The sequence below is a fragment of the Danio rerio genome, chromosome 6 (assembly GCF_049306965.1).
Source record: "Danio rerio strain Tuebingen ecotype United States chromosome 6, GRCz12tu, whole genome shotgun sequence".
NCBI classification, from domain to species: Eukaryota; Metazoa; Chordata; class Actinopteri; order Cypriniformes; family Danionidae; genus Danio; species Danio rerio.
The window spans coordinates 20,912,893-20,984,981 of NC_133181.1; the positions used below are offsets into that span (position 1 = coordinate 20,912,893).

The following is a 72,089-nucleotide window of genomic DNA, read 5'->3' on the forward strand; positions in this document are numbered from 1 at the left end:
TAGGTTAACGATGAGTGATCAAAACGAAACTCAGTGGGCATGTTCGACTTATGGTCCTAGAGGTCTGTAAGAATTTTGAAAGAAATCGGTCACTAGGGAGCGATTTTGTTTTTTGAGGTTGTAATTGATTGATTACACAAAGTTTTGCACAGCAACATAAAATACATATCATATAATAGGCCTGCTCATACCAAACAGTTTGACAGTAAAACCACTGCTGTCACTCACACTGTTCATTAAATACTCATCTATATATAAAAAAACCTACTTTTGCGAACTAGTCACTGATTGGATCCAAGACCAGCGACGAGATGATCCCAAGGTTTCCATAATCCGGGACCAGGCAGTATCCTGAGCTGCTGCGCTGTTGGTCATGGGGGAGTGGAGAGCATGAGACTGATTCCAGTGACGCTCCAGGGACAGACGAATCTTCGCTGAAGCCAGCTTCCAGCCTCCACCGCTGAGACTGCAGCTCTGCACAAGACTTTTGGCCAGCGGAGGAATTAAAATGGTCATGCCCAACTGAGTCTGGTTACTCTTACATTTTTTTTTCTTCACTCTTCTATTGGTGAAGTTTTTTTTCCGTTTCTGCTGTCGCCACTGGCTTGCATGGTTCAGGATCTGTTGAGCTACGCATTGATGAATTTTTGCAGAAATTTGAAGTTTCTGCTGATGATGCAAGCAGATGAACCTCACATGCTCACCAATTTACAATATGTTCTGTCAAATTAACAAGTGTTATGTAAACAAGTTAGTTATTATGAGTATGGAAAATGTCTTTTGCTGCATTTATTCTGCTTCAGGAGTCGACAACAAACAATGCAATAAATAGTTTTGAAGAAAAAGTTGCTTTGTCATTGAGCCTGAAAAAAAAAAACGTTGAAAATAATCATAATGTCGTAGTCTCCATGCTATAATATGAATGACAAAAACCATTTTTGACTGTGGGGACAAATCTTTATAAGCACAATTTGGCTGTATTATTTGTGTCCCCTTCAAAAAATCTTCAAAAAAATGCTCTTGAGAATTTTTATATAGCTATTGAAAAGCATGATAAAGCATCTGCAGGTATGTAAGCAGGTATGTAAGCTTTCTTTGTTTGGTAACACTTTACAATAACAGTACATAAATAATGATGTATTAATATGTAAACTAAACATTACTTTATTATGAATTAATGATGAGTTAAGGTATGCACTAATCATGAATTAACTTTAAGTACAACATGAGTCACATGAGTTCATGTGTAAATAACGACTACCTTAATTACTTGTTAGTACATGTTGTTAATTAATGTATTAATTAACATTTAAGTTTAGGCTAAATGTAACCAACATGAACTCATGAGCTGTTAATGTATAGTTATGTCATGACTTTACTTGGAGGGGCACATCACTATTAACTCATCCTTAACTACTTATGAACTCCTCTTCATGTTGATGTTGACAGAACACTTTTCTATTGTTATTCAGTGTAAACTCACTAGTTGGACGTGCATAAGGAGTTTATGAGTAGTTAAGAATCGGTTAAAACACAAACCGCAGAAACTGATGGTGGCGTGGAAGAATGGAGACAAGATGTACGCGTCCTTCAGGTCTATTGCTGCAGACCAATCCCGGGGATGAATGCAAGGGGATGAGCGCTGGTTGCCTGCGAGGTGCTCAACGCTGCCGCTTGGCTGGAGGCGCAGATCAGCTCTTGTAAATGAACGCTCTTGGCGACAAGCAGTGGATGTGGATGGTTCGGTGGGGGGAGCGGTCTTACATCCCTGATAGATGACTCAGCCCATCGTATTCGACTGCACCGATGTGTCGCCGAACAGGCCAGACTGGGACATTGGGGAGTCAAATTTTGTTGACTGCACATATCTTTTGCCAGGATTAGCCCAAGGTGGCACTCCTGGACCACTAATGTGGCCATGGTCCTTCCCAGGGCACACGCAGCAGACTTGAGGCCGAAGCAGCCTAGGAAACCACAGTTATCATATCTTTTTCTAGATCCGTCTCTGCGCTTGCTCCCAAAGGACAGCCCATCCTCTGATGCAGCGGTGGATATCGGAGCCACGGTGTCATTAAGTGAGAGGGCTGCTAGCCGAGGACGTAGGGCTTCTCTCATTTGAAGCTTGGATGAAATGAGTGGAGGAGTGAGAGGTCTACAGGCCCAAGGGCGGCGGATTTACTCCCACTGTAACCCTCAGATCTGCCCAAGTGCCCAGGAAACCACTGCATCCAGAAACACACAGTCGGAACGACGCCTTGAAAAACGTTCGAGGTTACAGAAGTAACCCTTCGTTCCCCGAGGAGGGGAACGGAAGTGCCATGAATGGGAGGATTCGGATCAGAAGCCGCTTATCTGGAGAGTATTGAACGGGCCAATGAATGAAATTAATTGGCAGCGTAAGCTTGCGCAGGTGTGCGACATCTGCAATTATCTCAGCATATAAGCACACCTGAAGCCAGCAGACGCCATCCTTTTAAGCTGAAGAGACTTTCAAACAGCTAAGGGACAGTCATTATGGCGACGGAATATGGCACTTCCGTTCCCCTCCTCGGGGAACGAAGGGTTACTTCTGTAACCTCGAACGTTCCCCTTCGGTTGGGGAACTTCAGTGCCATGAATGGGAGAATATGGAAAGCGCCATAATGACTGCACCTTACCAACACCCCCGATGAGGAGATAGTCAAGCAAGCGTGACGCACCCACATCATGGGGGGCGCGGTCCTCCAACGTGTCCCTGGCCCTAATTTATCCTACTTCAACAGAAGTTTTACGGATTTAGATATATTTTTTGGGAAGTCGTGAGCATCTAGATAATTCTAGGAAATACGACAGTACGTTGGGAAGCGTGCAATCCCGATAGGGAGGACGCTGCGGAGGCCATCCGTTACCCAAGGGGGGGATAGATGGCAGAATTTACCTATGGACTAGCCCTAAAAAGGGGGAGTACGCATAGCAAAAGAGTGGTTAGCGGAGAGGGAAGACACGGGTCCACCCAGGGGGGGGACTTAACCGTGGCGGAATAAGCATATGGGATCGCCTAGTGGGGATCACGCATAGCAGGCACCTATACCCAAGACGCGGGCTGACCAGCGGGCAGACCTACAACGTAGTGGGCCAGCAAGTGACTCCTCCGCTGAGTCAGTGCTGGGGGCCACGGAGGAATCTGCAGGGCTCACCTGACGTGGAACTTTACTGACAGATAAAAAAGGCGCACGTACCTCCGTGTTAGGGAGAATGGCGCCGCAAGCGTGTTTCAACACCCTACCGAGTTGTCTCCTCAATCACCAAAGGGTTACCTAATACCCTTGAGGAAACCGGCTCCACTCGCAGATTGTAAAACCTTGCAAATGTGTTGGGTGTCGCCCAGCCCGCAGCTCTACAGATGTCTGTTAGAGAGGCGCCGCGTGCACGCGCCCAAGAGGATGCAACGCTCCGAGTGGAGTGTGCACGAACTCCCGGGGGACACGGCTGACCTCGACTCGAATAAGCGAGTGAAATGGCATCCACAATCCAGTGGGAAAATCTTTGTTTTGATACGGCACTTCCCTGCTGCCGACCGCCATAACAGACAAAGAGCTGCTCAGATGATCTAAAATTCTGAGTACGGTCCACATAAATGCGCAGAGCGCGAACTGGACAAATTAAAGAAAGGGCTGGGTCTGCCTCCTCCGGGGGCAGCGCTTGCAGGTTCACTACCTGATCTCTAAAGGGGGTGGTAGGAACCTTGGGCACATAACCGGGGCGGGGTCTCAGGATGACGTGAGAGTAATCCGGCCCGAATTCCAGGCACGACCAGTCACTGACCGAAAATGCCTCCAGGTCCCCGACCCTCTTGATGGAGGCCAACGCAACCAGCAGAGCTGTCTTCAGGGACAGAAATCTTAGAGATACTGATTCGAGTGGCTCAAAGGGATCGGATCGCAGACTCGTGAGAACGAGGGCGAGATCCCAAGAGGGCATGAGAGGGGGGCGAGATGGATTAATTCGCCTAGCACCCCTAAGGAACTGGATGACCAGGTTATGCTTTCCCAAGGTGCCGCCAGCTACCGCGCTATGATAAGCGGAGATGGCGGCCACGTAAACCTTGAGAGTGGAGGGCGACAGCCTGCTGTCCAACTTCTCTTGAAGGAAAGAGAGCACAACACTAATCTGGCAATTTCGGGGGTCTTCTCTGCGAGAGACGCACCATTCAGTGAATAGACTCCACTTCAGGGCGTAGGCGCGCCTCGTGGAGGGGGCTCTAGCCTGAGTGATGGTATTAACCACCGCAGTCGGTAGGTTACCTAAGTCTTCCTCGCGTCTAGGGACCACACGTGGAGGTTCCAAAGATCGGGGCGAGGGTGCCAGATGGTGCCCTGTCCCTGAGAGAGTAGGTCCTCTCTCAAAGGGATCCGCCAGGGGAGGGCCGTCGCGAGGAGTGAGAGCTCTGATATCCAGGTCCGGTTGGGCCAAAGGGGCGCAACTAGCAGAACCTGTTCCTCGTCCTCCCTGACCTTGCACAGAAACTGCGCGAGCAGGCTCACTGGGGGAAACGCATACTTGCGCATGCCCCGAGGCCAGCTGTGGGCCAGTGCATCCGTGCCGAGAGAGCCCTCGGTCAGGGAAAAAAACAACTGGCAGTGAGCGTTCTCGGGGGAAGCAAACAGATCGATCTGGGCCTCCCCGAATCGCGCCCATATCAGCTGAACAGACTCGGGGTGGAGTCTCCATTCTCCAGGGCGTAACAGCTGTCGTGAGAGCGCATCGGCTGCACGATTGAGCGTGCCTGGGACGTGAATGGCGCGCAGCGATTTCAGCCGCGGGTGACTCCAGAGGAGCAGACGGCGGGCGAGCTGAGACATGCGGCGAGAGCGCATACCCCCCATGCGGTTGATATACGCCGCCGCCGCCATACTGTCCGTCCTGACCAGCACGTGTTGCCGCTCCAGCACCGGTAAAAAGCGGTGGAGAGCGAGGAACACTGCCAACAGCTCTAGGCGATTGATATGCCAATGCAGCTGGGCACCCTTCCAGAGGCCCGCAGCCGCATGCCCGCGACACACGGCCCCCCAACCCGTGTTGGAAGCGTCTGTTGAAACAACAACATGGCTGGACGCCTGTCCTAGAGGCACACCGGCCTGTAGAAACGAGGGGTCGTTCCAAGGGCTGAGGGCGCGGCGACACAGCGCAGTAACCGAGACCCGGTGTGTGCCCGCGTGCCATGCGCGTCTGGGGACCCGATCGTGAAGCCAGTGCTGAAGTGGTCTCATATGGAGCAACCCGAGCGGCGTGACGGCGGCTGCGGATGCCATATGCCCCAGGAGCCTCTGAAAGAACTTCAGTGGGACCACTAGTTTGCTGTCGAGCTCCCTCAGACAGTTCAGCAACAGGCGAGCGCGTTCCTCGGAGAGGTGCGCTACCATGGTGATCGAGTCCAGCTCCATCCCGAGAAAAGAAATCCTCTGCACGGGGGCGAGTTTGCTCTTTTCTCGGTTGACCTGAAGCCCCAGTAGGCGGAGATGCCGAAGCACCTTGTCCCTGTGCATAATCAATTGCTCCCGCGAGTGGGCTAAAATCAGCCAGTCGTCGAGATAATTGAGTATGCGAATGCCCGCGAGCCGAAGGGGCGCTAGGGCACCCTCCGCGAGTTTGGTGAAGACCCGCGGAGACAGAGAGAGCCCGAAGGGGAGGACCTTGTACTGCCACGCTCGACCCTCGAACGCAAACCGCAGAAATTGGCGGTGGCGTGGAAGAATGGAGACATGGAAATACGCGTCCTTCAGGTCTATGGCTGCAAACCAATCCCGAGGACGAACGCATTGGAGAATGCGCCTCTGCGTGAGCATTCTGAACGGCAGCTTGTGCAGACAGCGGTTCAAAACACGCAGATCTAGGATTGGCCGTGACCCACCGCTCTTTTTGGGTACGATGAAGTATGGGCTGTAAAACCCACTCTCCATCTCGGCTGGAGGAACCGGCTCGATTGCACCCTTCGCCAGGAGGGCAGCAATCTCCTCTCGCAAGACAGGGGCGGACAGGGGGTTGACCCTGGAGAAATACACGCCCGTAAACTTGGGGGGCCGTTTCGCGAACTGAATCGCGTAACCGAGTCTGATTGTGCGTATGAGCCACCGCGAGGGGCTGGCCCGCGCTAACCAGGCAGGCAGAGCCCTCGCTAATGGAGTCATCGCTACAATCGCTGACGTACCAGCGGTGGGGCAGCGCGGAGTGGGTGTGCTGATCCGGGAAGCACGAGGGTCCCGCGGAAGAGCTGGAGGAGAGCGATTCGCTCTGGCTCCGCACCCTGACTCCGGAGAGGGGGCTGGAGGGCTGAGGAAAGGGAGACCGTCCCCCCAGCGCTCGTGAGCCACTGGCGAAGCACGTAGAGTCTGCGAGCCGGAAGGCAGCGCGTCCCGGACTGGCAGAACTCGTGCAGTCACATCCGGGGAAGGGAAAAAGTGCTCTTTTACTGATGTTTTGGTGGCACTGAAAAGTACCGTTGTTATCGGGGCCCCGCCCTCCAGCGGGGAAAGAGCAAGTTTCCTCTTCTCCGGATGGCCTGTCTCAGGGACGCTTCGCGGTCCGTTTACCGGACTTAACGGCGCCCTGGGCAGGAGGGGCTGCCTGCTTTCGAGGTGAACGCCGCGCCCGCTTGGCCAGAGGCGGGGGCGGGGCAGCACTCGTTGGCGGGCGCCCTCGGCGAGGAACAGCGGAGGTGGATGGCTCGGCGGGCGGAGCGGGCTTACGGCCACGCCGATAGATGACATTGCCCATCGCATCCGACTGCTCTTTCACCGCCTTGAATTCCTGGGTGAATTCACCGACGGTGTCGCCAAACAGGCCAGCCTGGGATATGGGCGAGTCAAGAAAGCGAACTTTGTCAACGTCGCGCATATCGGCCAGGTGTAGCCAGAGGTGGCGTTCCTGAACCACAAGTGTGGACATCGTCCTCCCCAGCGCACACGCGGCGGACTTAGTAGTCCGAAGAGCATAGTCGGTCGCGGTGCGCAGCTCATGTAATAAGCTTGGGTTGGACCCGCCCTCGTGCAGCTCGGCCAGCGCTTGGTAGCGCTGGTAGGTGGCCATCGCGTGCAAAGCAGAAGCAGCCTGGCCCGCAGCCTTATAAGCTCTGGCTCCGAGGGAGGCAGACAACCTACAGGCTTTGGACGGGAGGCGGGGCAAACCCCGCCACGTAGAGGCGCCGCGCGGACAAAGATTGACCGCGATAGCACGCTCCACTGACGGGATTGCCTCATACCCCCTGGCAGCTCCGCCGTCAAGGGCGGTGAGGGCGGAGGCACTCGCAGCACGGGCAGAGAAAGGTGCCCTCCAGGACTGCGTGAGCCTACTGTGCACTTCCGGGAAGAAGGGGACGAGAGGCTTCGAAGGCTTCGCCTTCTGGTCCTCTACGTAGCACCCATCTAGTCGGTCCGGCCGCGGAGCTGGGGGATAAACCATCTCCAACCCCACGGCCGAAGCAGCCCGGGAAAGCACGGCTAACATGTCCGCTTCAGGATCCGATTTGACAGCGCTCACCTGCCCGGAGGGGGCGAGCGGGTCCGGATCTTCGTCGGACAGTGAAAGCCCACCCTCCGATGCCGCGGAGGACATCTGATCTCCGGTGTCAGCGAGTGTGAGAGCTACCATCTGGTTAGACGGATCACTCTCACCACCCGAAGCTTGGATGGAGCGCCGTGAGGAGCGAGAGGTCCGCGAGCCCGTGGGCGGCGGATTAGCTCCCGCTGAAACCCTCAGATCTGCCCGAGCGCCCGCTGCTTTTTTAGAGCAGGAGGCAACTGGGGTGGCTCGCTCTCTTGCGAAAGTTAGCCGCGATCTTAGCTGTGCAACGGTCATGGCATCGCAATGACGACATGAACCGCCCGCGAGCACCGCATTAACATGCTGGACCCCCAAACATGCAATGCAGTGATCGTGTCCATCATCCGGAGACAGGAAACCCCCGCATCCAGAAACGCACAGTCGGAGCGCCATCCTGAAAAGGACGTGCTGCACGACTGTGTTGCTCTTTTAGGAAAGTTGCAACTATACGCACCGCTCTGGAGGACCGGACCCAAAGAACCGCAGGCAAGGGAGTAACCCAGCTCGACCGTCTGCCACCGCGAAGACCCACTCTGGACCGGGAGACACACTCGTTCGCTCTGAAGTGCTGATCAGCAAGAGGAACCCTCATCGACTCACTCAGAAAGGATCTGAAGCGAAAAGGATGGCGTCTGCTGGCTTCAGGTGTGCTTATATGCTGAGATAATTGCAGATGTCGCACACCTGCGCAAGCTTACGCTGCCAATTAATTTCATTCATTGGCCCGTTCAATACTCTCCAGATAAGCGGCTTCTGATCCGAATCCTCCCATTCATGGCACTGAAGTTCCCCAACCGAAGGGGAACACGTGCTCCACGACCATGTTGCTTTTTAAGGAAATTGGCAACAATACAAACCGCTCTGAAGAACCGGACCCAAAGAACGCCAGGCAAAGGAGAAACCCAGCTCGACCATCTGCGCGGCATGTCACATACTCTGGACCGGGAGATTGCTCTTGTTCACTCTCTCTGGAAGATTTCTCTAGAAAATCAGCTGGAGGAACCATAACTCTATAAGAAGGCTTTTGAAGTCTCTGAAGCGAAAAGGATGCTTAGCTTTGCACTTTCTGTACTTATATTGCCAAATTGATTGCAACGAGCAAGCTGCGCAAGCTGAAGCTGTCAACTCATTGGCAACTCATTGGCCCGTTTACATACTCTTTTAGATGATTGGCTTTCTAAACGAAATCCCCATAGTGGAAGTTTTTCCACATAGCATTAAAGTTCCCTTCCCGAAGGGGAACGGCGGTTGTGCGCAGCATGTGAAAGGGCAGAACCTTCAGAGACGTATTCAGACTTTTCAAATAGAGAATTGGTCATAAACTGCCATTATTTTAACCAGATATTACACTGATTATCGTTGGGACAATCTTTGTAAATTTGGAGGGCCGACATCGAAATTTAAAAGCGTACCCACTGCTCAGTGTCTTTAAAACCGAGGGGTCTGATGTTTTGTCTCTCCAGTAGGCCGGCATGAAAGTAGAGTTGAGCTAAATCTGTGTCAGCCAGCGAGTGGTCTGACAGTTTTACCGTCTTTTCCAGCAATTTAGAAACTGTGGGTTCAAAGAAATGGCCAGCAACTAAGGGAATGTCTCTAAAGGTTTTAAAACCTGGTGGCGGGCTGCTAAGAGCGTGGTTGTAAGGGTACCGTCAATTCATGTGTCGTGTGACCCATTGCTAAAAGAGCTGTTTCAAGGAACTGTTTCAAGGAGCTGTTTCAAGGAAACAGAGGGGTCAGCATTTGCTGGTTCCAGTGTCTTAGTAGTGTTTTCAGTGCATGTTATGTATGGAACAGACTCGTATGCCTTTTTCAGCAGTGTGTCTTTGGGAACGCATTGCACACTTAGACATCACACATTACCCTGTGAAGTTTCATCAGGAGACACCACAAAGGCTGCAACAGGCTGTTCTATTTCTGGGGAACGGCTAACCCCTATGACATCTGCTCCAGCCATAGATGCTAATGTACGAGCAGTCTTTGAGTGGCGTTTAGGTAGGCCAGCACCGGTGAGTGCATTTAAAAATTCAGTCACAAAATCTTTACATGCTGGCATAGCAAAGGATTCTGTAGTTGAGGGCTGTTTGGAAAAAATACATTAGTCTGAGCAGACTTGAGTATGTGCCTCATTAAGCCCCAGACAAGCAATTGCATTCGGAGCTTGGCCAGTGAGTCATCAGAAGGTATTTGGCCTTTCTCAGATGACTGAACTGATCCCCTGCTAGATCCTGCTGAAAACCCCCAGTCATAGTATTTTTGGGTGAAGGATGCACAGTAGCAACCACATCTTTTCTCATGATCACATGTACATGTGGAAAAAAACATATAATTCAGAATGAGAAAGACAAGGTGATTCAAGGGACTCCTCCACATTTCCTTCCTTCTGATAATTTTCATCCTCTTGTGTTGTCTTTATGGGTTACAGAGAGGAGATAAACGTTTAATTTCTTTCATCTCTGAAGAAAGAATAGCTAAAGAACTAGAAAGTGAAGTCTCCTCAGGACATGGGCTTTCTGCACTCCGTGATGTGGCTGTCTTTTTTGCTGGAAAATGGGTGCTGACCATCGCGGAGGCGCGACAACATCAAGAGACTACAATATAAACACGGGTCTGTGAGCGCATCTTTTAAATGTTGAATACCCAAACATGATGGACAAATATCATGATCATCGTCCAGCAGAAGATTATTATGCCACAGCTTGTCAGTTTGAAAATTTAAACTTTACAGAGTACAGTAAGGTTTTAAATTCATGCTGTAGTCAAATGACTGTAAGAAAACAAATAACGGGATTCCTCTTGGTAGAACCAATAGGTATAAACTCTAATACCTAATGAAAATGGCCATTGGATTGAATGGTTCTAGGTCAATGTAGCAGAAGTGAGGTTCTGAAGCAAAAGGCTAAAGCTGCGGTCACACTGAGCTTTTCCTCCTATAGATTTCCATTCATACGCAAGCGAATGCGTCAGACCAGAAACGCAAGGTCATGCGTCAAGTTTCGCAGGTTGCTGCAGTGCAAAGTTCAAACTAGGTGAACTCTGACCTGCGAAATTGCATCATTTGACAGCGTGAGACCAATCAAGGATCAAAACATGACCTCTGGAAAATATGGAATATATAAAATATGGAGCAATCGCTTGCTTTTTTAATGTCTAATAACCTTGTTTATTCCCGCAACTCCCCTTTTCGCAGAGCTGTATGACAGAATTTTGCACACACAAACTCTAGGGTGACCACAGCTTAATACTACTGAGTCTGAGTTTCTCTCAAGGCAGCCTTTTATACTCCTAATTGCAAAGTGGCTGCACCTGTGAGAGCTGCGATTACTTGGCAACTTCATATGCATTCCATTGGCGTCTTAGCAGAATGAACTACCATCATTGTCACATTCTATCATGAAAAAATAAAAATAGAAAATATTTAATTTACTGATGTTTTGTTAAAACTTTAGTTTTGCTAACATAAGATGCTATTTATTTTCCAGTGAAATTAAATCTCCATTTATTAAGGAAACTTGCCCCTTTTACATTAAAACTGAAAGGTGACTTTTTTGTTTTCACATTTTTTATAAATTAAATGCATTAGTTTGATTGCAATTTCTTAAATTATTGTCAATAGATTATTCAGTCTACAAATGGGATACCTATCATGGTCTTGATCATGCTGCATTACCATACATTTTTTCATTTGCCTAGAATTATAAAGATTGCACATGTTTCAGACAATGGCACTCAGACACAGCATTGAGTTCTAACAAAAAGGTACTGTAGAATTCATTTCTGTGGGTTATCCTAGGAAATGGAGCTTTTTAAGAAAATACAAAATATAACTGAAGGTGTACTCACATAATCATTTAAATAATCCTCACTATATGAACAATGTCAGATGTCATGATTATATGTCTGCATTTTATTTTATTTTTCTTTGTGCTCATCTCTCCATTTCCCTTGCTTGCTCTCTTCCCTGCCTTAGAGCAAAACACCAAAAACACATGAACAATTGGAATTTGAAACAATATAGTCCTTTACCAGCTCTGAGATCGATTTAATAATGAAATTCACATAATTATTATTTTCTTTTAATTTTTAATAACCATATTAATAGTAACTCATGCCCCGACACACACATACACATAGGGTTTTGAATAATTGTTGATAATTTGTATGTGTCTGCAATCTGTGGCAAAGCAAAGCTTGGAAAGGGCTGATTGGGAGCAAGAATTTTCATGCTCTCCCTCCCCCTCTCAACCAAATACCCCCTCCCTGTCACTCTTCTCTCCAGCTCCCTCCCTCTCCTCCAAACGTTTCATATCTGAAGTCATAACAAATCCAGCAGTTCCAAGCACAGGCAACATCTGTGTTCGAGGGTAGATAGAGACCTAAGCAGCTCGTAAGACAAGGAACACAAAAGGTGTCGATGAGATTGACAACAGAGACAGAGACAGCAGATACATTCATCGGAAAATTGCCAGAAGTGAATTCATCCTGCCTGCACCAGGGAGTGAGGGGCATAGAGTGAGAGGGGGGCGGATGCACACTCTCTACTCTCTTGCCCTGGATTTCTGTTGCCCCCTCCGCCAACTTCGTCAGTCTTCCCCACCACCACAGCCTCTCATTTCACCATCTGTTCCCGCATCAGGAGCAAGTACCCCGTGGTGTGTCTGTGGCATGGAGAAAGAGAGGGAGGATGAAGAGACGGAGGGGAGGGAGAGACCAGAGCCTCTGACGGATGTGGAGCGGGGCATCATTAAGGACACCTGGGCACGTGTTTATGCAAGTTGTGAGGATGTAGGCGTCACTATACTAATCAGGTGCAGTAATTTACTAAAGAATCATTATGGGTTTTATTTTCATCTTTGTACATCTTGCACTTAGCCTAATGTTTGATGTAAACACAGTGTGCAAATTTATCCATCATTTTAGTATTAACAACTGCTTTACTTAATTTAGCAGTTATAGAAACAAAAAACAGTAAAAAAAAAAAAAAACAGTATTTTATAGGTCTAGAAATAATTGTATAGTATCTGAGAGTTCTGTTGATTTCGTAGCAGGATATAATGATGCACAATAATGCAAACATTAATGTTGCATTGCATAAACTGAATATATATATATATATATATATATATATATATATATATATATATATATATATATATATATAATTTATATATATATAATTTATATATATATAATGTTAACGATTGTTAGAAATAATATATTATATATTAAATAAATTGATAAGACAGTATCCATGATTTTCTGGCTGTATTCTGTTCATACGCATAAGCAAAAATAAATCCCTTTTAAACAGGCAAAATCTACAGGACTCATTAAAATAGAATCCTTTAGGGTTGCCAGGACAACTGTCAGGGATCATTTTGTAATTTCAGGTTACGTGTGTGTGTGTGTGTCAGTGTGTGTTATCTGTGAATTTCAGCACCCAGTGTTGGCACACTACGATGTCTCTCACACTCCTGATGGCCACATATTATTTATTTATTTATGATTGCTTTCTTGCACCGTCATTATGTATCATTTTAGTCAGTTATACATTAACTTAAACTAACAAAATTTAACAAACAAAGTAACTAAAATCGGCTGTCTTAAATTTAATTTTAACAGGCTGTGCTTTTGCTTTGAGTTACCATTTGCACAATTATTTTCTTTCTTGCAGACTTTGATTAACTTTCAAATGTGAATCTCGATGTCTTAGTAAACATTTACAAAAATGTCACAGTGTACCTGCATAATTAAATTATATACATTATTAAATTCCTTACTATTTGTCAAGAATTAGACAAAAGAAACTTTTTGTTCATGATGTTACATGAATTGCCTATCATTTATTTATAATGCATTTCGAAATGTAATACTTAAGTTAATCCTCTCTGCACTATCTGCTGCATGAGGCATCAGGTAGGGTCCTCCATTTTGTTCGGTCTACCAATATCCGCAGGGCAATTTAGAAAGTAAGCCCTTTGCTTTTCAATCCTTTGTCAACTGTTTTTGCCATGTTTATTTTGGTCGTCATTTCATCATTGGAGATGTTGTTCAGCCAGAAGAGAATAAGCCGGTCAATGGCTAAGTATAGGGCACCCTTGCTCTCTCCAGTGCCTACTAGAAAGAGTTCTGTCAGATCACTATTGTGGATGACACAACATTCAAAGCTCTTGTATAGTAACTGGATGACATTGACCAGATTCTTCAAAATGCAATATGTGGTAGAATCTTCCAGGGTCATGCGTGATGTCAAAGGCTTTTACAAAGTTAATGAACGAGGTATTATAGGCAGAGAAAACTGAGACTTGAAAATAGACCAAATCTTACAATGACATTTATTTTCATTGAGGACGATGTCTAGGGGCGGCATGGTGGCTCATTGCTTATTTACATGTCTTTGTGCTTGTGTGGGTTTCCTCTGGGTGCTCCTGTTTCCCCATAGTCCAAAGACATGAGGTTTAGGTGAATTGGATAAACAAAATTGGCCTTGATGTATGTGTGCATGTGTGATAGCGAAAGTGTATGGGTTTTTCTCAGCACTGGCCGGAAGAGCATCCACTGTGAAAAACATATGCCCGAGTAGTTGGTGGTTCATTCCGATGTGGTGACCCCTTATTAATAACAGGCTAAGCCAAAGGAAAATGAATGAATAGTGACGTCTACATTCTCTTGGGAGAGTAGACCTCTTAGCACTCACTATGTCACCTGCAGTGGAGAACAACCTCTCACTCTGAACTGAAGTGGCAGGCACAGCAGGGTAATGTCTTGCCATCTTTGCAATGTGAGGGAATTTATACTCATTGTGTTTCCACCATGCCACTAGATTAACACCGTCCATTGATGTACTGCTTGCTGCCCTGTGTCAGGTCTTGTCTGTGTATGACTTCTTTACAAATGTATTGCCAAAAATCTTTTTCATTGCTGACTTCTTTTGTGGAGGAGATGCCTTTGGCTCTGTGTCTGCTCCAGTAGGCGTTGTCTCTGTAGCTTGAGCCTGCAGAAAAAATGACATAATTATAACACACATAATTGTAAATGTTAATATGAAAATATTATTCAAAAGAAAGAACAAGTGTTCACATAAAAAAAAAAGTTTTGCAATTTTACAATTTTATCTTCAACAGCCACCATCACAGTGGTGAGATTACTGTATGTCATCTCACGTAGGGCAGGGTTGGATACCTTTAGCAAAGCTGGTGTAATAATTAATAAACACGTAGTCCAATTTTGGTTCTTGCAACACATTTTAAAACAAGTTGGAAATTTTTTTTTAGTTGCAATTTATTCCAAGCCATCAGGTAAAATGGTTAAATATTGATGTGATTGGAAAAAGGTGATGTCAACAGGTGATTGTAACTATGATTTGGTTCAAAAGCAGTATCCAAGAATCTATCTAGTCCTTGAGACCTAGACTGAGGATCGCCAGTTTGTCAACAATTATGTCAGAAAATTATTAAAATGTTTAAGAACAATATTACCCAAAGAAATTAAAAGATTCAAGAAATCTGGAGGAATTTCAGTGCGTAGAGGATAAGGCCGCAAGCCTAAGATGAAAAACTGTGGTCTCCAATCCCTCAGGCGGCACTGCATCAAGAATCTCCATTCATCTATATGCAATATCGCCCCATGGGCTCAGGACTACGTTGGCAAACCTTTTTCAAGTACCACAATATGTAGTTACATCCATAAATGCCAGTGAAAACTGTACTGTTCCAAGAGGAAGCCCTATGTTAACAGTGTCCAGTGTCAACTTCTCTGGACTCGGAGGCATCTGGGATGGACCATCACACAGTGAAATTGTGTTCTGGGGTCAAATAAATCAGTAATTCAGGTACTTTTGGAAAGAAATGGATGATGCGTGCTCTGGACCAAAGACGAAAAGGATAACCAAGACTGTTAGAAGTCCAAAAGCCAGGGTCTGTCATTGTATGGGGTTGTGTTAGTAGCCTTGATAACTTGCACTGTGATGGCACCATTAATGCTGAAAAGTACATAAAGATTTTGGAGCACAACATGCTGGCTTCTTTTCCAGGGACGCCTATGCATATTTCAACAAGACAATGCAAAACCACATTGTACACACATCTATACACAAGTCCTGGCTGCAGAGCAAGAGGATACAAGTACTTGACTGACCTGCCTGCAGTCCTGACATGTCTCCAATAGAGAATGGGGTTTGAAGCAATTTAAAGTGCAAAAAAAGTTCTCATATTGTTGCCCACCTAAAGACTTGTTTGCAGGAAGAATGGGACAAAATGAAACACTTCATCACTTGGTGTCTTTAGTCCCTAATGGTTTTTTAAGTGTTGTGAAAAGGAATGGCAACATTACAGCGTGGTAAATGCTTTACTGTTGCAACTTTTTTTGAAATGTGTTTCAAAATGGAATGTTTATTTTGAAAAACAAAATTATGAAAATCATGAAGAATACAATGAAATACAAGTCAAAGTAAATTTAAAAATCACTAAATCACTTCCCTTTTTTCCCCATAGTGTCCCAACTTTTTCTGATTTGTGACTGTAGAATTCTGGTTTTCAGAACATAGACAAAGGTGGTAAATTTTCAGTGCTCAATAGGGTTTTGAGAAGTTTAAGCCCCTTGAGGACCTCCTCTACTACGTTTACATCAGACAAAGTGGGAATGTCCCTTATGTTTTTTTCAGTGTTTTTTCTGTCAGTGCAGAGTATACTGCTGCCTGTTGCTCTAGATCACAGGTGTCAAACTCAGTTCCAAAAGGGCCGCAGCTCTGCACAGTTTAGTTCCAACCCTAATTAAACACACCTGATCAAACTAATTGAGTCCTTCAGGCTTGTTTAAACCTACAGGTAAGTGTGTTGGAGCAGGGTTGGAACTAAACTGTGCAGGTCTTCGGCCCGCCAGGAATTGAGTTTGACACCCCTGCTCTAGATAGTGCTCCAACATGTCACGTGGAGTTACATCTTGTTGTAACATCATATATGAGCCTGTGGGTTGAATTCTGTAGCATTTCTTTCTTGGTCTTAAGCACATGAGCTGCAGTTGTACCTTCCTGATCCTTCCAAGAAGACGATCTATCTGTTTCACTGAGATTCCACTTTGGCATGCTACATTTATAACATGGGCAAAGCAAAATATCTGTGGCCCCAGTCCAGACTCTGTCACTGCATATACTCAGTTTTTGACATTATCTTTGGTGACTGGTTATATTGCTACATGCATTGTGCCTCGTGCCACTCAGCTTATGTTTCTGTCAGTATTTGCTGTAGATTTGTGCTTGTGTGAATATTATGGAGGGGTGTGTCTGTAGCACTGGACTTCGCATTTCCCACCCCGCTCTCTTTTGAGCAGTCACTGATTAATTGCTTTCTGTAGCTCTTGTTGTCCACCCATCTGTGGTGATTGCTATAGGATGCATCTGATAAGTCTGCAACGATTTAGTTTTTCATGCTGTATCTTCATGCTGAAGTATGTGCGTAGAGGTATTTTATAGCGTGGCTCAAGCAGTTTTAGCAGGTTTTTAAAATCTTTGTTTCTCACAACAAAATATGGCCCATATATATGTCGCGATAATCATTCTGATAGAGAAGGCAATCACTCTAAATCACTAGATTTAGCCTGCTCTGATTCTGGTGGAAATGGCTGCTTACATATTCATGCAGCTGTTGGTTGTTGCAGTTTGCATCCTGTTGGTATACTAGTTGTGTGCTTTAGGTTATTGCCACTTTCACACGGCTTTCTTATGCGACAGTGCATAAACACTGTAACAGTTTCATTTATCATCCCTTTGCATCATTATATTTGAAAGGGAAGATAAAATTCTATACATGGGACTTGAATGATGTGGGAGGCTTTTTCAGTACTTTTCTTTCGCTAGTCATTGATGTTGACTGATTAACATGCCCTTTTCACATGATTATTCTCAATCGAATGCTATATTGAACAATATTGTTTTTAGATGCAAACTAAACTCTTTGCAACTCTTTGCAAACGGCTGCTCAGTTATTGCACTGATATTTTTTTATCAGATTTACAGTGACTGCACATCTCGATCAAATTTATTTACCACGGGAGAGCATTAACCAAGCCCTTACCATCATGGCCTCCTAATCATCCCTATTCACTGAAATGGTTTTATCATTTTTATCATGTGGCTGCCATCGCATCATCCAAGTGGATGCTGCAGACTGGTGTTGGTACGGCGATCCCCTAATGACTGTAAAATGCTTTGAGTTTTTGGTAATCCACAATAAATGCACTATATAAATGCACGTTATTTACTTACTCAATTACTAGTGTAGAATGAAAATGTGGTCAGTGCATAGGGTTGGGTGGCAAATCTGTGCATAGCGTGGGTTTCCTTCTGGTGCTGGGTTTCCCCCACAAGTCCAAAGACGTGTGGTAGAGGCAAATTGGGTAGGTTAAATTGTCCGTAGTGTATGTGTGTGAATTAGTGTCTATGAATGTTTCAGCTGGAAGGGCATTGGCTGCATAAAACATATGTTGGATAAGTTGGCTGTTCATTTCGCTGTGAAAATGAATGAGTGAACAAAAACAAATTAACCACATCTCTAAATTCCTCAAGACAACAGAAAAACAAAAGCCACCGCTGACCTTGACAGATACAGTATCAAGCCCAGCTTGCATCATTTGCCTTACAACTACTTGCAATACCTAGCAAAATTAACAGTTCTTCACACTAGGGCTGCACAATTAATCAGAAAAAGATCACAATCTCGATTCGACTCTACACATGATACTAATTCAGCTTTTTCTACCATTCAACCAATTATATTTTCAAGGTCAGGAGAGAAGAAAAGGCAGCCGCACAAGACTTCACAGCAACATTGACACCTTAAAATGGCGTTAAAATTGTCACTTACTGTATTTAGAAGGTATAATTCAGCCAAAATGTAAATTCTGTCTTTATGTAATTATGTATTAACGGTCGCGAAATTGCAGGTGAGCTGACGCACTGTTTGTTTACTGCAGAGAACGTGAAAGTGCACGGGAGTTTTGATTTGCATGTATGTGTTTTTTTCTCAGTGACAGCAGCCATGAGCCGCACTCAGAAGGGAAATTGAAACCTGTGCGCACATCATTTAAATAATGATATCGCATTTTAGAGTTATGATTACGACAAGCATTTGGTACGTTTTTTCTTTCATAGCAAACACAAAGTGTTGTGGATGAAAATAAATGTTCCCCTTCGGTTGGGGAACTTCAGTGCCATGAAAGGGGAGGATTCGGATCAGAAGCCGCTTATCTGGAGAGTATTGAACGGGCCAATGAATGAAATTAATTGGCAGCGTAAGCTTGCGCAGGTGTGCGACATCTGCAATCATCTCAGCATATAAGCACACCTGAAGCCAGCAGACGCCATCCTTTTCGCTTCAGATCCTTTCTGAGTGAGTCGATGAGGGTTCCTCTTGCTGATCAGCACTTCAGAGCGAACGAGTGTGTCTCCCGGTCCAGAGTGGGTCTTCGCGGTGGCAGACGGTCGAGCTGGGTTACTCCCTTGCCTGCGGTTCTTTGGGTCCGGTCCTCCAGAGCGGTGCGTATAGTTGCAACTTTCCTAAAAGAGCAACACAGTCGTGCAGCACGTCCTTTTCAGGATGGCGCTCCGACTGTGCGTTTCTGGATGCGGGGGTTTCCTGTCTCCGGATGATGGACACGATCACTGCATTGCATGTTTGGGGGTCCAGCATGTTAATGCGGTGCTCGCGGGCGGCTCATGTCGTCATTGCGATGCCATGACCGTTGCACAGCTAAGATCGCGGCTAACTTTCGCAAGAGAGCGAGCCACCCCAGTTGCCTCCTGTTCTAAAAAAGCAGCGGGCGCTCGGGCAGATCTGAGGGTTTCAGCGGGAGCTAATCCGCCGCCCACGGGCTCGCGGACCTCTCGCTCCTCACGGCGCTCCATCCAAGCTTCGGGTGGTGAGAGTGATCCGTCTAACCAGATGGTAGCTCTCACACTCGCTGACACCGGAGATCAGATGTCCTCCGCGGCATCGGAGGGTGGGCTTTCACTGTCCGACGAAGATCCGGACCCGCTCGCCCCCTCCGGGCAGGTGAGCGCTGTCAAATCGGATCCTGAAGCGGACATGTTAGCCGTGCTTTCCCGGGCTGCTTCGGCCGTGGGGTTGGAGATGGTTTATCCCCCAGCTCCGCGGCCGGACCGACTAGATGGGTGCTACGTAGAGGACCAGAAGGCGAAGCCTTCGAAGCCTCTCGTCCCCTTCTTCCCGGAAGTGCACAGTAGGCTCACGCAGTCCTGGAGGGCACCTTTCTCTGCCCGTGCTGCGAGTGCCTCCGCCCTCACCGCCCTTGACGGCGGAGCTGCCAGGGGGTATGAGGCGATCCCGTCAGTGGAGCGCGCTATCGCGGTCAATCTTTGTCCGCGCGGCGCCTCTACGTGGCGGGGTTTGCCCCGCCTCCCGTCCAAAGCCTGTAGGTTGTCTGCCTCCCTCGGAGCCAGAGCTTATAAGGCTGCGGGCCAGGCTGCTTCTGCTTTGCACGCGATGGCCACCTACCAGCGCTACCAAGCGCAGGCGCTGGCCGAGCTGCACGAGGGCGGGTCCAACCCAAGCTTATTACATGAGCTGCGCACCGCGACCGACTATGCTCTTCGGACTACTAAGTCCGCCGCGTGTGCGCTGGGGAGGACGATGTCCACACTTGTGGTTCAGGAACGCCACCTCTGGCTAAACCTGGCCGATATGCGCGACGTTGACAAAGTTCGCTTTCTTGACTCGCCCATATCCCAGGCTGGCCTGTTCGGCGACACCGTCGGTGAATTCACCCAGGAATTCAAGGCGGTGAAAGAGCAGTCGGATGCGATGGGCAATGTCATCTATCGGCGTGGCCGTAAGCCCGCTCCGCCCGCCGAGCCATCCACCTCCGCTGTTCCTCGCCGAGGGCGCCCGCCAACGAGTGCTGCCCCGCCCCCGCCTGCGCCTCCGGCCAAGCGGGCGCGGCGTTCACCTCGAAAGCAGGCAGCCCCTCCTGCCCAGGGCGCCGTTAAGTCCGGTAAACGGACCGCGAAGCGTCCCTGAGACAGGCCATCCGGAGAAGAGGAAACTTGCTCTTTCCCCGCTGGAGGGCGGGGCCCCGATAACAACGGTACTTTTCAGTGCCACCAAAACATCAGTAAAAGAGCACTTTTTCCCTTCCCCGGATGTGACTGCACGAGTTCTGCCAGTCCGGGACGCGCTGCCTTCCGGCTCGCAGACTCTACGTGCTTCGCCAGTGGCTCACGAGCGCTGGGGGGACGGTCTCCCTTCCCTCAGCCCTCCAGCCCCCTCTCCGGAGTCAGGGTGCGGAGCCAGAGCGAATCGCTCTCCTCCAGCTTTTCCGCGGGACCCTCGTGCTTCCCGGATCAGCACACCCACTCCGCGCTGCCCCACCGCTGGTACGTCAGCGATTGTAGCGATGACTCCATTAGCGAGGGCTCTGCCTGCCTGGTTAGCGCGGGCCAGCCCCTCGCGGTGGCTCATACGCACAATCAGACTCGGTTACGCGATTCAGTTCGCGAAACGGCCCCCCAAGTTTACGGGCGTGTATTTCTCCAGGGTCAACCCCCTGTCCGCCCCTGTCTTGCGAGAGGAGATTGCTGCCCTCCTGGCGAAGGGTGCAATCGAGCCGGTTCCTCCAGCCGAGATGGAGAGTGGGTTTTACAGCCCATACTTCATCGTACCCAAAAAGAGCGGTGGGTCACGGCCAATCCTAGATCTGCGCGTTTTGAACCGCTGTCTGCACAAGCTGCCGTTCAGAATGCTCACGCAGAGGCGCATTCTCCAATGCGTTCGTCCTCGGGATTGGTTTGCAGCCATAGACCTGAAGGACGCGTATTTCCATGTCTCCATTCTTCCACGCCACCGCCAATTTCTGCGGTTTGCGTTCGAGGGTCGAGCGTGGCAGTACAAGGTCCTCCCCTTCGGGCTCTCTCTGTCTCCGCGGGTCTTCACCAAACTCGCGGAGGGTGCCCTAGCGCCCCTTCGGCTCGCGGGCATTCGCATACTCAATTATCTCGACGACTGGCTGATTTTAGCCCACTCGCGGGAGCAATTGATTATGCACAGGGACGAGGTGCTTCGGCATCTCCGCCTACTGGGGCTTCAGGTCAACCGAGAAAAGAGCAAACTCGCCCCCGTGCAGAGGATTTCTTTTCTCGGGATGGAGCTGGACTCGATCACCATGGTAGCGCACCTCTCCGAGGAACGCGCTCGCCTGTTGCTGAACTGTCTGAGGGAGCTCGACAGCAAACTAGTGGTCCCACTGAAGTTCTTTCAGAGGCTCCTGGGGCATATGGCATCCGCAGCCGCCGTCACGCCGCTCGGGTTGCTCCATATGAGACCACTTCAGCACTGGCTTCACGATCGGGTCCCCAGACGCGCATGGCACGCGGGCACACACCGGGTCTCGGTTACTGCGCTGTGTCGCCGCGCCCTCAGCCCTTGGAACGACCCCTCGTTCCTACAGGCCGGTGTGCCTCTAGGACAGGCGTCCAGCCATGTTGTTGTTTCAACAGACGCTTCCAACACGGGTTGGGGGGCCGTGTGTCGCGGGCATGCGGCTGCGGGCCTCTGGAAGGGTGCCCAGCTGCATTGGCACATCAATCGCCTAGAGCTGTTGGCAGTGTTCCTCGCTCTCCACCGCTTTTTACCGGTGCTGGAGCGGCAACACGTGCTGGTCAGGACGGACAGTACGGCGGCGGCGGCGTATATCAACCGCATGGGGGGTATGCGCTCTCGCCGCATGTCTCAGCTCGCCCGCCGTCTGCTCCTCTGGAGTCACCCGCGGCTGAAATCGCTGCGCGCCATTCACGTCCCAGGCACGCTCAATCGTGCAGCCGATGCGCTCTCACGACAGCTGTTACGCCCTGGAGAATGGAGACTCCACCCCGAGTCTGTTCAGCTGATATGGGCGCGATTCGGGGAGGCCCAGATCGATCTGTTTGCTTCCCCCGAGAACGCTCACTGCCAGTTGTTTTTTTCCCTGACCGAGGGCTCTCTCGGCACGGATGCACTGGCCCACAGCTGGCCTCGGGGCATGCGCAAGTATGCGTTTCCCCCAGTGAGCCTGCTCGCGCAGTTTCTGTGCAAGGTCAGGGAGGACGAGGAACAGGTTCTGCTAGTTGCGCCCCTTTGGCCCAACCGGACCTGGATATCAGAGCTCTCACTCCTCGCGACGGCCCTCCCCTGGCGGATCCCTTTGAGAGAGGACCTACTCTCTCAGGGACAGGGCACCATCTGGCACCCTCGCCCCGATCTTTGGAACCTCCACGTGTGGTCCCTAGACGCGAGGAAGACTTAGGTAACCTACCGACTGCGGTGGTTAATACCATCACTCAGGCTAGAGCCCCCTCCACGAGGCGCGCCTACGCCCTGAAGTGGAGTCTATTCACTGAATGGTGCGTCTCTCGCAGAGAAGACCCCCGAAATTGCCAGATTAGTGTTGTGCTCTCTTTCCTTCAAGAGAAGTTGGACAGCAGGCTGTCGCCCTCCACTCTCAAGGTTTACGTGGCCGCCATCTCCGCTTATCATAGCGCGGTAGCTGGCGGCACCGTGGGAAAGCATAACCTGGTCATCCAGTTCCTTAGGGGTGCTAGGCGAATTAATCCATCTCGCCCCCCTCTCATGCCCTCTTGGGATCTCGCCCTCGTTCTCACGAGTCTGCGATCCGATCCCTTTGAGCCACTCGAATCAGTATCTCTAAGATTTCTGTCCCTGAAGACAGCTCTGCTGGTTGCGTTGGCCTCCATCAAGAGGGTCGGGGACCTGGAGGCATTTTCGGTCAGTGACTCGTGCCTGGAATTCGGGCCGGATTACTCTCACGTTATCCTGAGACCCCGCCCCGGTTATGTGCCCAAGGTTCCTACCACCCCCTTTAGAGATCAGGTAGTGAACCTGCAAGCGCTGCCCCCGGAGGAGGCAGACCCAGCCCTTTCTTTACTTTGTCCAGTTCGCGCTCTGCGCATTTATGTGGACCGTACTCAGAATTTTAGATCATCTGAGCAGCTCTTTGTCTGTTATGGCGGTCGGCAGCAGGGAAGTGCCGTATCGAAACAAAGATTATCCCACTGGATTGTGGATGCCATTTCACTCGCTTATTCGAGTCGAGGTCAGCCGTGTCCCCCGGGAGTACGTGCACACTCCACTCGGAGCGTTGCATCCTCTTGGGCGCATGCACGCGGCGCCTCTCTAACAGACATCTGTAGAGCTGCGGGCTGGGCGACACCCAACACATTTGCAAGGTTTTACAATCTGCGAGTGGAGCCGGTTTCCTCAAGGGTATTAGGTAACCCTTTGGTGATTGAGGAGACAACTCGGTAGGGTGTTGAAACACGCTTGCTGCGCCATTCTCCCTAACACGGAGGTACGTGCGCCTTTTTTATCTGTCAGTAAAGTTCCCCGTCAGGTGAGCCCTGCAGATTCCTCCGTGGCCCCCAGCACTGACTCAGCGGAGGAGTCACTTGCTGGCCCACTACGTTGTAGGTCTGCCCGCTGGTCAGCCCGCGTTTTGGGTATAGGTGCCTGCTATGCGTGATCCCCACTAGGCGATCCCATATGCTTATTCCGCCACGGTTAAGTCCCCCCCTGGGCGGACCCGTGTCTTCCCTCTCCGCTAACCACTCTTTGCTATGCGTACTCCCCCTTTTTAGGGCTAGTCCATAGGTAAATTCTGCCATCTATCCCCCCCTTGGGTAACGGATGGCCTCCGCAGCGTCCTCCCTATCGGGATTGCACGCTTCCCAACGTACTGTCGTATTTCCTAGAATTATCTAGATGCTCACGACTTCCCAAAAAATATATCTAAATCCGTAAAACTTCTGTTGAAGTAGGATAAATTAGGGCCAGGGACACGTTGGAGGACCGCGCCCCCCATGATGTGGGTGCGTCACGCTTGCTTGACTATCTCCTCATCGGGGGTGTTGGTAAGGTGCAGTCATTATGGCGCTTTCCATATTCTCCCATTCATGGCACTGAAGTTCCCCAACCGAAGGGGAACGTTCGAGGTTACAGAAGTAACCCTTCGTTCCCCGAGGAGGGGAACGGAAGTGCCATATTCCGTCGCCATAATGACTGTCCCTTAGCTGTTTGAAAGTCTCTTCAGCTTAAAAGGATGGCGTCTGCTGGCTTCAGGTGTGCTTATATGCTGAGATGATTGCAGATGTCGCACACCTGCGCAAGCTTACGCTGCCAATTAATTTCATTCATTGGCCCGTTCAATACTCTCCAGATAAGCGGCTTCTGATCCGAATCCTCCCCTTTCATGGCACTTCCGTTCCCCTCCTCGGGGAACGAAGGGTTACTTCTGTAACCTCGAACGTTTACTGTGTCAGTATAACAACCCTAGCCTATATATAAGGGGAAATATAATGATCTAATAATGTTGTCAATGACAGATGACAAGCACATGTCTTAAACATAATAAATCAACTTCAGAACTATAAACAGTTATATTTTGATGTCATCATTTTACTGTGTATTAACAAACAGGACATATTTAAGTCTGTTCAAGTCCACCATAATACAAAATTGAGCATTTTAAACAACAGTAGACCTACACATATGCCTAATATTATTGTTGTTTTACCATATGGTTGATAATTAACAATAATAACAGCCTACTCATATTAACCTTTATTTTACATTTACAAAATCGTGAGATAGAATCATGATCTTGATTTTAAGCAAAAAAAAAAATCATAATTCATATTTTTGTCAGAATCGTGACGGCCCTACTCCACACACCCACAAACTATTCAGAACATTTAATACCCTGTTCTGCCCTCCACCACCTCTTTATCAGCTGATTTGAGCTCCTTTTTCACACACAAAAAAACTTAAATTAGCAGTCTGCTTCCCACCACGTCCAACCCAAAACACAAACCAGATGAGAAGGTGGCAAGGGAGGACAAATGAACTTGGGTTTGGAAAAGGCAATCGAACCAGGTGTGAAAGCATCCTAAGAGACCCATGTTTGCTTGGTCCATGCATCAAGACCTGCAGGAAGAACCAACTATTTCCAAACCTCTATCCGAGACAAAGTGTGTTTTAGTATAAGATATTGTAATTAATTATATTTTTAAAATTGATATTTATTAATAACAAAAACTTCCTCAGCTGTTTTTTTTTTTTAGAATAAGTTTTATATTATCCGACTTTAGCTTGTCTTTACACAGGAGTAGGATAACAGATAACAGAGGTGGATAACAGTGTTATTAATCACAACTCATCAGCTTAGTCACCTTCATGATTCATGCCTCAGCACTTTTTTTTATATTTATTGTAAATTTAGTAATTTTAGTTCCCTTACGGATGGGGAACTTCAATGCTATAAGTGGATTTAATCCACATATGGGGATTTCGTTCAGAAAGCCAATCGTCTGCCAATAAAATGCCAGATGAATTGGCAGCGTAAGGTTGCGCACCTGATGCTTGTTGCAATCAATTCAGCATATAAGCACAGGGAAAGCAAGACAACGCCATCCTTTTCGCTTCAGAGACTATTACAGCCTTCTGAGAGAGTCGATGAGGGTTCCTCCTGCTGATATCCAGCGATTTCGAGCGAACGAGAGGGGTCTTCCGGTCCAGAGTGTGTACACGCGATGGTCGAGCTGGGTTTCTCTCTTGCCTGGCGTTCTTTGGGTTCAGGCCTCCAGAGCGGTGCGTATAAAGTTGCAAATTTGACAAAAAGAGCAACACAGTCGTGCAGCACGTCCTTTTCAGGATGGCGCTCCGACCGTGCGTTTCTGGATGTGGTGGTGGTGCGTTTCTGGATCCTGTCCCCGGATGATGGGCACAAGCACTGCGTTGCATGTCTGGGGGTCCAGCATGTTAATGCAGTGTTCACGGGCAGTTCATGTCGTCATTTCGATGCCATGACTGTTGCGCAGTTCAGATCGCGGCTAGCCCTTGCAAAAGGGCGAACCACCCCAGCTGTCCCCCTGCACTGCAGTGGGCACTCGGGCAGATCTGAGGGTTCCATTGGGAGATTATCCGTCACCTCCGGGTCCGCAGATCTCCCGCTCCACCAAGCGCTCCATCCAAGCTTCGAGCGGAGGAAGTGATCCGTCTAACCAGATGGTAGCCCTTACGTTGGATGACACCGGGGACCAGACGTCTATTGCTGAATCGGAGGGTGGGCTTTCATTGTCCAACGAAGATCCAGACCCGCTCGCCCCCTCCGGGCAGGTGAGCGCAGTCAAAACGGATCCCGAAACGGACATGTTAGCCGTGCTTTCCCGGGCTGCTTCGGCCGTGGGGTTGGAGATGGTTTATCCCCCAGCTCTGCGGTCAGACCCACTAGATAGGTGCTACGTAGAGGACAAGAGAGCCAAGCCTTCGAAGCCTCTCATCCCCTTCTTCCCGGAGATTCACAGTAGGCTCACGCAGTGTTGGAGGGCACCTTTTTGTGCCCGTTCTGCGTGTCCCTCCGCCCTCACCACTCTTGACGGTGGAGCAGCCATGGGATATGAAGCGATTCCTCAGGTCCAGTGCGCCATTGCGAACAATCTTTGTCTGCGTGGCGCCTCTTCTTGCCTTGCACGCTATGGCCACCTACCAGTGCTTCCAAGCGCAGGCGCTGGCCCAGCTGCACGAGGGTGGGTCCGACCCAAGCTTACTTCACGAGCTCTGCAACACAACCGACTATACTCTTTGGACCACTAAGTCCGCTGCGCGTGTGTTTGGGAGGATGATGTCCACATTAGTGGTCCAGGATCGCCACCTCTCGCTAAACTTGGCTGATATGCGCAAAGTCGACAAAGGCTGCTTTCTTGACTCCCCCATATCCCAAGCTGGCCTGTTCAGCGACACCGTCTGTGAATTCACCCAGGAATTCAAGGCGGTGAGAGAGCAGTTTGATGCGATGGGTAATGTCACCTATCGGCGGGAACGTAAGCCCGCTCCGCCTGCCGAGCCATCCATATCTGCTGCTCCTCGCCGAAGGCGCCCGCCTACGAGGGCTGCCCCGCCCCAGGCAAAGTGGGCGTGTCGAGCTCCTTGAAAGCAGGCAGCCCCCCCTGCCCAGAGCAACGTTTAGTCCGGTAAACGGACCGCGAAGCGTCCCTGGGACAGGTCATCCGGAGAAGAGGGAACTTGCTCTTTCCCCGCTGGAGGGGCAGGCCCCATTTCCAATGGCACTTTTCACTGCCAGCCGAACATCAATGAAAGAGCACTTTTCCACTTCCCCAGATGTGACAGCCTGAACCCTGCCAGTCTGGTACGCTATGCTTTCCAGCTCGCAGGTTCTGGCTCACAGGCGCTGGGAGAATGGTCTCCTTTCTCCCACCCCTCGAGCCCCCCCTCCGGAGTTTGGGTGCGAAGGGTGAGTGTATCTCTCGCTTCCAGCTTTTCCGCGGGACCCTCGCACTTCCTGGATCAGCACACCCACTCCGCGCTGCCCCATTGCTGATACGTCAGGGATTGTAGTGATGAGTCCATCAGTGAGGGCTCTGCCTGCCTGGTTAGTGCGGACCAGCCATTTGAGGTGGCTCAATCAGACTCGGCTACGCAATTCATTTAGCTGAACGGCCCCGCAAGTTCACGGGTGTGTATTTCACAAGGGTCAGCCCCCTGTCCGCCCCTGTCTTGCGAGAGGAGATTGCTGTTCTCCTGGCGAAGGATGCAATCGAGCTGGTCCCTCCAGCCGAGATGGAGAGCGGGTTTTACAGCCCGTACTTCCTCGTGCCCAAAAATAGCGGTGGGTCACGGCCAATCCTAGATCTTCGCGATTTGAACCGCTGTCTGCACAAGCTGCTGTTCAGAATGCTTACACAGAAGCGCATCCTCTTGTGCGTTTGTCTTCAGGATTGGTCTGCAGCGGTAGACCTGAAGGACATGTACTCCGATGTCTCTATTATTCCACGTCACCGTCAGTTAAAAAATCTGCGGTTTGCGTTCGAAAGTCGAGCTTAGCAATACAAAGTCCTCCCCATCCGGCTCTCTCTATCTCCGTGGGTCTTCACCAAGCTCGCGGAGGGTGCCTTAGCGCCCCTTCGGCTCGCGGGCATCCCCAAACTCAATTATCTCGGCGACTGGCTGATTTTAGCCCACTCTTGGGAGCAATTGATTATGCAGAGACAAGGCGTAGGGATGTAACAAATTTTGTAAATACCGTCATACCGCAATAGAATTTTTTTTCAATATTACCGTAGGCGCATGACTCAATAAAACTATATTTCTGAGAAAAGTTTGCGTAGGCGAATGAAGCGAACCGGAGGTAGCGGGAACTACAATTCCCATCAGCCTAGGCGTGGCCATCATTCTTTGCGGTTTGTTGTCACTACAGATCCAGTAATGTGGAAATGGAGTGTGTTGCTAGTAGCGGGGAAGAAAAAGAGCTGGAAATGATCGAACCTAAAGCGGGATTTAAATCGGATGTGTGGAAGAATTTCGGTTTCTTACTAAAAAGATACGAAAAAGGAGAAAAGGTGACAAAGAAAATAATGGTATGCAGGCACTGCCAGACTGTGGTGAAATATAAGTTGGGTAATATGACTAAAAACAGTCATGGGAACTGCAGAACAGACATACTTGTTAGATTGATGCAGACATTGACTTGTACCGCAAAGAGACCTCTATGTCACTAATGGCTTGTCCTCTCAAGTGGTGGAAAGACAAAGCACAATGTTACCCACTGCTGTCAACCTTGGCTAAATCATATCTCTCTGTCCCAGAAACCTCAGTCCCAAATGAGAGGTTTTTTTTTTTTCTGTTGCAGGGGACATGCCCAGAGATCCCAGCTTTTACCAGATTATAGTTATATGATAATTTTCTTTAAAAAAAAAAACCATCTCTATCTAAGTGAGTGAGTGATTAAATGTTGAATTTGATGAGTTTTCAACAATAATAAATGTAAAGTTATTTTTTTCATATGGTTTATTAGTTTTTTGTTATTAAAATCGAAAAAATGAAGTTCCTGTTTCAAAACTTACAGATAGATGGCTAATTTGTTTTGGCACTTTTTTCGAGTCTTTTCATTAGTTTTGTTTTTCCTGTAAATTATTCAATAAATACCGTACTTTGCCATTCATACCGAGGTATTATCGTACCGTGAAATTCTGATACCGTTGCATCCCTAACAAGGTGCTCCGGCACCTCCACCTTTTGGGGCTTCAGGTCAACCGAGAAAAGAGCAAACTCGCCCCCGTGCGGAGGATCTCTTTTCTCGGGCTGGAGCTGGACTCAGTCACCATGGCAGCACGCCTCTCCAGAGAGCGCACTCAGCTAATGCTGAACTGTCTGAGATAGTTCGATAGCAAAATACTGCTCCCACTGAAATTATTTCAGAGGCTCCTGGGGCATATGGCATCCGCAGCCGCTGTCACGCCGCTCGGATTACTCCATATGTGACCCCTTCGGCACTGGCTTTACGATCGAGTCCCCAGACGCGCATGGCACGCGGGCACACACTAATTCACTGTTAATCCGCTGTGTCGCCGCGCCCTCTGCTCCTCTGGAGTCATACGCGGCTGAAATCGCTGTGCGCCATTCACATTCCAGGCAAGCTCAAAATCTTACATTATTCCATCTCCACCTGCTGGTGAAAGCTAGAGCAGCTGGCGATCTTCAATCTGCAATCTATTGCTTCTCCTGCAGTTCCTGGATGTAATGTTGAATTTTAACAGTCGAATTTGATCCACTGAATTTATGGAAGCAAATATTTGAACTGAAATAAAATGAACTGAAAATTACCTTTTGAATATTATACATCGTATTTTTAAAGGGTATTGGATATTTTGTAAGTGAAATCTGAAAATTGAATATGAATTATTTAATTTTTTAGTATGAAAACGTGTTTGAAATATTTTTCGTTGAAATATTCACAGCTTAAATAAACAGATATGTTAAATTTCAGGACCTAAAAATACAAACCCTGGAATTCAAGTCATTAAAATGCAAGAACTTGTTAATACGGTGTATTATTTTTTTCAGTTTGTGATATTCAACAAGCTTTTTAATTCAAGACTTTTGGCATTGATTTTGTTCCATACAATAACACCATACTTTGCCAGCTGAAATCATGTTGCGTGCACTCAAAGCGAACTTCCGCAAACACGGCGATGACATAACATTCGCCACGCGTAAGTTTTATAAAAGAAAGCTGATTGGCTATTGCAAGTTGACCATTTTGTAGTTGTAATACCGCAAATAGCAATTGGACTAGTGAAATAAACAACTACAACACCGCAAAAACCTAGCAACAACAACAAAAAAAGAATTTAAATAAGCATTCGATGTAGCGTTACATGGACATTGCAAAAATAAGACCTGTGCGAAAATATTTAAGAAATAGAACAGCGAACTTAACACTTTTTAAGACCTTAAATTTAGATTTTTAAATTTTAGACTTTTTAAGACCCCACAAAAACCCTGAAATCATGCCATAGGTAATGAGGTCTGATTAAAAATAACATCAACGATCACCAACAGCTAATGAGAAAGCAGCATTCACTACTGTGGGCACCTGCAGGCCAGCAGGAGGTTGGGGGAGAACTTAAAAGCCCTAATTTTCAGTTTATTTGAACCCAAGAAATTGAGAAAAAACAACTTAAAATTTGGCAGGAGCACCGTCTGTTTGATGTGTCATCTGAGCAATAAGAATAACCGTGTCGAAAAAAAAAAGGTTAAGAGTAATTGCTCCCTTCGAAGTCAGGTGAGCAAAATAAGTACATTTTCTACCCCACTACAGGATTTATCATTATGTAGTTAATAACATGATGTATATTATTCATTCATTCATTCATTTATTTTCTTGTCGGCTTAGTCCCTTTATTAATCCGGGGTCGCCACAGCAGAATGAACCACCAACTTATCCAGCAAGTTTTTACGCAGCGGATGCCTTTCCAGCCACAACCCATCTCTGGGAAACATCCAGACACATATTCACACACACACACACTCATACACTACGGACAATTTAGCCTACCCAATTCACCTGTACCACATGTCTTTGGACTGTGAGGGAAACCGGAGCACCCGGAGGAAACCCACGCAAAGGCAGGGAGAACATGCAAACTCCACACAGAAACGCCAACTGAGCCGAGGTTTGAACCAGCAACCCAGCTACCTTCTTGCTGTGAGGCGACAGTACTACCTACTGTGCCACTGCCTCGCCCATGATGTATATTAAGTGACCTCAAATTGTTTCCATGTCTTCCTCGCATGTGTTTGGTTGTGAAACGTAGTTTGTACAAAGTTGTCGGCGATTCTTCCTATTTTAAAGTCATGCAGTGTGAACCACCTTGTCGTCTATACATCTTCAATTCAATTCAATTCAGCTTTATTTGTATAGCGCTTTTACAATGTAGATTGTGTCAAAGCAGCTTCACATAAATGGTCATAGTAACTGGAACAGTGTGGTTCGGGTTTTAGTGTTTAAGTTCAGTTCAGTTCAGTTTAGCTCAGTTCAGTGTGATTTAATCATTACTGAGAGTTCAAACACTGAAGAGCCAATTCATCGATGCGTAGCTCTACCAATCCTGAACCATGCGAGGCAGTGGCGACAGCGGAGAGGGAAAAAAAACTTCACCTGATGGGAGTGAAGAAAAAAAAACTTGAGGGAACCAGACTCAGTTGGGCAGAGCTTCATTTGCTGTGGTTTAGGCAGGAAGATGTACATCTTGCAGTGTGAACAAAGTACCGACGGAACACTAGCCCATGCAGTGTGAAAATGTCTACTTTAAAAATCATGCAGTCTGAACTCGGCCTAAGGAAGAGTTGTTCCCTTTGACAGAGAATCCTTTCCAAGGTTATCAATCTCACCCAACTTGGACTACTGTGTGTGTGTTTTTTTTTGTTTTTGGTGATAAGTTGAACTTTTTTATAGCCCCGTTTAGACTAATACATTTTAGTTTTAAAACGCACAAGTTTTGCTATGGTTACACTATCCGTGCACACTACGCCGGAGTCCTCGAGTGCAGAAAACAGCGTTTTGGAAACGCTGAAGAGGCTGTTTTCATTCTAAAACGCTGCTTCTCCATCTCAGTGTGGATGGGGGAAAACAGAGACATCTTCAGTTCAGATGTCAGTTCAAACAAACAGTTCAGTCCTGCATCCTCTCCTTGTAAGTTCAGACTTTTTGATATGAAAAACAAACTCCTGAGGACACGGGTAAATCTTCAAAGGGAACAGTGTACATTATAACCTCATTCACATCATCCTGCAGGCTATGTTTCACTATCTTAACAATAAAATGGAAACATGATATAAGGAACTGCCTATTTTCATTTTGATATTAGCAACTTAACAGATAGCAAAAATGTTGAGGCGTCGCGCTGCATATGTATATGATTGTCATCTTCACTGCAAGCATATTTGTAAGAAAACGGAGCCTATAACATAACTGTCTCCTTTCATTCTCATTGAAAATACGAAACATACCTTCTCTTTTGCAAAATATCAGTTTTAGTTATCAATAATGGAAAGTGGGAGAAAGTCTCAAAAATACACACACACGCATCCAGGGGGAGTCGTACGTGAAAGAGGATTTGCACATTCTCATTCAGGATGAACTCGCAAGTTTTAAGCATTCAAAACTTTTTGTACACTCTTATACATTTGCAAATCGTGTTTTGCATTTGTGAAACGCATTTTATGAAAATGTATTTTTATTTTGTGCACATGAACATTTTTTGTGAATTAAATAAATATTTTACTTCGTGAATTTGGTTTTATGCATGTGAATTTGGCTACGTATGTGTACATCGTGTCTTTTGCATGAATTATTATTGAGTCTAATCTGTCTCCATATTATCGCTGTTAATGCTTTTATTTTTGTACTGAATTAGATGTACATAAGCAATGTCTTTACTGTTCTAACAGAAAAACAGTTTTTACTATTTGATGTTTTTAAAGATATTTTTTTATTTGATGAAGATTTTGATCCAATTTGATGAAGATTTCAATTCACAGATTTTCATTCTTGATGTTAAATACTTCAAAAGACATCAGAGTGTGATTTATTGAATTTCATTCTTGGGGAAAACAAGATGGCTATTTACATCACTACAAAGGAGACAGAATCAATATTTTAATATGGTGTTTTTAGTTAAGTCAAGATTTTTTATTTACTTTAAGTTGTATAAAAGTGCATGTTGTTTAGGAAAAATATTTCAGAATATTTGGTTCGCTGAAGGAGTTTTATGTTCTGTTACTGATGACAAACTTCACTTCACAAATTTGATTTTATTTTTTGTAAGTTTGATTTAAAAATAATAAATCTTTCTCTCTCGCTCGCTCTCTCTGCACCTGCTTCTCATTTTCCCTGCTGTGACTTAATGACATGCTTCTCATCAGAGCCACTTCAGCTCTGCACTGCATTCATACACCACACTGGCATTCATTCCCCAAATTTCTCTCTCTTTTGAATTCTCTTCATTCATTCAGTCTTTCAATCTACCATGTTCCATAATTTGCATTTATTGGCTTGTGCCTATCTAATTTATGGAGCTTGTGCTCTCTGGATTTTAAAGGCATAAAGGCACTCATATGCCAAGTGTACCCATGAGCAAAATGTTCACAAAGAGTCATGGTTTTTAGAATCATAAGCCTAATGCTATTTGTATAGTTGCATTGCAATTAGTCTTGTGCAGCCAGACCTCTGACTGATGGCTGAAGGTTTAAGAACTATAGCTGCTTTGAATGGTCAAGGACCACCCACTATGTTATGTGAATAAAAGGTTAACCAACCAACCATTTCGGTTTGTGCCATGTCATGTTTAGGAGCATGAAAATATCTGCACACTCAACTCCTGGAAATTCTCTACATTTAAACCAATCAGAGGACAACTGAAGATCTGCAAAAGTGTTTCCAAAAAAGTGTGCCATAAGCATCTGATGTTTAGCCAAATGTCTGTAGGCAGTGCATCTGAGGCTGAGACTACATTGCAATAAACTGAGACCAATATGAATATAAAAATGCTACATGAACTAACAAACACACAAACTGTAGCAATTAATTGAAAATGTAAATAAAACTAAACAATTATTAATTATAAATATAACTGCAAGCAGGCGACACAGTGGTTAGCACTGTCGACTCACAGCACGAAGGTCGCTGGTTCTTGGCATTTCTGTGTGGACTCTGCATGTTTTCCCCGTGTTTGCATGGGTTTCCTCCGGGTACTCACATGTGTTTTGTAGACTTGTAGAAGGCATTCGACCATGTCCCTCGTGGCATTCTGTGGAGGGTGCTGTAGAAGTATGGGGTCAGAGGCTCTTTGTTAAGGGCTGTCTCGTCCCTGTAGGAACAGAGTAGGAGTTTGGTTCGCATTGCCGGCAATAAGTCAGACTTGTGTCCAGTGCATGTTGGGCTCCGGTAGGGCTGCCCTTTCACCAATTCTGTTCATAATTTTTATGGACAAAATTTCAAAGCGTAGCCTTGGGCTGGAGGGGGTCTGGTTTGGGGACCACAGGATTTCATCTGTTATTCGCAGACGATATGTTTCTGTTGGCTTCTTCAAACATGGACCTTTAGCATGCACTGGGGTGGTTTGCTGCCGAGCGTGACGTGGCTAGGATGAGAATCAGTACCTCCAAGTCTGAGGCCATGGTGCTCTACCGGAAAAGGTGGTTTGCCATCTCCAGGTTGGAGGAAAGTCCTTACTCCAGGTGGAGGAATTTAAGTATCTTGGGGTTTTGTTCACAAGTGAGGCAAGGATGGAGCGTGAGATTGACAGGCAGATCGGTGGAGTGGCAGCAGTAATGTGGTCGATGTAGTGGCCCGTTGTGGTGAAGAATGAGCTGAGCTGAAAGGCAAAGCTCTCGATTTACCGGTCAATCTACATTCCTACTCTCACCTATGGTCATGAGCTTTGGGTCATGACCGAAAGCACAAGATTTCAAATACAAGCAGCTGAAATGAGTTTCCTTCATAGGGTGGCTGGGTGCACCCCTATAGACAAGGTGAGGAGCTCAGTCACCCGGAAGAAGCACGGAGTAGAGCCGCTGCTCCTCCAATTCGAGAGGAGTCAGCTGAGGTGGCTTGGGCATCTGTTTCGGATGCCTCTAGGACGCCTACCTAGGGAGGTGTTCCAGGCCTCGGCGAAGACCCAGGACATGCTGGAGGGACTATGTCTCTCGGATGGCCTAGGAACGACTTGGGATCCCCCGAAAGCCGGAAGAAATGTCTGGGGAAAGGGAAGTCTGGGGTTCTCTCCTAAGACTGCTGCCCAAGCGACCTAACCCCGCATAAGTGGATGAAAATGATGATGTTGATGATGAAAGAATAACTGCAAGCAGCTACTGTATCATCAGGGTCACAGCCTATAGCTCAACAAGTCTTGAAAGTGGTGTAAAAAAAGTGTAAAATGTCTTGCAATATCACATCTAAACAGTGTCTTTAGATGACTCCCAATCTGTTGAAATATTATACTTTTAGGTTATTAGTTGTGGGGATGGGAAGGCAGACTTGTAGAACACTTATGTGCACCCCTGCCTATAGAAATTTTATTCTATCCACAACCATCGCTTTACCATTACCATTAACAACATTGAAAAAAGACAGACAAATGTACTGGCATCCTTGCTAATATGTTTTTAAATAATACTGGCAATCAAATTGATGATGCTCTTCAAGGACGGATGGAGTACTTATTCAAGGTTGTAAAAACAAAACAATTAAAAACAAATTATTACAACATTATTGTTAAAATTTGATTTTATTTATTTTTTGAGGAGCATATTGTTCTTCTGTTAAATACGAATATTTATACATTACTATTGAAATGCTCACTTGGAATTTCACTAAACACTTCTTTCAATACTAGATTTTACATTTTTTCAGTTAATCTTGTTTCTGTCTTCTACAGATTCTTTGTTAACTTCCCCTCAGCAAAGCAGTATTTCAGTCAGTTCCAGGATATGGAGGATCCGGAGGAGATGGAGAAAAGCTCTCAGCTGAGAAAACATGCCCGACGTGTCATGAACGCCATTAACACAGTTGTGGAGAACCTACATGACCCAGAGAAAGTATCATCTGTGCTGGTACTGGTGGGAAAAGCACATGCCTTTAAATACAAAGTGGAACCAATATACTTCAAAGTAAGTATGATAATGTTAAAGCCCACTTGAGCCCACACTTTTTTAAATGGTTTCATAAATGTAGCCTTGTTTATAGTGTCCTATATAAATGTTTTGCATTTATTTCAAGTTTTATTTAAGGAAAATTGTATTTGAATATATGCCGGTGAGCAAATATGTAGCAATCAGCCTTCAATGTCAAATTTGAACTAATACATTTGTCTTAAAGTGATAAAACACAAAGTTAATATATATTTGAAGTCCGAATTATTATCTCCCTTTGAATTTTTTTCCCAAATGATGTTTACCAGGAGGTAAATTATGTATGTATGTGTGTGTGTGTGTGTGTGTGTGTGTATGTGTATGTGTTTGTGTGTGTGTATATATATATATATATATATATATATATATATATATATATATATATATATATATATATATATATATATATATTTATAATCTTGGAATTAATCTATATTAAAATGGTTCATTTAAATTCTTCCGAAGGCATTCAAAATATGTGTGCTACCCAAATAATCTTTGAGAATGGGTTTCTCAAGTCAGGTGGTGCATTAGACCAGGGGCTCATCTGTTTCCAAAATGCATCACAATCTGCATCTTAAGCCGTGGCGCAGTAGGTAGTGCTGTCGCCTCAGAGCAAGAAGGTCGCTGGTTCGAACCTCTGCTCTGTTGGCATTTCTGTGTGGAGTTTGCATGTTCTCCCTTGGTTTGCATGGGTTTCCTCCAGGTGCTCTGGTTTCCCCCACAGTTCAAAGACATGCTGCAGGTGAATTGGGTAGGCTAAATTGTTCGTAGTGTATGAGTGTGTGAGTGTATGAGGGTGACAGGCCCAGACGATAGGCCGGCCGGAATGTGTAAAAAAAAGTCGTTATCATATGGACAAGTCTAAATGGAGGACTTGTTCCAAAAGAGCTGACCCCGCAACCATACGGGACTAAGGCCAAAGAAGTAGAAGACTGCAATCAAACTATTATCGTCATGTAGGAATTTTAGCCATATTTTTCAACAAGATCCACACATACGGCGCACACAGACGCACACACATCGCAAAATGCGTATGTTTTTTTTCCTTCCATTTGGCATGGATTATTAAATTCCATAACACCCTCACCAGTCCTTACTCCGAATTTGCATCTAATACTCCAGTTTGTCACAGGGCATGAATGAAATGGTCAATGGTACTAAAATAATCCATGACAGAAGCTCACTCAAAAGTGAAAGTGAAACACTTCCGTCATTCCTACTACTTTCAGAACATAAATTGAGATATTTTACCATATGAAAATGTAATGAAATTATGAAAATTGTGAAACTAAAGCAATAGTGCAGAGATCTGGCCCCCGCATCAGGTCAGGTCAGGTGTGTTTAAATAAAACTCTCTTGAACTCTAAAGGGGAAAAGAACGCAAAAGAAATATGTTGTTAAATCAATTTTAGCGGACATGCAACTGCCTGTCATTTTCACATTCATTTTTCAGTTAGGGATTAGGTCTGTTAGAGTAACCTAATAAAAATGTTTTGTTGTACACTGCACAGTAGTCTACACTATGATTAATATTATAATTTATTATATTCATTATTATTAAAACTAAGGTATGCAATGGATAAAACGCAAAACCCTTTTTAATGTTTGCTTTCATTTTGACATCGCTAACAGTTAAGAAACATCTCATTATCCAGCAGCAGTCTCAAGTTAGGACACTTAAAAATCCCTTTTGAGTTTGAAGATGATCAGCCTGTGAAGTCAAGTTTACAGTGCCATAAATGAAACAGGTATAATGCATGAGTAAAGGGCATTTGACGCATCAACCTCTCATATGCGCTGCAGGTAGGCTGAATGATTAATTTTTAAAAAAACATATGCAATACAAAACTTTTGTTTTTTGAAATGAAACGGAAATAAATAAGGAGTAGCTAAATATAATTCAATCCACTGGTCTGGCGATGATACTTTATTGTTTGTAGCGAGAAAAAAAAAAAAAAAGAGATGAAAACCTGGCTGGGGAGTAGGTGATAACATGGATTATCTGTTCTTCAGAAAAGATCGTAGACACTACATTGTAAAGGCGTTTATCATACAACGCAGTTTGTGTTTATGATCATTAAAATTAACTAATATCAATAGCATATTAATAACTCCTTTCTATAGACTTTGTTTTAGGGCTTGTTCTTGTCGGCGCAATATAGGCATGTACGAATAAGATTATGAAAAATAATTAAGAGCTTGCAATTTTTATTGCATCCTTTTTGCAAGTTATTTTATTTATCTATTTATTTTTTTAAGTGGTGAGAACATTATTCACTGCCAAAAATGTTCCCCCCATTCCACTAACAAATAAAGTAGCCTACCTAAATTAATTTACCTTTTATGTAAAAAAAGTGTACTATTTAACTTTGTGTGTCCACATCTCATCCTAGATATTATTACCTCCTCTCTCCTGTTTTTTCCTACAGTTCTAATTTCCAACTTTTTTTTTTTGAATTTTAAAAAAACAACGGCCCTTTTTTTCATTACCCCATTGTTTTTGCCACCTTTCCTTCATTATTTTCTTAATAATACACTTGACTTCACTCTTATACTTAAATTTATACTGATGTCATTATTTTTAACAGCTTGTTTTGCTTCCTTATCTGCAATTTCATTACCTTGAACACCAATATGCGCAGGTAGCCATAAAAATATTACTGTTATACCTATCATTTGAATTCCATACAATGTTTGCATTATTTCTAATAAAATGTCTGGTCTACTTTCTGAATTACTATATCATAAACTTGCCAGTGAAGTACTTGAGTCAGAACAGATGATTGATTTCAAAGGCCTTATCTCCTCTACCCATCGTATTGCTAATACAAATGCAATAATTTCTCTTGTATATATCATGACTTCATCACTAATCTTTTTCCCGACCAATATTTCAAATTCAGGAACTGTAAAGGCCACTCCTAGTCTATTTAAGCTCTTAGAGGCATCTATATATATTTTAACATAACTAAAATTCATTAATATATTTTTGTACATAAAACAAATTACATTTCTCATCCTTTTCTCTCTTTTCTAATAGTGTAAAATCTACTGTTGCGTCTGGTAGTAACCATTGTTTAACTACTGGTAAAGGTACAGTAGGACTAATATTTAAATGACTGACTTTTATTTCTGTTGCTTTTTTTAACACTGTCCACCCAAAACTTTTATTTTCCTCTTTTTTTCCAACAAGGTTTTAGTGTTTCTAGTGTTGGATGTTCTTGACTGCCCTTTCAAATTTATCCAGTAACTTACTGACAGTTGGACTCTTCTCATTTCCAAAGACATTTCCCCCAATTCAATTTGTAGTGCTGCAATTGGTGTAGTTTTAATTGCACCTATACTTAATCTTAATACCTCATGTTGTATTTTGTCCAATTTTCCAAGAGATGTCTCTGCTGCTGACCCATATACCACACAACCATAATCTAGCACTCATCTAATCAACCCACAATAAATATCCTTTAATGCTACCCTATCTGCTCCCCATTCACTACCTACTAGAAACCCTGATCAAACCTGACCCATGACAGACAAAGGGCAGAGGGTTGCTTTCCAACTACTTTTTTGTTTTTCTTTGCATATGAGGATTTCTTTGTTTGTTACCAACATGTAGTGAAACACTCAAGTCAACAGCATCATTGAAAATATGTTTTCTGAAAAAAATTGGTAATGTGTTCAATACTCCTGTGTCCGGGAAATAAGCACCTGGACATCCCTTTCAGACAGCTTTCTCTTTCATCCAGTTACTCCTGTTGGATGTGGTTCGTCCTTCTTGGTTGTATGCTAACATTACCCTGGATAACGTGGCTCTTGACGTAACAAAGACTTTCTGTCTCGGTCACAGATGCGTCAGCAAGACACACACCAATAATCTGTCCTCTTTTTAACTTTTTTAACCCATAATGTTGTGTTCCTTGCAATTATTTAAGCAAAAACTGTGTCATAACGCTAATTAAACCTTCACCTTCTGCTTTTGCTGGTGGAAAGTGCAATCAATGAATTTTGGCCACCAGTTATTCGCTGGAATATGTGATCCCACAGTATGGACACCTACTGCATCTTTCTCTCCAGTGCATGTTTTTTTTCCTCTTTATTTTCAACAGGTAGTATTTTGTCATGATCAACTACAGAACTGAACAGCCTCTTTTAATGCAAGCGTATGAAATAGAATAATGAAAAAAAAAATTTTATTAGGAGACTGTGTATTAAACTTTCAAAGATTGATCCCAAACATCTCCTAAAACAACAGAAAATAAAAACAATAATTGTGCATAGATTCAGTAAACTTCAAAACTGCATCTTTTTTTACTGAAAATCCTAGCATTCCATAACAGTGGGCACAGAAGACAACAACTGTTCAATCCTGTGTGTATTCATGGAAATCAGACTGAAATACATGTGCATGAGATGAGACAGAATCTAATATTTTCTGTTTTCTATGTAAGCATGGATGATTGATGTTTGTGACCTGTCTTTTGCAGCACATGAGCACACAATTCCTTCATGTTGCCCCAACAAAAATCGATTAAGTAATGGACTGAAGCAAACTGAATATAAAACAGCTAAGTTGTCCCAAAAATACTCAAGAATAGTGTTGTTTCAGTTCATTTTTAAATAAGTAGTTTGGATGAGTAGCAAACAATTATTTGTTTGAGTGCTTGAGGTTCATATATTACGACATGAAGGGTATATATTGGAATATATTTGCAAGGGTGCCACCTTAGTAACATATTTTTTTCAATTTTTTCTTCATTGACAATAAAGATATATTTCGCCCATACTAATAAATAAAAACATTAACATACATTTTGCTCATTAGTTAACACCTTTGTATTTATTTACCAATAGTCACTGTAAACCATGAAAAAGCTGCTGCATATTTACTAAACCAACATCAATCTGTTTAAGCTCTGTTTTAACAATTAATTTTTTTCTTTTGACAACAGATCTTAAGTGGGGTTATTCTGGAGATACTTGCAGAGGAGTTTGGAGAGTGCTTTACACCAGAGGTACAGACTTCCTGGTCCAAACTGATGGCAGCATTGTACTGGCATATCACAGGGGCCTATACTGAAGTGGGGTGGGTCAAACTATCCAGCTCAGCAGTCTGAGAAGGCCTGGCACATTCACAATCAACACACATAAGATAACACTGGCTGTGATCAATAAGTTTGGCTAGCTAAACAATTGATGTAAGATGAAAAGGTAAAAGAAAATAATTATGAAAGAAGTGAGGCTGAAATCTGTTCATCATCAAATGTGTCATTCTCTTGTACCCTGTTTTATACATAATAACTCAGTATATAGTATATACTGACTTTTCAGATGTTGTCTATGCCACGTATAATGTGCTATTGTGAATTTTAAGGTTAGTATTGTGTACTTACTTAATCTCAACTCTATAGCCTTCAAGTAAAATAATGGGAAGTTGGGATCATTTGAATACAAATAAAATGTTACAGATTAATTCACTAACATAAATAACAAACAAAAGCAAACGGTGACATCACAAATAAATCAATAATGCATCTATGAATATATAGGAGACAGTAAAGATGAATTCATTGTTTATCTGGGTATTTATGCAGGATAAGTTAGCTCATCTCACCTGTCAGCTTCTGGGTCCTCAGGTAGTTTACTGGTTCTTGTCACATCACATACCCATAAACTAAAATTATGCAGGCTGTCCTAATCCAATAACAGAGCAAATTAGTTCAATATTGGCATTATGATTGGCCAGATTACCAGCGAAGGGTCAATTTTTCAACCACAAAGTTATTAAAGATTGTTTTTAACACACACACATAAAAACAACACCCCTTTTCACCATGATATGCTAAATTAGTTTGGAAAGACACGCAAAGTTCTGAAAGAATGATTTATAGATTTATCTAACCAAACATTAACTGGATAGGAAAAATGGTAAGGGACTGTACCCACTAAAAGTGATTCATCAATCCTGCATATTGATTAGTTATGCTGTGTGCAAAAACAATTTTAGTCATCCAAACTCTCAGCAAGGCTTATGTGCTTAAAACACTTTTTTTAAAGTCATACTGTACCAGGAGGTGGGCCAGTTTTGCTATAGAAATACTTTATATTAGCAGAAAGATAAAAACTTAGGTATTTGTTTAAGTATCAAAGCATAGTTTCATTTGAAATTATATTATTATAAAATAATTATACGATTACCTGATAACACCTGTAAATCCAGGAAAACATTGTTAAACTGGTCCCTTAATTTATCCCATAGATGTGTGTTTGTATAAATTGCCTTAGCAGATGAATCACATATTTCAGTATTAATCACCTAACATTGATGTTCTGTGGTAAATGTTATATTTTTGTAATTATTACTGATTTTGTACCAAGTATGGTATCTCATGTATCGATACTGACTGTATGATTTGTTTTCTTTTTGGTCATAATATTACATTTGAAGGGGTTATACAACATTAATACAAAATAAAATGAAATGTTACTGTGATTATAATAAATATTCTCTACAAGCATGTGTTGCAAGCTTGTGTCTGTGTGTTCAACTTCATGCAATGCTGTAGAAAGCAATTGAATTATGTGAATTATTTCTTGAAGTAGTACATTCTGGTTGAAAATTTTGTCTGACTTGAGACACTACAGATACCATCTCACTATTGTGTGTAGCATGAAAATAGCATAAGGGCATTTGGAGAACAACCAGTGGGCTGGCCGATGCAGCTTGAAAAACAACCACATGTGTTTCAGGTTTATTAATCGACAGCATTAGTCTCACTAATGGTCAGTATGGACTTTAAGCACACAAATGACCTTTTATGTAAATTTTATATTATGGTTAAACATTATATGCTCCAAGTTTTTTATTAGCCTGTAATTTTAGTTGATAAATACTCCCCATTTAACATGTCAATTTTCTCAACCTCTGGAAGCCAGTAAGCTTGAAAAAATATATATTTTGTGTTGGTTGGACATCATTTTTATTTTAGATTTAAAAAAAGGGATGTTACTTTTATTCTAATTCAGAGTTTTCTGTAAATTGTGGAAGGGATATATGAATGGCTTATTAAGACTAGATTACTACTTACTAAACGTTACTAAACATGCGCAAATTTGCATGAACTCCCTGGACCTACTGTAACACCTACTAGCGCCCCTGCTGAGATTTGCACAGGCCTTCAGCTCCATTGTTCACCTGCTTTTGTTGTGCAAACACACTCATTACCTGTGAAGCCTGGCACATTTGGATTTTTTAGCTTAAACGAGGGCAGGCTGAACCTTTGTGTTTGTTCAGATATGCCTGCCATATTTATACAAAAGACCCACATTCACAATATATGGATACACAAGTCGGTTATATTTTTAAAAGTATTTCAAACTTTTCCGTGTTTGCAGACTCAGTGTCCATCTTCCCTGCATTTGGCACAGGTGAATTTCTTACGTGTTGCACAAGTAAACCTGCTGCAATTCCTATTGTAGGTCTCTTGCACCTGGCACTGCATTGTCTGTACAGTTCCTGGCACAGCAACTGCAGCAGCTTCAGCAGCCTGTCTCTGTGCCAATATTTCCTTGTGCTGCATAAATCAGCAATGAACACAGACACATAAACAGATAGAGTGGTCCGTGTTAACATACTTCTTATCTATGGGCTTTTTATGGGAGGCAGTCTCAGACTGGTGCAATCTCAACCAGACATGCACATTCAGAGTGATGCAATCTCAGCCGGACATGCGCAATCAGACAGCACTCAGCCACATGCGGGCACGATTTTGCTCTCTGTGAGACAGATGCTACCGTGTGTTTTGAGATGAACAGTTTAGCGACCGCTAGTTTGTTGACAGTAAATTAACTGATTCTTGAGATTAAATAGGGTAACATTTACAGGAAGATTGCATTAGATAATGTCAATTAATACATTAACACGAATTTACCGTAAACAACACATATGTTAAGCGTTAATAAATGTTACATGTTACAGTAATATTAATGTTAAATAAACATACGCATCAGTTAAAAAGTTTCTCATTGTTGTATCTCTTTACATTAACATCTAATGTTTACTTTCACATAGACTAATTTATTTGTTCTTTGATTAAATGACATGACTAAACAATAAACAACACATTTATTCCATAATACTAAATCGCTGTTACATGTGTTATACATGTGTTACTTTATGCAGTTAACGTGATCATATAATGAACAATAGCTCAGGCTCAACACTTCACAATCTTCAACTTGCATGTTTTTCTTGTTTGAAGAATATTTTCTAATATGACTGATACCTAGCAAAGCATCAGTTGAGGGATATAGGAACCTTACTGTAAAATGTATACTACTTCAACGTGTTACATTTATAAACTCTATGCTGACTTAACACTAGTTTTGGGCTATATACGAAATTTTCAGATCAACATATTGCCCCCCTGTGAGATTGCCGATACACGACACTATCGCATGGGGGCACGGCAATTATTATAATATTATTATTATCATTATAATTAAACAAATATCTAAGCATATTCAATTACCTTTCGGCTGACTTTTAAACTCATTTATTAACCTATTGCATTTGCATAACGTTTGATCTTGGATAATAATTCTAACCCTCACTTGCAGCTTGCGCTTCAACTGCTGCTGCTGAAACAGAGAGAACCCAAGAGAGCAATCAAAATAATTTATTTTTGTCCAAAAGTGTCAGTCAGGTAATGTTGATGTAAACAGCTGAAGCATTCATATTATTCATAGTTAATTTATTATTAATGATGATGATTAAAAATAACAATACTACTCATATTATTCAATAATGCAATTAAAACATGTAATATTAGTGCGAAGCAAGCTAAATGTTGTCTTTAAAATCGTCATAAGTTTCAGCTTTCGACGATATCGTCGATACACAATACTATCGTCTATCGGCACAACCCTACTTATACCACTAACCCAACATTATAACTGATGTGTTACTAACATTTATGGGTTTATTACAAAGCAGTGACTAATGATTTTACTGCATCTCGAATCAGTAAAAACCATTTACACATCCCTTTCAGATCCTTTAAGACATTACATTACATAACAGGGAGAAAATTTGCAGATTTAAAAATTTAAAAAATATCAATAAAAAGTTTACAACTGTTAGTAACACATAATGTTGGAGTGATGTACATGTAAAGGGTCAATAAATATGCAATGTGTGCATATATATAAATAATAAAAAAGGGACCCCCCTACAAAAATTTTGCTGAATAAATGGATTTATTGTGAATTCATTAACTATAATGTATTGTTGGGCTAATCCCAAAGTTATTTTTTGTATATCCTGTACAGCACATGCATAAAAGACGTTAAACAGGGCAGCTCGGATTAGAGTTCATTAAAGACCTCGTACTGATGTGTTTCTTTACTTCTCTGCAGGTAAAAGAAATATAGTTTGTATAAACACTTAAAATTAAGTTAAATGAGTTATGATGGCTTCGTTACACATGTGAATGCAGATTTATGCAGTCTTGTGTGATTAATTGGTTGTTTTGTGTGATTTTAGTGAACTAGTAATTAACTTGTGTAATCTGTTAACTAATGTGCAAAGAAACGTTCGAGGTTACAGAAGTAACCCTTCGTTCCCCAAGGAGGGGAACGGAAGTGCCATAGAGTGGATTGATTGAAATCCACGAAATGGTAGGATTCGGTTCAGAAGCCGCTTGTCTGAAAGAGTATTGAACGGGCCAATGAAAGCAATGAATTGGCAGCGTAAGCTTGCACAGGTGTACTTCATTGCCAATTATCCCAGCATATAAGCACACCTGGAGCGAGCAAACGCCATCCTTTTAAGCTGAAGAGACTTTCAAACAGCTAAGGGACAGTCATTATGGCGACGGAGTATGGCACTTCCGTTCCCCTCCTCGGGGAACGAAGGGTTACTTCTGTAACCTCGAACGTTCCCCTTCGGTTGGGGAACTTCAGTGCCATAGAGTGGATTGATTGAAATCCACGAAATGGGAGAAGTATGGAAAGCGCCATAATGACTGCACCTTACCAACGCCCCTGATGAGGGGATTGTCAAGCAAGCGTGACGCACCCACATCATGGGAGGCGCGGTCCTCCAACGTGTCCCTGGCCCTAATTTATCCTACTTCAACAGAAGTCTTACGGATTTAGATATATTTTTTAGGAAGTCTTGAGCATCTAGATAATTCTAGGAAAATACGACAGTACGTTGGGAAGCGTGCAATGCCGATAGGGAGGACGCTGCGGAGGCCATTCATCACCCAAGGGGGGACTTAACCGTGGTGGAATAAGCATATGGGATCGCCTAGTGGGGATCACGCATAGCAGGCACCTTTACCCAAAACGCGGGCTGACCAGTGGGCAGACCTACAACGTAGTGGGCCAGCAAGTGACTCCTCTGCTGAGTCAGTGCTGGGGGCCATGGAGGAATCTGCAGGGCTCACCTGACGGGGAACTTTACTGACAGATAAAAAGGCGCACGTACCTCCGTGTTAGGGAGAATGGCGCAGCAAGCGTGTTTCAACACCCTACCGAATTGTTTCCTAAATCACCAAGGGTAACGTAATACCCTTGAGGAAACCGGCTCCACTCGCAGATTGTAAAACTTTGCAAATGTGTTGGGTGTCACCCAGCCCGTAGCTCTACAGATGTCTGTTAGAGAGGCGACGCGTGCTCGAGAGGATGCGAAGCTCCGAGTGGAGTGCGCACGCACTCTCGGGGGACGCGGCTCACCTCGGCTCTGATAGCGAAAGAAAGGCATCCACAATCTAGTGGGAACTTATTTCGGTACGGCACTTCCCTGCTGCCGACCGCCATAACAGACGAAGAGCTGCTCAGATGATCTAAACTGCGGTCCGGATAATACGCAAAACGCGAACTGGACAATAAAGACGGGCTGGGTCTGCCTCCTCCGAGGGCAGCGCTTGCAGGCTCACTACCTCGTATTAAAACGGAGTGGTAGGAACATTGGGCACATATCGCGGGCGGGGTCTAAGGACGTGAGAGAAAGCCAGCCCAATTACAGGCACGAGTCACTGCCCGAAAAATGCCTCCGGGTCCCCGACCCTCTAATCGATATCAACGCGACCAGCAGAGCTGTCTTCAGGGACAGAAAGATACTAAGTCGAGGATCGAAGGGATCTGGTAGCGAGGGCGAGATCCTAAGAGGGCATGAGAGGGGGCGGGGTGGATTAATTCGCTTAGTGCCCCTGAGGAACCGGATGATGAGGTTATGCGTTCCCACGGTGCTGCCAGCCACCGCGTCACCTTGAGTGTGGAGGGCGACAGCCTGCTCTCCAGCTTCTCTCGGCATAAAGAAAGCACAACGCTGATCTGGCAAATTACGGGGGTCTTCTCTGCAAGAGACACACCAATCAGTGAATAGACTCCACTTCAGGGCATAGGCGCGCTCGGGGAGGGGGCTCTAGCCCGAGTGACGGTATTAGTCACCGCAATCGGAGGTTACCTAAGTCTTCCTCGCGTCTAAGGACCTCTAAAGATCGGCGAGGGTGCCAGATGGTGCCCTGTCCCTGAGAGAGTAGGTGCTCTCTCGAAGGGACTGCCAGGGGAGGGCTATCGCGAGGGAGAGCTCTGACATCCAGGTCCGGTTGAGCCAGAGGGGCGCAACCAGCAACCTGTTCCTCGTCCTCCCTGACCTTGCACAGTAACTGCGCGAGCAGGCTCACTGGGGGAAACGCGTATTTGCGCATGCCCCGAGGCCAGCTGTAAGCCAATGCATCCGTGCCAAGAGCACTCGGTCAGGGAAAGAACAACTGGCAATGAGCGATCTCGGACTCGGAGCTGAAAAGACTTGGGGGGGAGTCTCCATTCTCCAGGATGTAAGGCTGCCTTGAGAGCGCATCGGCTGCACGGTTGAGCTTGCCTGAATATGAATGGCGTGCAGCGATTTCAGCCGTGGATGACTCCAGAGGAGCAGACGGCGGGCGAGCTGAGACATGCGGCGAGAGCGCATACCCCCCATACGGCTGATATACGCCACCGCCACCGTACTGTCCGTCCTGACCAGCATGTGTTGCCGCTCCAGCACCGGAAAAAAAACGGTGGAGAGCGAGGAACACTGCCAACAGCTCCAGGCGATATGCCAATGCAACTGGGTACCTTTCCACAGGTCCGCAGCCGCATGCCCGCAACGCACATCCCCCCAGCCCGTGTTGGAAGCGTTCTTGTTGAAACGACAACAAGACTAGACGCCTGTTCTAGAGACACCCAGGCCTGTAGGAACAAGGGGTCGCGGCGACACAGCGCAGTAACAGAGACTCGGTGTGCGTGCGCGTGCCATGCGTGTCTGGGGACTCGATCGTGAAGCCAGTGCTGAAGTGGTCTCATATAGAGTAATCCGAGCGGCATGAAGCGGCTGCGGATGCCATATGCCCCAGGAGCCTCTGAAATAGTTTCAGTGGGACCACTATTTTACTGTCGAGCTCTCTCAGACAGTACAGCATCAGCTGAGCGCGCTCTCCGGAGAGGCGCGCTGCCATGGTGACCGAGTCCAGCTCTGAAGCGAAAAGGGATGGCGTTTGCTCGCTCCAGGTGTGCTTATATGCTGGGATAATTGGCAATGAAGTACACCTGTGCAAGCTTACGCTGCCAATTCATTGCTTTCATTGGCCCGTTCAATACTCTTTCAGACAAGCGGCTTCTGAACCGAATCCTCCCATTTCGTGGATTTCAATCAATCCACTCTATGGCACTGAAGTTCCCCAACCGAAGGGGAACATCGCAGTATAAGCAAGTATGTACACAAAATGAGTTTGTGAGTGTGTTTGAAAAGATTAAGGTGTGAACAATTGTAATTATAGTAAGAAATCGTCGTAAGATGAATGGATGGTAAAAGTAGCAGTGTTGAGCCAAAATGGCGAAAACAGAATGTGAGTTAGAGCCAAAATGGTGGCGCCTATGTGAAACAAAATGAAACAAAAAGGCAGACTAGTATAAAGAAATATTAGCATTGAATTTCATGTTTTGGCTCTTATATTAATGTTCATGTTTTGTCATAATCTTAATATATGTAAATTAAATGTGTGAGTTAAAAAAGGAAGCATTTGTAACAGTATGTAAATTAAATGTGTGAGTTAAAAAAGGAAGCATTTGTAACAGTATAATATGATTGTTTACATTTATCCAGTATATAAAATGCCTAATAAAATGAATAGTACATATGCCATCGGATCACAAAGATACAAGGACTTTATTTTATAGATAAACATTCATTTACACAGAGTTTATTGCAAGAGTATTGTTTACAATGGTGACAACTAAAAACTGTTGTTTCATTTAGTAAAAAAAAATGGTTTTGTAATTCCTTTTGAAGAATGTAAAGTTTATTAAAGACCGTCAGAGCTTGTACTTATTTGTTTCTTTACTTCTCTGTTCTGAACAGTTTCTTTGACATCTTTTTAGCTTGACAAAAAACATGAGGTAGCAAGTCTAGCTGCCATGAAAGTAAACATAGTAGTACCATGGCTTCTCCAAAAAATCAAATAATTTTAAATCACTAAGAACATTTAACTTAAAACTTAGTGGAGTATTTTAAGGCCTGTAAGCCTACACATATGTGAGGTAGCCAGTCTAGCCAGCAGAAAAAAATAAACCGTGGCAGCCAGACAAAAATTCAAGTTGAATGAAATTGTACCCATCTTAGCAAAGTAGCTTAAGGCCTCAAGTGAACACTAAACAAACTCTCCTCTCCACATAACTGCAGACCAAGTGATCTACATTATTTTCAGATTTTTGTTCAGGAATATAATTTGATCCACATGCTCTGGGAGAAGTGCACTTCTCTAAGCAGTGATGATTCGGAAGGGGAAAGACCCTCTCAGAGGAAACACTGGTGCTAGGGATACAGAGGTACCTTTTAGCTAGTTGTGACAATAGTGGATACTGACACTGGTGCTCCTTCCACCAGACCAGTGGATCTTCTTTCACTTCCAGGAGGTCCGCCTCCTTGTAGCGTGTCATCTGCTCCTTGCCCTCGTCCTCTTGGGTATTTTTCTTGGTTTGTGCTGCACCACCACCGTATTGTTCACCAAGAAGGGCAGCCAGTGGACAAGACGGCCTTGGATTCCAACCTTCAAATAAATAAAAAAAAAAATAAATAAAATATTACTTATATTTATATATTATATTTATATATTTATAGTTAAGCACATTCCATAATTCCTACACAGAAGTTCAGACAACACAGTGTGCTTCACTGGATAACAATGGGTAATACTACTGACCTTGACTGCTCACTCCTTCCATGAATTGCTCTACTTCATCCACAGCGTCTTAATCATCTTTTTTAGATGCCATACCCTCATCATCAGCATGAGCATTTGCTGTGCCCTCTTCATCCACACTCCAAAGTGACTGAATGAAATTAAATTCATGAGTTTTATTGTATACATCTTTTAATTACTATATTAAATATGCCTTTAAACCTGTTAACATTATAGTATTTAATTATGCTTTTAAAACTATTTAATACTTATCTATTTTAAAATGATGTAGGATTTGCCTTTTAAACTAGCAGTACCATTGCCATACCTCTGATGGCTGCATGCTCAGTCTTGCAGCCTCTGCAATCAGTCCATCATAAACTTCCTGTCTTTCATCTTCAGTCAGAAAGGGAAGACTTTGGATCCTAGATTTAACTAGGATCCATCGCTGAACATGCATGGAGAGTTGCCTTAAGGTCAATGTACCTCTTCTGAAGATCCCCAGCCATGGCAGCCTTCATCTGTTTTATGACTGTAGATTCATCTTCGATCGGTATCAGGCCGTTGATCAGTGTGTCCTGGAGGGGTGCGACGACTGACAGTGTGGGGGTCTTTTCCTTGGACATGTACTGTGTAGCCTCTTTCATGGGCTTTAAAGCGCTGACTACTTCTTCTGCTGTTGTCACGTCCGACTCAGTCAGTGTGCACAGATCTTTCTCAGTCTTTCTGACTTCACTCGAGAGCAGGGTTGTGCAGATGGCCGGTTGTTGCGCCAGGAATCTTTCCAGCATGTCATGTACACTATTCCATCTGTAGTTAAATAAAAGAAATATACTTTATTTATATTTTATTTATAGACAGCGCGGATGCTTTACATAAAAGACTAAACAAATTTAATAATAATGTAATTAATAATTAATAAAAAAACAAAAACTACTGAAAAGTAACCACATACTAACCTGGTAACTACATCCGTCATCAACTTGTGCTCTGGTAGTTGTAGAAGCCTCTGTTTCTCTTTCAGCATGTGGTTGGCTGTGGTGCTCCGTCTGAAGAAACTAACAATGCGTCTCACCCTTCCCAGCAGGCGTGTAACTGCTGTGATTTTGAGGGCACGTTAGCAGCTAGATTTAGCGTATGAGCATAACATTTGACATGAAGTGTAATGCTACCTTCTCAGCTGCAATTGTCATATTTGACGCATTGTCAGTGATGATTACCGGATCCTTTTCTGCGATTCCCCACTCAGCGATGGCCTTTCTCAGATTTTCTGCCAGGCTGTTTTCAGTGTGGCTCTCGGGCATGTCCCTGGTTTGCAAAACATACGTAATGAGCTCCCATTCCTCGTTGATAAAGTGGGCCATGATGGTGATATAAGCTTCAGTTGTGCGCAAGGTCCAGCCTTCGCACGTCAGGGGTGGTTGATAAAGTGGGCCATGATGGTGATATATGCTTCAGTTGTGCGCAAGGTCCAGCCATCGCACATCAGGGCAACTCTCTCCGCGCTGGCCAGGGAGGCTTTAACATGTGCCCTTGTCTGTGCGTACAGCCGGGGAATGCAAACCTTGAAATTTCAAAAAATCTGAAATTTCTCTTTGCGGAAAAAAGGTTCCAGATCCCTGATATATAGTATATAAATGCTATATAACATAGCATCTGCTGAGGTGTTCGCGGGTTGGAATAGGATAGTAGGGCTCTATTGCGTTCACCATGCGCCTAAAGCCGGGGTTTTCCACCACTGAATACGGTCTCAAATCCTGACAAATAAAGTAGGCAATGGATTCTGTAATTTTCTGCGACCTTGGTGAGGCAGATGGAAACTTGTGGGGACAACAATCCATCAATGAGCAGTAGGGATGTAACGGTATTGTAAATACCGTCATACCGCAATAGCAATTTTTTTCATTATCACCGTAGTCGCATGACTTGGTAAAACTATAGGTCTTCTGAGAAAATTTGCTCAGGCGAATGAAGCGAACGGGAGGTAGCGGAAACTACAATTCCCATCAGCCCAGGCGTGGCCATCATCCTTTGCGGTCTGTTGTCGCTACAGATCCAGTAATGCGGAAATGGAGTGAGCTGCTTGTAGTGGGAATGAAAAAGAGCTGGAAATGATCGAACCTAAAGCGGGTTTTAAATCGGATGTGTGGAAGCATTTCAGTTTCTCTGGGGGTGTTGTTGTTGTCACTGCACTTTTGATCATTTTGGAAGGGCACTTTCTATCTAAGACTAAAAAGGGCATGTGCACTGAACATGTTGAGCCCTATGTGTGCACGTGCCTGCAAGTTGGGAAATACGCCTAATAACAGTCATGGGGACTGCAGAAACACAGCACACTGTTCAGATTGATGCAGACATTGACTTGTACCGCAAAGAGACCTCTATCTCACTCATGACTTTTCCTCTCAAGTGGGGGAAAAACAATGCACAATCTTACCCACTGCTGTCAACCTGGGCCAAGTCATATCTCTGTCCCAGAAACCTCAGTCCCAAATGAGAGGGTTTTTTTTTGTTGCAGGGGACATTGTAAATGCCCAGAGATACCAGCTTTTACCAGATTATATTTATATGATAATTTTCCTTAAAACCCATCTCTATCTAAGTGAGTGAGTGAGTGATTAAATGTTGAATGCGATGAGTTTTCAACAATTCTAAATTGAAACTTTATTTTTTTACATGGTTTAATAATTTTTTGTTATTAAAATTGAAAAATTGAAGTTCCTGTTTCAAAGTTTACAGATAGATGGCTAATTTGTATGTCATTGACACTTTTGGCACTTTTTTGGGGTATTTTCATTAGTTTTGTTTTTCCTGTAAATGATTCAATAAATACCGTACCGTGCCATTCATACCGAGGTATTACCGTACCGTGAAATTCTGATACCGTTACATCCCTAATGTCCAGCGTAGTTTGTTTTGGGTCAGGCGGCCGCTGCTGCTTTGGGTCCTCCCTCGTAAGCATTAACTTGTCCGGGTGGTGACGTTTTAGGTGCGCTCGTAAATTTGTGGTATTGCCGGAATATTTAACGTTAGTGCCACATAGCTTACAAAGTGCGATGCTTTTATCTAAGTCGTTGCTTTCCTTCTTTTTTTAAAACCAAAGTGCTCCCACACATCTGATTTTAAGCAGGCAGGTGCTGGATTAATATTCGCCACCATTATCTGAATATCCACGCTCTTCCTTGGTAACCAGGAAGAGGTAGACATCTGCGTCTGTGTAAAGTTAGTACAGGTAACTTGCTCTACCGCAACACTAGTGACTGGCTGACCAAATCGCTCTTCCTGCAACGCGAACGGGGGTAAACAACACGGGGGATTTGAAGGGGCAGTTGTATCGATACTCACGGCTAAAAAAATCAATACTTTCTTTGAAAAAAAAATCAATTTATATCGCAGAATCGATAAAATCCTCCAGCCCTACATGAGAGTAGGATATATTAACAGTGAAACTACTGTAGAATTCTGTAACTATAAGAATTACCATACTGGTCATTCTGACCGTTCTCATACAAAACGCCATATTGTCGCATCATATTTACATTCAAAGCTTCTATTGAGATAATAAAATTAAGCTTTGGATGTCTGGCATCATATTTAATGACACCATTACCCCAAAAACATTATTTTTTGGTTATGCAGCCTATAAATATGTAGTTAAGATACTAGAACACGCAAAGTTCTTGGCTTTCATTTTCACTTTCAAACAGGAGCTATTTCGCAGCACAGAATATGCTGTTTTGAAAGATATCTGAAGTAAATTTATGTTTTTGCTAATCTCAGAAAGATTTGTTTATGTTAGCAGGAAGTTGCTAGGCAAAAAATGCACACATATTTAAAGTCAGCAAAAGGTATCAGACATGCATGCAGTCATTTTGACCAATATGGTTGAAAAGGAGGCTAGGAGGTAACTGTTTAGGTAGCTAGCTTGAAGCCAGTGTTGCTGTCGGTAAGAACAGAGGTTCAGTCTAGTCACTCTATTTACTTGTGTTTATTAGCATTGGCAAGGATTTGTACTCAGGAGGAAAGGTATGCATGTGTGTGTTTGTGCGTGTCTGTGTCGGTGAGTGTGTGTGGTTTTCTGCAAGGAAATAACAGAAATACAATGTGTCAGTAGTCAGTAAGGAAATAACAGAAATGCAATGATTCAGTCTACCAGCAAAGTACATATCTAAACAGAAAATATGGTAAACATGAAACATATGAGCACTAAAGTAAACTTAAATCATACAAAAGCCACTTACATGGTCAAATACGCACACAGGAAAACAAATGAAATCAAATTCAGTTCTCTGCACAGTTCAGCCATGTGCTGCCAGAAAATAGCAAACTGTGGGCATAGGTGCAGTTAATATAGCCCTTCAGGCAGTCCTGATTGGCCAGAGATTGAATAAGGACATTGGAGTGTACCATAATCTGAGCAGGGGTGTGACACCAAATTGGCAGTTTAGGAACTGTGGTGTTTTTCAGTTGAAATAAAATTTTTACATGTTTTCCATGCTTTATCAATTAACCTAGAAAGTGTTAATTATTGTGAAACTGTCAGAAGTGTTGCAAACTGCTAAGTGCTGCAAATCGTATGCACAAAATAGAGAAGTGTCGCAAGGGTGCATAGAAAGGGCAAAGAGTTCTGAGAAAGGACAAGATGTATGAGCCGTGTGTGTGCTATAAGGAGACATTTGCCTTAAAAGTTTAAACTGAGTGAAGATGCACGGAAGACAAACAACTGTGGTATAAAAAGGATGTGTCTCTGAAAGAGAGTTCAGAGTTGAACCTCTCCTGCGCAGTGTATTGCTTTTGGTTTCTTTCCTGCTTGAGCAAATAAAACGTATAATTTTTGACTGACTGACTCCGAACCCATTTTTGAACATGCACTGGACCCTTTGAAGTCCAACAGAACAAAACTTCTCAACAGCCGCCCCCAAATTTGTAATGCAAATTCGACAGTCTATGGGGGATCAGGTAAAGCCAGGAGAGGAACCTGCCGGGCAATTGGCCTTGTGTAGATCCGGTCCTTAACCTGAACATCAGCAATCCTATAACGGCCATCCTTGCTGGGATGGAGGGAGATTACCTTTCCTACTGGCCACTGAGATCGGGGAAGTTCGGGATCAAGAATAAGAACAACAGTGTTAATTTATAAGTTAGGCTGGTCAGTACGATACTTCTGTCTGGACTGAAGCGAGGGGAGGTAATTTCTGAACAAATGAGCCCAAAAATGATCAGAAAGGATTTGACTATGATGCCATTGATGGCGAATGCACAGTTCAGAGTCCAGGTATGTTACGAGAGGAAGGGAAGCATCGTGCCGCCCCATGAGAAGCAAATTAGGGGTCACAGGTTCAGGATCAGCAACATCAGATGAATGCCTACGATTTCAATCATGACTGTGCGTAGTACCTCTTCACTGACCGTTTGAGCACCTAGGGTGGTTTCCAGGGCAATTTTGATGGAGCGTATTTCACGTTCCCAAGTTCCACCAAAGTAGGGTGCATGTGGAGGATTAAATTTGAAAGTAATTCTCTGTTTGGCCAGGGTTGCCTGAAGGTCATTGGTTAGGGAATGATAGGCTTCCAATAACTTTATTACCTCCAATAAAGTTGGTTCCTCTGTCTGAAAGCAGCTTGGCTGGTTTCCCTCTACGAGCAACAAAACGCCTGAGTGCCATCAGGAAGGAATCTGTGTTCATGTGAAAGAGTAGATCATCTAGTAGTCAGACATTTGAAAATTATTCCCCATCTTTTCTCAGCTTGTCTGCCAATTTTTACTGTGTAGGGCCCAAAGCAATCTACCCCCGTTGAGTAGAATTGAGGTTTGCAAAGGCATACACGGGCTGGAGGAAGATCAGCCAATCTGGGAACAATAGGATGAGCACGGAACTGCTGGCATTTAGGGCACTTATGTTGATGTTTACGTACCATCTCAAGAACCCTTAAGATCCAGAACCTTCTCTTTAACTCAGCAAAAAGTCTTTCTGCTCCAGGATGGCGTAAGTGATTATCATAATTCTTAATTATGAGATTTGTTATAGGATGTGCAGGATCCAGGACAATTGGGTGAATGGCATCAGGAAGAAATCACTACTCTGACGTAGCCTTACGCCTACTCAAATGAGTCCTAATGTAGGATATAACTCAGGGACAATAAACGGCTTGAAGATAGAAGGGGCTTTTGGTTTTGAAGGCAGGCCAAATCGTCCTTAAATTATTCTATCTGGGCTCGTCTTAGGATGGCAGTCTCTGCATCATGGTAGTTTTCTGCTGATGGAGAATTTGCTGCCCCCTGAAGGAAGGTAGCTGTGCAGTCAAAGAGGTCTTGAAAAGTGGCAAATTGACTGAGGTCAGGGACAGAGGGGTATGGACTGATACTGCACTATAGAAACTGGACTTGCGCAGCTCTACAGGGTCATCAGACTGATCTACATTGGGGTTAATGGGGCATAGTTCTAATAGTTGAAACAGAAAGGCAGGTCCTTGATTCCACCTACAGGGCCTGCCAAGATCAGTTAGCAGCTTTGCTTTAGTTAGGTCATCCGCTGGGTTACTTTGTGAATTCACATAATGCCACTCCTGGCCCTTAGTGAGATCCTGAATCTCAGCTACCCTGGTTCCAACAAAGATCTTGTAGCGGCAAGAATCAGAGACCAGCCAACAGAGAACGGTCATAGAGTTAGTCCACAAAGTAGTCTTCCTGATATGGAGGTTGAGTTCGGTTTGCAGGAGATTAGCTAGCTGAGCACCAGAGCAGCACATAATTCAAGTCGTGGAATGGATAGCCATTTTTTGGGGCCATGTGGGACCTTGCCCTTAGTAAAGACACATTTACCTGCTAATCATCTTCTGTACGCATGTAAGCAACTGCACTGTTGGACTGCTCTGATGCATCACAGAAGACATGAAGTTCGTGGATGGCTGAGGTGGGGTCTACAGACCATGTGAACCAGCGAGGTAAAGTGATGGTGGAAAGGGCAGGTAATTCACCTTCCCATGAAAGCCAAGCTTACATGAGATTATGAGGAAGATTTGGATCATCCCAATCTCATCCCAATCCCAATGTCTTTCCCCATAATTGCATAATAATTTTGGTTCTTGTTGTACAAGAAAGGATATAGCCAAGAGGATCATATTGGCTAGCAAAAACTCTGTAAAGATGACGCATTGTTGGGGTAGTAGGTTCAATGGCTCTGTGCCTGTATCTGAGGATGTCTTTGTGGCAGTTCCAGAGAAGGCATAATGTGGATTCTGAGGGATCAAGAGATGGGTGGTGTGATAACCAGAGCTCCGTTTGTTCTGACCTGGCTTCAGGAGGTAGGTCACTGATGACTTGAGGATCATTACTGGCCCATTTTCTAATTTCAAAGCCACCAGAGGAGAGGATAGTGCATAGGTTCTGAAGGAGTTCTTTGGCTTCCTCTGGGGTGGGTAGACTTTGCAGGCAGTTATCCACATAAAAGCAATTGTGTATGGAACGGCTAATGCACTCAGCTGCTTGTGCATCTTCGATGATCTTTTGGAGGATGTAAATAGCACAGCAAGGGCTTGAGGTCGTGCCAAAGGGGAGAACTTGCCATTCATAGACAATTGGAGGTGCTTTACAATCCAGGTCACGCCAGAGGAATCGCAGAAGAGGTTTATCCTGAGGTATTAGGCGTACCTGGTGGTGTCACGGTTGTGGATCCATCTGCTCCTTATTTGAAGTTTCTGCGTTGTGTGACAGTTCATTATCATGGTATGTGTTTCTAAGTATGTGTGTTTTTCTCTCTGTGTTTGTGTGGGAGTCGCGTGGCTGTCAGTGGGTGTTTGTTTTCATGTCATCAGCTGAGCGGTCACATGATCATTGTCACCGGAACTGTTGCGTAGCACCGCTCAGCTGATAATCAGCGCGCTGCAGGTGCAGCGCATTTATGTGCCTATAAATGTTCAGCGTTCTTGTCTTACCTTGTTAGTTCGCTGTTTGCTCACGGTCCTTTGTGTTTTTGTCAGGCTCCTCTCGCTGATATCGCTGGTGGTGAGTGGTTTGGTTGAGTTCCTTGTTGCTGTCTCTGATGATCCCTGTTTCTTCTACGATGAATGTTTGATCTGCTCTGTTGATGAGTACATCGGAGACATCCCTGTTTCTTCTACGACGAATGTTTGATCTGCTCTGTTGATGAGTATTATGAACATTTGATCGGCGCGGCCGAACCAGACCATTTCTATAATTATTTCTACCTGTTCCAATACTTCCAGCCACTCACCATTTTCCTGTTTTTGTCTAAAGATCAGCATTAAAGACTTTTACTCGCAATTGGGTTCCACCTCTTGTTTTTTAACCGTCACAGGTGGAACATTGATTTAATGTCTCCACTTATTGCTGTTTTATACTGCCTGAAATGAAGTAGAACTCCAAGGAGGGAAGGCCCAAGGATGGGGCCAGGAAGTAACTGTGAATTCAGACACTGATTTCGGTAGGAAAAGGAACAATCAAATACAATGCTTTTTTTACTGTTGTGATGCACAAGGTGGGATATGTACCAGGACTCAGAGGCATTCTCCACTTCAGAGGAGGGCAACTTCTTGACACACCCAGCATCAATTAGGTTTTGGATCTCTCTGGTATAAGTCTCTGCTCGTTGTGGGTTTTGAAGGAGCCGCCTTTTACAGCTACCAAGACGGGTCATAACTATACTGTGCTCCCTCAGATAGGTTGAGTAAATGAGAGCTTGTAGAGTGTTGAGCATCCTCCTAATTGTCCTCCTAAGGCTGGTCTGGCTCATCTGAACCATCCTTAGATTCCACTTTCCTCCAAGGTTGGTAGTGAGGGCCAGTGCCAGGCATATCCGTTGAATTAAGAGTTTGCAGGGTTTCTGCTGTAGAGCGTGGCTGCTGATGATATTGCAGGATGAAACTGCCTCCTTGGGGGTCTTTAAAGGGGGCCAGTGTTCTACATGAAGAAGAGGTGCTGCATATCATAGTATGCCATCAACAGGTGTTCGGATAGTTTGGGTGTCAAGTTGGTGCATTGCCATTTGATCCTGCTTAGATCGAGTCACCAGTTTAGTGACTTTCTGAGGTAGTGCATCCAGCTGCCACAGCTTTTGTACATTGTGGTAGATGTCATCAGGTGGGCATTTAAGAGAGATATAGTGAAAGCTAGTCGAGGGGGAATTTGGAAGATCTCTGGCAGGACCCTGCAGTGTCCAGCCAAGCCGTGTCTTGATCGCTACAGAGGCTCTAGGAGGTCCTAATTTTACTGGTTGCACAGGGGTAATCAGGCATGTTTGATCAGCTCCTAAGAGGAGAAGGTGTCTGACATTATTAAGCTGTTTGAGAGGAAGCTGACGAAGGTGAGGGTAGCGACGCTGGAGAGCTTTTACAGGATGAGAATGATCAGACAAAGCTAACTGGTTGGCAGTAAAAACTTGACTGATGATATGATATAGGACTTATCTGGATGCGCTTTAGGAATGAGAGTGAAGGATACCTCAGCTTTATTAAGGGTCTGAACATCTTCTCTTACAGTTATCAGCTTCAGGCTCTTAAATTTTCCTTTTAACTGAAGTGCTTGGGCAGCAGGGTGCAAAAGAATTGTTCTTTCAGACCCATCGTCCAATAAGGCATAAATGTGTCTAAGGACTTGTTTCCATTTTGCAGGGTCACTTTAACTACCTTCAGTAGGACTTTATTGCAATCACTAGGATGATCAAGATAAAGTTTCTGCACTTGCCTTTGGTTAATGGTGCATAGTATCTGTAAGTGTTTTCCATTACACTGGCTGCAGCATCCCTTCAGGTCACATTGGGTTGCATAGTGCTTCCGTGCACATCGCTGTTCCTTAATCCAGTTAATTCTCTGGTCTTTGGTAAGGTAGAGGAAATCATCACATTTGCTAACATGATGCTCAGCAGAGTTACAATAGGCACACACTGGACAGTGTTCAGCTGAAGTGTTAGGGTTTTAGACTGGGTTTTAAAGGATGTCACATGTGAGAGGGTTTTGGAACCATGCAGTAGTACAGTGGTATTTCTCAAAGGATGAGGAAAGGGAGGCTTCTGGCGGACAGGCTGAGGTGTTCTTTCCTTTCTGGGCTGACAACGGGCTTCTTGTTGCAGCCAGGTGGAAAAATCCAGGAGGTTATAGGAAAGGGGGCCCGATCTTTTCAAACTCATGCTTCTCTTGAATTGGCAGAACTGCTCATGAGGAAGCTTCTCTAGAAGTTGCTCAACATGTGAACCACAAGTAAGTTCAGCTAGACCTTCAGAGCCCATAGACTGAAGGAGGCCAACTAGTGCCTGAGCTCTAAGTGAAAATTTGTCTAAGCCTCTACCATCTCCTATGTGAATAGCAGGCATCTCCATTATAGCTCTGAGCTCCTTCAAAGCGAGTTTTCTAGGTTGACCATAATGCTCATCTAGGGCCCGTATAGCTTGAGTATAAGGATCTGGGGCATAAACATAAGCCAATGCAAGTCTTCTCGCCTGGTCCACCTTCAGATGATCCAATAAGATGTGATATTTATACTTCTCTGACTCTCCTGGATCCAACAAGTTAGATAGGGCCATCTTTAACATCAAATACTGACTTTCATCTTCTCTAGTGAGATCAGGGAAAGTAGGACCTTTTGCCCTCCTATAGTTTGACAGGGGGGCAGCTAGAGGAACTAGCGGACTTATAGGGGGTGCAAATGTGAGATGGTGAGGCTACACATTACTTGTTGGCTGAGAAGAGTAAAATGTAGCACCAGGCAGTGGTTGATTTGGCAGTGTAGGGGCTGGGTACATTGAGTTATACAAGGCTGATCCATAATATGTAGCAGGAAACTGACCATGACTGAAAGGATGCATGAGCTGCAAGAGCTGTGGCACAGATTGGGTAAAGGCCCGGCTTACAGGTGGTGGAGAAGAATACTGTTGTATTTGATAAGGAGGGGCACTATGGTTACCTGTAGTCTGACAGGCCTGTTGTGGTACCACTGGGAGAGGGTTCTGGCGTGCAGCAGGCAATTCATTATAACCAGGAGGATGCATATGCTGCCACGACTGCAACCTGGATGAGGTAGGAGGTGCATGGCTTGAAAGAAATTGAAGCTGTTGCGGAGGTGGAAGGGTACTAGTTTTAAGCATGTAATGCTGTATTAATCTACCCTGATTTCTAACTTCCTTTATTAACTGCTGTAACAGGGTGGTCTGAGTATCAGAAACCGGACCCATTGGGGATGCAAAGGGGTGTTCAGAATCAGGGGTTTGTGCTCCCTCAGATAGGTTGAGTGAGTGAGAGCTTGTAGAGTGTCGAGCATGCTCCTGATTGTCCTCCATAGGCTGGTCTGGCTCATCTAAACCATCCTCAGATTCCACTTTCCTCCAAGGTTGGTAGTGAGGGCCAGTGCCAGGCATATCCGTTGAATTAAGAGTTTGCAGGGTTTCTGCTGTAGAGCGTGGCTGCTGATGATATTGCAGGATGAAAGCATCATAACGTGCAGGGAGCTGAATCTGGTGGCGTGGACGCTCATGCTGAGACAATGAGGGCAGGGAGTGACTAGACATATGCACTGATCATCAATAGCCGCGTCTAAAGCGAGCGAGCCAGGGTGAGCCAAGGCCAGTGGCGTTTCCACTGTCACTTTCGGGGCTTAATCGGGCCAAAGCGGGGCTTTCTTGGGGCCAGCGGCCGGCCGAATACCTTGGGCCAAGGAGGGCCAGCTGGGGCTTCGGGGCGGAGTGAAAGGAGAGGCGGGCAGTTTTCTGATCGCACATGAGTACATGCGCCAAACAAATAAATAAATAAGGCAAAGAAAACATCTAGCCTTATAGTCTGTGGTCTTTTTTGCTTATGATCACCCCTATGTTTCCCTTTTAAATGTAAGGCTGCTGCATAAAATAATATAGTTTTAATTTATAGTGACGTTCTTTGCTGCGTCCTCCTTTATGTTTCAATAACACATAATAAGCTTTACACCATATTAAAAACACAGCAGACAATAAAGGTTTTCGAGAGTTTTTGTCAAGTTTAAAAGGTGTGTTTGTGCGCGTTTAAATGCCTGTATTTGTGTGTGAGACAGGGCAAGAGCGCTCCTTCACAGCTCTGTTATGCCGCGAGCGGGCAGATATTGAGATAATACACAATATAGCCTAAATACAACAGAAAGACATAAAACTTATCAAATTACGTGCCCACTTTCGTAGACTTTAAACAATAGTGTCATTTCTTGATAAAATAGCCTAAGCTATATTGAAATATAATTTTAAGAATTACAAATATCGGCTATATATAAAATCACATTAAATAAATAAACCAATATAAAAAAAACAAAAGCTAGCTATAACAATGTAGGTAGCCTATATACAATACATAAATCAAACCGTTTTAAAGCCACATATAGCCTAATTTTCAATTTACAAAGACCTATCTGAAAAAAAAGATTTTAGATATTTTCTAAAAACAATAAACACCGGAGAAAGTTAACAAAGCAAACAGAGCAATATTTGGGTGAGTGAATGCAGAATCTAGCCTACCTTTTTTTCTGTCACTCATTCCTTCGCAGCGCTCGCTGCTTTAATCGCATTGGGGGAAAGCCCATACACAAAATGTGTTCTATATACTCAAACAACTGTTTATGTTTTTATATGATGTGGTTAAATTTATAAATGAAACTTTAAATGAAGAGCTTCAGTAAATAGCTGCTGAGCGCAACAAATATGGCTATATTTTATTAGGCTACTCGCTCTTCTTGTGCCGGAAATACTTAAGACGCGCTATATCGAGTTATAAAGGAGAATTTCTGTGGCTTTATACTATGGACGGGTGCGCTCTCTGTGATGGGTCCGTTAGTGGGGAGAGCAATGCACAATGCCAACAGTCGGTCGGCGAGTAAACAAATGTAATGAATGGAAATACACAGGTCTGTGCGTATAGACATTTCATGTTCTGCTGTACAGTAACGTGTCATTTGTTTGTTTCGGTTGTCTTCATTTTAATGGTTTCGTTTCGTGATGATTCTATGGTCTGCTTTATCTGCCTCATTCCCGCTGGAGTGGGCGGGTTAGGTGACGTTTGATTCGGGGACGTTCTGTGGGCGGTGTTTGCGTGACGCGCTGTGAGCTTTTAGCCCGACAGTGGAAACGCGACATGATTTCGGCCTCATTTCTCAACCTCGCGGGCTATTGGCCCGGCCCGATTAAAGCCCTGGTTCACACTGGCCCGATAGTGGAAATGCGGCTAATGAGCTCCAGCTCGAAGGACCATGAAAAGGAGGGTAGTAGGTAACTGTTTAGGTAGCTAGCTTGAAGCCAGTGGTGCAGTCGTAAGAACAGAGGTCCAGTCTAGTCACTCCATTTAGTTGTGTTTATTAGCATTGGCAAGGATTTGTACTCAGGAGGAAAGGTATGCATGTGTGTGTTTGTGTGTGTCTGTGTCGGTGAGTGTGTGTGGTTTTCTGCAAGGAAATAACAGAAATACAATGTGTCTAAAGTCAGTAAGGAAATAACAGAAATACAATGATTTAGTCTAACAGCAAAGTACATATCTAAAGAGAAAATACGGTAAACATGAAACATATGAGCACTTAAGTAAACTTAAATCATACAAAAGCCACTTACATGGTCAAATATGCACACAGGAAAACAAAAGAAATCAAATTCAGTCCTCTGCACAGTTTAGCCATGTGCTGCCAGAAAATAGCAAACTGTGGTTTGCATGATTAAACCAGCTGGCTCATATTAGCTAATCACGATCCTTCAATCAAGGATCCCTAGTTCCTATATATATCTCCTCCTTTTCCACTTACAACTATCTTCGTCTTGAAGACCGCTCGTATCTCATAGCCTGACCACTATGAAACAACTACCTAGCAAAACAAGAAATTTATCCACTCATCCTCCAACTAACTTTACAACGATTTCAAGCTTCACCAGCTCCACCAACATCTTCAGCTCCAGTCCTTTCAATAACAAATCCCAACCCAATCAAGAAGAAATGGACAACAACAACAATAACATCAACATCACTTTCAATCCTCAAACAAAGAACCCTACAAACAGCCCTACTCTTCTCGACCCTCCGACCGCAGCCCCACAACTATCAGCTCCGCCGAGCTCCCAACCGCAGAGGCCACAGAGAGAGGCAGTCGCATCACCCGCTCATACACCAGACTTTCACGACACTTTTCACGAAGAAATAATAACTCACCCACCTCATCTTACGTGTCTGCCACATCCTCCATCCACCCGCCGAGAAGATTCACCGTCATCGAGCTCCGAAAACTCCTCTCCGAACTTGGTATTCACGCTCTTAGATCCTTAAACAAACCGGAACTCATCAAACTCTACGACAAAGCTACATCAGATTCTCATCATTCCGCAAGCCCCTCAGCCAGACCAGCCATCCAAAAAAAGCAGCTTTCTTTTCACACCCTACCCTCAACCGACAGCAGGAAAGAGAAAATCAAAACCTAGCTCTACTAACAGCCCTTCCACTTCAAACGTTCTAGCTCACCCTCCGACTTTCGCTCCTTCTAGCAACCAAAACTTCCCTTTTCTGTCTCAAACCCATGCCCCAGGTCCTATGTGTTCTATCCTGCCTTTTCCTTCTCAAAACCCTGCTATTACCCACCCTTCTTTTTCTCTCCCCACAGCTCACCCCAGCAACATCCCAGCCCAGTATCCAGAACTATAGTCACAAGGTTCTTGTGCACGTCCTCCTTTCACTCTTAACACCGCCACTCCCCTTCCTCCGCTGCACAATGCACTCGCCATGGAGCTTTCACCCATCTCCAACGCCGCATGCAACCAAATCCTATCAGGTACGGATATTGATTTAATCACTCTCCTTTCACCAATAGCACCCCCTGCAGCCAGGGCCGGCGCATCCATAGAGGCGACCTAGGCGGCCACCTAGGGCGGCAGTATAGAGAGGGCGGCGTCTGCGACACCTCCCTTACCACCTGCGCCCTCAGTTATGTCCGCGACACCTCCCCCGCGTCCTCAGATATATTCGCGCATAGACGATAGAATAGAGAGGGCGGCGTGTGTCAGTGTCACTTCCATCAGCACCCGCGTGTCCTCAGTTATATTCGCACATAGGGCGGCAGAATTGAGGTCCGTGACACCCGCGCGTCCTCAGATATATCCGCGTATAGGGTGGCAGAATAAAGAGCGAAGTGTCCACGACACCTCCCTCCCTCAGCACTTGCGCATCCTTAGTTATATCCGCGCATAAGGCGGCAGAATAAAGAGCGCAGTGTCCGCGAACCTCCCTCCCTCAGCACCCGCGTGTCCTCAGTTATATCCACGCATAGGGCGGCAGAATAGAGAGGGCGGTGTCCGCCAGTCCGCGACACCTCCCTCCCTCCCTCAGCAACTGCGCGTCCTCAGTTATATCCGCGCATAGAGCGCTGGAAAAGAGGTCCGCGACACCTCAATTAATTTTCATAACTGGTCACTTTCGTTTTCACATTGGGGTTGAGGGCGGCGTGATCGTCCTCTGCCCAGAGCGGCAGTTCAGCTTGCTCCGGCCCTGCCTGCAGCAGACCGCCAGGTAAATTGCGGCGACTTTTCAGTTTCGCTCAAATCCTCAGGTAACATTCAGTCCCGCATTTTAACACTTTCTGAGTTTTTCATTGCTTTTTCCCACTATACTAATGTAATCTGTTCTGTTTTCCCCCATAGGTGACGCGAGTTGAATGATTACATGGCCATCATCGCCGAACTCACGCTTTCCTATGGAGGCACAAATTTTTTCACTTACCACAAGTTATTTTCAGCAAAATGTGCCATTAGAGTGACCCAGTGGAACCAGTGCGTCTACTGGGGCGCTCTAGACACTGAGCTTCATAACTGGGTTTTTTTGGGAATCCGCAATTTGACCAGTGCAGTCTGCCGCTCCAGCTTGCACCCCACCACTTCCTGTCCTCTGGTATCACCCTCTTTGCCCTCTACCCCTCTTCAGGCTAAATCTACCAGCTACGTTCCCCGCCCTCCTAGCTATAACATCCCTTCTCTTCTTTCCCCCTCTATCAAACCTTCTCTTCCTAAACAAGATGTCTGCTTAAATTTTAACGTTTCTAGATGCCACAGGAAACCATGCAGATATCTACACCTGTGCTCTTACTGTGGAGGGGCCCATGCTAGGGTAATCTGGCCAGTCCTAAGAGCCAATAAAAATGTGAAAAATTACCTGTCGACTCCTTTGAATATTTTGCACCTTGCTAGAGAACTGCGTTCTCACCCTTACTCTAGTTTTTCTGATTTTCTCATTTCAGGTCTAACTCACGGATTTCACTCGGGCGTCGCTGCGCTCCCTTCCTTAAACCTTTTTTGTCCTAATTTGCACTTAGCTACAGCAGATCCTGAAACCGTTGATCATCTTATTAAAAAAAGAGATCGACAACCACTTTATGATTGGACCATTTTCTGCCCCACCTTTCAACATTTCACGCATTAGCCCAATAGGCATAGCAACCCGCAAATTCTCAGATAAAAAACGCCTAATCATTGATCTTTCATCACCTCATGATTCCTGTTTCTCTGGCATCAACAGCACCATCCCATTAGAAGAATATTCGCTCAACTACCACGATATAGACCCAGCCATTTCCTTAATCAAAATAGCAGGTATTAATTCCTGGCTAGCAAAAATTTATATATCCTCCGATATCCCTGCTGAAAAATTCAGCTTAAACCAGCCTAGGCTGGTTGGCTGGTTTTAGCTGGTCGACCAGGCTGGTTTTAGAGGGTTTTTGGCCATTTCCAGGCTGGTTTCCAGCTATTTTCAGCCTGGTCTTAGCTGGTCAGGCTGAAAAATGACCAGCCAAATCCAGCTAAAACCAGCTTGACCAGCCTGGTTTAAGCTGGATATAGCTGGTTTTGGCTGGACTACCAGCTTGGCTAGGCTGGTCAAGCTGGTTTTAGCTGGTCATCTCCCAGGTTGGGTTTAGGGGTGGGGTTAGGTGAGTACTCCTTTTTAAAATCGTATAATTACGTATGACTAAACTGTACAAATTCCTACGTTTTCCCATGAGATCAGGCTGGGATAGCACTGAATCTGGGTCATTGTTCATTATTTTTTCATGTTAACTAATGCAGTAACTAACATATTATAATATTAATAAGTTTAAACTAACCAAGATTCACTATTACTGAATAAACATGTTGTTTATTGTTTGGTCATGTTATCTAACCCACAAGCAAGTACATAAGTGTATGTGAAAGTAAACATTAATTAAGCTGTTAATAAAAAGGGATACATTAAAATATCCTATTAAGAGTATGTTAACATAAAAAAGCTTATGTAAAAATCTTTGTTCACCATCAGTTCGTGTTAAATTCATGTAAATATATATCTAAATATTATCTGATATAACACGTTTTTCATAATTTGGTATCTTAATTCATTTGTTTAGACAAGTGGTTCTCAAACTTTTTTCATTAAGTACCAACTCAGAAAAGAATAGTCTCTCCAAGTACCACCATAATGACCGGCATTGAAATACAGTAGCGTAGTAGGACAAATTAGGCAGCTACAGCACTGGATAGTTTAAAAACGTGGCAGATGAATTCCTATTATTAAGAATATGTATTATTGTCAGTCACTTTAAACATTATAAATAGTTTGAGTATTAACACTGTACTGTTACATCAACGGATCAATCTAAAATGTGTTTTTCAAAAATTAATAATAAATGAGTAAAAAGAAAACTGCTGTACATAAATGTAAAGTATTAACATATAGTTCTGTAGTAGCATATTTCGTCACCTTGGAATTTTAAGGTTATATCTGATTCTGAATGATTTTGAGATATTGAGCTTCAAAGTTTTTGCATTCTATATAGCAAACAATATGTGTGTAACAGTTCTCTTTCATACATAACATGACAGAGACCCTAAATGTACTCTAAATGTAAATTATCAGAATTCTCTTACATTTGCAAATTGGCCTTTACTTTTCAAGAAATACAAAAAAAAAGCTTGTGTAACAATATGTTGATGCTTAAGAAAGTCATATTTTTGCTTTCTATAACATTAGAATGAATATTTTTTCTTGTTTTAATTTAACCATACAAAGCTGTGCTAAATATTTTATCCAGTGCTAATTATATGTAATTAATATGTTAATATTTATTGAATTTTATGCTTTATATTAACTATTGAATTCCTCAGCGTACCACTAGACAGAAGCCTGCATACAACAGTTTGAGAACCACTGGTTTAGACAATAATGAAAACCATGAATATCTTACTCAGTTTGCAGGTGACCTGCTCTATATAATTTGTTTTGGTGTTACTTAACATTATTTAATAAATGGATCTTTATAGGAACTGTCATACAACAGTTGTAAAGTAATGTGTGGAATACAAAAATTATATAATTTTTACATCTGTCTCTTCAATTTATCCTTACAGGTGGATCACTCAGTCATAAAACATCTGCATTAACTCCTTAGATGTTAACATCTGCACTCCTCAGGCATCCACTTTTGCACTCATCAGACGCCCACTTCTACATTCAACAGACATCCACATCTACACTTATCACACCTCCACTTCTACATTCATCAGACATCCACATCTATACTCATCACACCTCCACATTTACACTCCTCAGACATCCACATTTACACTCATCACACCTCCCCATCTACACTCCTCAGACATCCACATCTACACTCATCACACCTCCACACCTCCACTTCTCAGGCCCCGTTTAGACTAGTGCGTTTTAGTTTGAAAACTAAGGCCCCGTTTACACTAGTGCGTTTTAGTTTTAAAACGGCGTTGTAGAATGAAAACGATCCGCGTCCACACTCGCGTTTTACCCAGCATTTCTGAACAGCTCTCCGTCCACACCAAAACGCTGAAAACGCACATCACGTGATCACACACACACACACACACACACACACACACACTCTCGGGCAAGCGCTCCAGCATTTCTACCCAGATGAAAGCTCTGCTTGTCGGACTGCTCATCAAGCATCTCCCGCTGGATCTAATCTCACTATATTTGCTGAACGTGATATTTCATTCATGTTGTTGTCTTTATCTAACGACATAGGCCAATTCCCTGACTTTGGTCATTGGAATCTATTAAGTTACTTGTTCACGGGTAACATGTTTTGGTTAAGCGCAAAGATAAGTTAATGATTAATCCAGGTACATTGACTGATCGCTTGCCTTTATTTCCTACAATGTATAAACTTATTGTATGTTATACTTTTATAATTATCGATTATTAAAACTGATATTCAGCAAACGAGAGGGTGCGTTTCGTATTTTCACTGAAATTGAAAGGAGGCAGTTGTTATCGGCTCCGTTTTGTTATAAATATCCACACAGTGAAGATGACGCTCATATATGCAGCACGACGCCTCAACATTTCTGCTGTCTGTTAAGTTGCTAATATTAAAAAGAAAATAGGCAGTTCCTTAAATCATGTTTACATTTTATTGTTGAGAAAGTGAAACAACGTAGCCAAGGTGATGTGAATGAAGTTATAAAGTACACTGTTCCCTTTGAAGATTTACCCGTGTCCTCGGTATAGTCTGCTTTTCCATATCAAACTGAGAAGAGACTGCAGCCTTGATCAAACTTGCGAAGTCTTAACTTACAAGAAGAGGATGCGAGACTGAACTGTGTGTGGGCTACTTAATATTGAGGAAAAGCCCCAATCAGAGAGGCGAACGTTTGCAGCCCCGCCTCCGTTTTCAGATGTCTCCGTCTTTCCCCATCCACACTGAGACGGAGCAGCAGCGTTTTAGAATGAAAACGGCCTCTCCAGCGTTTTCAAAAAGCTCCGTTTTCGGCGCTCGAGAACTCCGGCGTAGTGTGGACGGATGGCGTAACCGTAGCAAAACTTATGCGTTTTCAAACTAAAACGCACTAGTGTAAACGGGGCCTAAGTTTTGCTAGGTTATGCCATCCATCCACACTATGCCGGAGTTTTCGAGCTCCGAAAATGGAGCGTTTTGAAAACACTGGAGAGGCAATTTTCATTCTAAAACGCTGCTGCTCCTTCTCAGTGTGAATGGGGAAAAACGGAGGCGGGGCTGCTGAGATTCGCTACCGGATTGGGGCTTTTGTGCCATTGCGTATCCTTCCCTTATTTGTCAAGCCCCTATCACATGACTATAACACATGAAGACAGCTGACCAGCCTTCTCTGTAAACTACATGGACACGGAAATGGGAGTGTTTGCACTATTGTCTGTTTTAGGCTCCATTGTGCAGTTAAACTCTGCCTTTTTTAATACAGCAGCTGCATATATTCGCAAGAGGTAAGCTATTGTTCGAGCTCTCGCTCATTGCTCGCGTTTTAAGGGATGCAAGCCCTATTTAGAAGGCCAATTTTGGGTTACACCGGGAGGAACCAGTGCATGGTGGAACATGTTTGTAAGTGAAGTAGTTGTTCCTGAGTATTGGCATAAAAACTTTTGGATGTCTAGGTCGGGCATGATCCACCTCAGCGAAAAACTTAGTTCGTTTATGGAAGGAGAGACGACGAGATTGCGGGTGCCCGTGGTGTGGTTTATTGAGTGTGAAATGGAACTCACATATGTTGTGTGTGTGTTTTGTGTTGGCCACTTTTGGTATGGCCCTGAGTTACTTTTTGGTTGGCCATCTGCTTGTTTGTGGACTAGTTCAATAAAAGCAAAAAGAAAAGAAGAAAATGCCCACATGTGTTAAGCCTCTTTCTAAAAGCAAACACAATATGTAGATGTACTCACAAAGGTTGCTTGTACCTTGTAATACCCGAGTGACAAGGGAAGGATCAGAAAAACTGCAAATGCATTTGGACTTTCCAGATAGGTTGTTTTAACCATCATTCAACAAGTTTGTAAAGCATAACCACCACCCTGGGCCCCGAATACATCAAGACACTGAAAACACAGGCCAAAGTTAATGAACTGGTCTCCAACTTTTATAAGACACACGGAATGCCACAGTGCTTGTGTGCAATTGACTGCACACAAATCAAGATCAGAAGACCTTGGTCCAACTCCACAGACTTTATTAATAAAAAGGGAAAAAGGGTAAATATTCTTTAAATATACAAGCATTGTGTGACTATAAGTACCGTTTCATGGACATTGTTGTAAAATGGCCGTGGAGCATACATGACGCGCGTATATTTGCCAATTCACAACTGAGTAGCGACCTAAAGGATGGAACGATACCCCCTGTCCTAAGAAGTTGTTGGATGATGAGGAAGCTGTTTCCTTGTTTCTTCTGGGTGAGCCAGCTTATCCTCTGATGCCATATCTCATGGACGAGT

General features: G+C 44.3%; 1 protein-coding gene across 1 annotated transcript; it reads left to right on the forward strand.

Moving 5' to 3' along the window:
- The first annotated feature begins 11,893 nt into the window (after nt 1-11,893).
- Nucleotides 11,894-43,141, forward strand: cygb2 (cytoglobin 2). The gene is given in 3 exon segments (NM_001024224.2): nt 11,894-12,383; nt 36,371-36,602; nt 41,576-43,141. Coding segments are annotated over 3 exon segments (540 nt in total). The 5' UTR covers nt 11,894-12,240; the 3' UTR covers nt 41,741-43,141.
- The last annotated feature ends 28,948 nt before the right edge of the window (nt 43,142-72,089 follow it).